Consider the following 72,089-nt stretch of genomic DNA (forward strand, 5'->3'; position numbering starts at 1 on the left):
ACCTTTAAGCCAATTTTGGTGTAATTCCATTCAGTAGTTCGTGCTGTAGTTGCGTAAAAAGTTTCCTATGAAAATTAACATAGAGGAAAAAGCATTTTGGGACCCCTCTTTTTCTCTGCCCCCGCTGGACGGATCACTCCAAAATGTTCAAGAACGCAGCAGACGTGACTGACCCATTAGGTCTTAACCATAACTACCTTCTGGTGACCGCCAGTAGATAATATATATGTTGCCGGGTGCTGTTGCAGTAATTATCTTGTAGCAATGCAGCCAAAAAAAGCAGCACATTCTGCAGCTGGTGCCAGCATAGGGTTCCGACCGTTTCCCTAATTTCCACTCTGCACTCCAGGAATTTCAGTTTTTCAAAGAACAGACAAGCGCCCTGAAGTGTTTCAACCCAACAGGTCTTTGCCACTGTTGGTGAGTCTCTTATCAGTTTCAGTTTAAATAGTACAAAGAAGAATTTGCTTAATAGAATTTACAGGAAGTACTCTTGTTTAGTTGAGATTTACCTGTTTGTAGTCTTGTTTTTTTTCTACATGAAGATTCATGATATCACTAATTTCTGAATGAAGACGCAGGAGGAACAATAACAATGCCAAAATGCACACAAGGTCAGTGGAGATATTTCCTCTTGGTCATTTATGCATAGGCTTTCCTGTTTTCAGTTTCTATTTTTGGTAAATTCTGGTGGGGTTTTTTCAGTGTTTCCAATATCTTAAAAAACAGTTGTTATCAGTGGTTACACATTTTCGCGCCACTAAAAACAACAGTAAAAGTGTTTTCTGGTGTTTATAGAACGTTTTGCTTTTATTATTGCTTGCTTTCTGCACTGAAAGAACATGGTATATAGACAGTGTACTTATAGTGTAGATGAGGTCCAAATACATTTTTGCAAATTAATCTTATTGTAGTACACCATACAATACTTCTTCAGTGAGTCTTTGGGTCATGTGCGCTCGCTCTTTCCTTCCCATGTAATCTTCTGTGAAAAGCCCCTCTCAGTCATAGCCCCTTGGGCTGAGAACCACCAGCTAAGGGACACAGTTGGGATGACTCTTTCTTTGATGCCACATAAAGCACGAAATGATAAATATTTGCATTTTAGTTCCTGTGCATAAGAAAACAGTGCACCGGAATGGACCAAAAAGTCAATAGCATCCCTCATTAACTCTGAAGATGGTAAAGATGCTTTCAGCATACCATCTAACAAGTGGCAAGGATCTCCTACAGGGAATCACTTCAGCTCGGTATCAATTTTGACAGGTCATCACACAACTTTTTATATACGTAGCTGAATCACTGCAAATACAAACAATATCACTCCAATCTTTGTTGAACTTGGAAAGAACCTTTTTTGCAGAGCATTACAAGTGACACTGAGTTCAATGCTTTGCAAAAGTCTGGTGTCATGTTTTCACCACTATCCCAGATGCTTGGTGATTTATATACTTGTCACTATACCTTGCATTGAATGTTTAAAGCCTGAGGTGTTGGCAATTCAGCTACTATCAATACTGACCCACTAGTGGGGGTTGAATTCCACCCTTCTAGAGAACAAATGTTACAGGGGTGCTATAGTTAGGTGATAATGTTTAAAAACCGTAAAAATTCACTGAAAAACACAAAGGTTACAGGGATGTTACAGTTAGTCTCCTAAGCTAACTATAGCGTACTCCCCCACAATGCACTGCTTATTACCTCACAAATTACATCGCTCATGATGTGGTCAGTGACATCACTAATGACATCCCAAGTGGCATCACTGATGACATCATCCACAGAACCACTCACACAGCCACTAAACACCCACTCACACACCCACAAAACTGCTCACACACCCATTCACTCAGCCTTTGAGCCACTCACAAACCTGATCTGATTTTCCTTGGGCTTTCCTGGTGGTTCCAGATGTGCCCTAACTCCCCATCGAGTGGTGAATCCCTCAGACCTTGCTGGTCTGCAATCGAAGCACCTTTCTCCTTTCTGCATGGGGTGTTGTTGCTAAGGCTTGTTGGGTCCAATCTGGGCACCAACACGGCAGAACTTGACAGCCTTTATAGGACAGCTTGATTCCAGATCCTGGTTGTTGTCGACGCCTCCTGATCCTCGTGGCAGAAGAGTCAAGCTTCACCTTCTTAACCCAAAATCACCCAACATCAGTGGGCATCCACCTATCGTGCTCCTGGTCACTGGTTAGTGACCCAGACTCAGTCCCCTCTGCTTTTAGGTTCTTCTCATCTTCGATCCTGGCTTGGATCCCCCCAGACACTTTCCTCTTCACCGGCATCAGCACTTTGCAGCAGATCGCCATTGGAAACGATGACGATTCCCGACACCAAAAGACACCTATGCACCCGGCTTCCCTGGGTGAGGTAACTCGAGTACTCCAGTGCTCCCGTGGGTGGTGGCCCTAGAACCCCCTAAGTCTAAAGGGGTTTGCAAAAAGTCCTCTCCGAAGTGTCCCTTTTCTTTAAATTTCCAACCGCGACTTTCCACATTGAAGTTAACAGCAATCCAAGGCTGTGTTTAGACACTGCACGTGTCCCCTGTATCACTACCTTGGGTGGTTCCTTGTGGCCCCAGCACTTCTACAGGCTGTAGGCTTTGTGTCTGGTCAAGTTCTGGTTCTTATACCACTTTCTTAATATATGGTTTGGTATGCCCCTAGTGCTCAACATATATTGTTCTAATTTACTGTGTGATATTACGAGACTAGTGGGATGGGTTTAGAATAAATACATATATTTTATATATATATATATATATATATATATATATATATATTGCAAACACCAAATTTTGGCTATCTCCCAAGCCTCTTCTTCGGCGGGCAGAGGGCAGGGGTAGCCACCCCCTTCACATTAAACACAGTTTCACCAACGTAATTTCTCCATCCATTCTCGGAAAGAAAAAACACTGGATCCGTGGCCTCGGTATTTGGTGCAGTTTTAATCAGTACACAAAGTCTACTGTTTAAAACTGCATCAAATACTGAGGCCACGGCTCCAGTGTTTTTTCTTTCCGAGAATGGATGGAGAGATTACGTTGGTGAAACTGTGTTTAATATATATATATATATATATATATATATATATATGTACATATATATTACCTACTGGCGGTCGCCAGTAGGTAGTTATAGTTAGGACCTAGTTTCCATAGGAAATCCGCAACATTCTATTGGGAATAACTTTGGCGCCGGTGGATGATTTTTTGCGGATTTCTCAAATTAGGTGGCCAGCTCCGCTCCGCTCCTTCCCTGAAAATTTGGGGGGGATTCGTGAAGCGGGGGCCAAGATAAAAGGGGGGTCCCAAAACGTGTTTTCCCCATGTTAATTTCCATAGGGCAGTTGGACTCACTTTTAGCCCGAAAGGCTGAATGGATTCCCACGAAACTTGGCAAAATTGTAGGGACTGGTAGCCCGATGTGCCTTTGCTATGTCTCAAGATATGTGCTCCAGAGGATTTTGAGTAATTTAGGTTCAAAAAAATATATATATCTATAAGCGCGCCCCGATACACGCACCGGGGCGCGCACCAGCGCGCTACGCGAGTACGCGAGTGGAAAGCTGATTGGCTCTCGGGTGTCTGTCAACATTCCGAACAGTCTGGAGCGGCCGCCATCTTGTGTCTCGGTAGGATCGAGACACAAGAGGTGAAAAAAGAAAGGGGGATATAATTAAAAGGGGTAAGAGTAGACACCCCCTGACTCCCTAGTTTTTTTGAGGCGGGCCTAGAAGGACCCTGAAGGGCAAAAAAACGTTTTGGATGCGCTCATCTGTGCGCTCTCCGGTGCCCCCACGGGGGAAAACAGTGTAAAAAAATTGAGTAAAAAAATAAAGTAGAGTGTTTAGTGGTAAGTGAGCTCTGAAAAGAGCTGTTGTGTTAAGTGGGTGTTTTTTGTACCTACAAGTAGGTACCAATGCAGAGTCTTATATTCAAGAGGAAAACTATATTCCCCTCATCTGTAAAATGAACACCATCTCTCCTATAGATGTCTTGCATGTTGTAACGCAAGTTGTTGTGGTAAATGGAACCCATACCATAGTCTCTCATGTAAGCAGAAACAGATTTATTTACATGTTTCCTTGCTTTCTCAATCTGTGGACAAAATTGGTTGGACCAGTTCCATTTTTGCCTTTGGCATATATTAGAGAATACCAAGGCAGTTTTTGGAAAAAGTGACATCCATTGCCCAAAGATGTCCTTTAAAAGCATTTCCAGACCTACCCTACTCAATGTGCCTAAATCATTTCCACCACAGTGCACAATTATAAGGTCAGGGTGTGGTAAATGCATAAAGGATTTTACCAACGGTATCAATTGGTGACTTCTCAATCCTCTTTGTCCAATCCATACAATGTCTACATTTGGTAAATCAAGGTTGTAAATACCTCTGTTGGTTGCAAATTTCTGAGCCCAGTGGACATAGCTATGCCCCACAAACCAGACTTTTGTCATTTTGAAGATAGGTGTGTGAAGGCAAGTGTGCTTCTAGTCAGATGAGTTGTGGAAATGAAATGGCAGTTTGATTATGAAAAAAAAGTGTTTGAGAATCAGTGCAGGTGAATAAGTAGATATGATTGGAGCTTTCTTAAAAATCTCCACTGAAAATTAGGCTGCATTTTTTTTTGTAAGAAGTCATTTCAATGGTTGAGAAAAAGTCATTTAAAGAAACATTGGATTTTATTAGCTAGTAGATTGAGAGGTCAAGCAGGCTTGATGGATTTTTTTGCAACATAGTAAAATGAACTTGTGAACTCTGTGTTGGTTTTAGAGGGAGTTACCATGGTTACTTGGTGAATGAGCACTGGGGAGATGGGTGAATGTTATGTGAGATTTAAAGTCCTGAAATCTTCAACCAATTAAAATGTGTAGTTTGGTTTTGAATTTGGGGGGGAATAATTCTAATTGGCTGTGTGCAAGAATATGGCGCTGAAATTAGAAAGAATCTGTGCCATTATTGAAAGGCTCTCAGTGAAGGAAGCATTGTTCAGAGATTCTGCTTAAGAATATCTGTTGACTGTGACTGACACTGTTTGACATCTTCCAAACCATTTTTAAAGGTGAGTAATGAATCTTTTAAAAAAGATAGAGAGTTTAAAGATTTTTTACAAGTATCATAGTGTGTGTCTCTGTGATTTAAGGAATGATATTTTTACCTTTTTCTATAATATTAGCTGTGTGTTTATAAGGTGGTCTTTTTTATAAATTGTTTTTATGCTTGGATTCAATGCTGGTTTAGATATTGTGTGATGGTTTCATTGGAGTTGTAAATATGGTCATTTTTTTTAAGCACATTGTGCAACCTGTAGCATGGGTGGAAGGAGTGAATGTCTGGAGAGGGATAGGAATAGCAGATAGAAACCCATATGAAATGGTGGGGAGATGCATAAACACACAGCTATGTCAAAGATTGTGCACGCAGCTTGTAAATATGCAGGCAGACAAAGCAATCTTTGACATAGCTGTGTGTTTATAAGGTAGACTCTCACAGTTATAAGATCTCTCACGGCATTTCATATTCTTGTCTGGGTGTATATTTACAAGCTGTGTGCACAATCTTTGACATAGCTGTGTGTTTATAAGGTAGACTCTCACAATGTTAACATCTCTCACATTACATAAGGTAAGGTCATGGGATTGTCCCATGTGAAAGGATGCATTGGTAGAAATTATTTTTTTTCTACAATTTTTTACACTGTTTTTCCCTGTGGTGCGCTTGAGGGCCTCATTTATGACGTAATGCGTCACTTTTATGCCGCCGGTGCGTAATTTTTTGTGACTCAGCAGTGGTGTAAAAATTGTACCTTGTTGAGTTATATTTACAAAGTGATGCATCTAGTTAGATGCGTCACTTTGTAAAGCCTTGTGCCATATTATATGTGCGTCAGGTGTAATGTATGCAAAGGAGGTGTATTGACGCAAAGAAGGGTTGTACAAATGACGCAGTGAAATCTATGAGATTTCACTGCCTCACTTTTAGGACGCTTTTGAGTCAAAATTTTGCACCTGCCTCACAGCAGGTGTAAGACTGATGCAGGCCCTTTCACTTAGGGCTTGCCCTATGTGAAAGGATGCATTTTTGGAAATTATTTTTTTAAATGGCATAAATTGAGATAGAATATACAAAAAAAGAGAGACATATTTACAAGCTGTGTGCACAATCTTTGACATAGCTGTGTATTTATAAGGTAGACTTCTTTATAAATTGTTTTTTATGCTTGGATTCAATGCTGGTTTAGAAATTGTGTGATGGTTTAATTGGAGTTGTAAATATGGTCATTTTTTTTTAAGCACATTGTGCAACCTGTAGCATGGGTGGAAGGAGTGAATGTCTGGAGAGGGATAGGAATAGCAGATAGAAACCCATATGAAATGGTGGGGAGATGCATAAACACACAGCTATGTCAAAGATTGTGCACGCAGCTTGTAAATATGCAGGCAGACAAAGCAATCTTTGACATAGCTGTGTGTTTATAAGGTAGACTCTCACAGTTATAAGATCTCTCACGGCATTTCATATTCTTGTCTGGGTGTATATTTACAAGCTGTGTGCACAATCTTTGACATAGCTGTGTGTTTATAAGGTAGACTCTCACAATGTTAACATCTCTCACATTACATAAGGTAAGGTCATGGGATTGTCCCATGTGAAAGGATGCATTGGTAGAAATTATTTTTTTCTACAATTTTTTACACTGTTTTTCCCTGTGGTGCGCTTGAGGGCCTCATTTAGGAGGCCATGCGTCACTTTTATGCCGCCGGTGTGTCACTTTTTGTGACACAGCAGTGATGTAAAAATTGCACCTTGTTGAGTTATATTTACAAAGTGACGCATTTAGGTAGATGCGTCACTTTGTAAAGCCCTGAGCCATATTATATGTGCATCAGGTGTATTGTATGCAAAGGGGGCGTATTGACGCAAAGAAGGGTTGTACAAATGACGCAGTGAAATCTATGAGACTTCACTGCGTCACTTTTAGGATGCTTTTGTGTCAAAATTTTGCACCTGCCTCACAGCAGGTGTAAGACTGACGCAGGCTCTTTCACCTAGGGCTTGCCCTATGTGAAAGGATGCATTTTTGGAAATTATTTTTTTAAATGGCATAAATTGAGATAGAATATACAAAAATAGAGAGATATATTTACAAGCTGTGTGCACAATCTTTGACATAGCTGTGTATTTATAAGGTAGACTTCTTTATAAATTGTTTTTTATGCTTGGATTCAATGCTGGTTTAGAAATTGTGTGATGGTTTCATTGGAGTTGTAAATATGGTCATTTTTTTTGAAGCACATTGTGCAACCTGTAGCATGGGTGGAAGGAGTGAATGTCTGGAGAGGGATAGGAATAGCAGATAGAAAACCATATGAAATGGTGGGGAGATGCATAAATACACAGCTATGTCAAAGATTGTGCACGCAGCTTGTAAATATGCAGGCAGACAAAACAATCTTTGATATAGCTGTGTGTTTATAAGGTAGACTCTCACAATTATAAGATCTCTCACGGCATTTCATATTCTTGTCTGGGTGTGTATTTACAAGCTGTGTGCACAATCTTTGACATAGCTGTGTGTTTATAAGGTAGACTCTCACAATGTTAACATCTCTCACATTACATAAGGTAAGGTCATGGGATTGTCCCATGTGAAAGGATGCATTGCTGGAAATTATTTTTTTAAATGGTATAAATTGAGATAGAATATACAAAAAAAGAGAAACATATTTACTTGGAGTAGTGTGGCTCACTGGTTAGAGGCAGCAGGCCTGAGAGCAGAAGTCAGCCCGGGACCAGGGTTCAATTCCCGACGCGGCAGGGTCGTGGACCTTGGTCAGCGGACTCGATAATTCTCGCTTCGGTGCTTACTCTAATCAGGGGTTCCACTCGGCAACTCTGGGCATTAGCTTGCCTAATCTCCACAACGGCCCCACCAATTCCGGGGATGCCTGGCTCCACCTTGGGGACTCCCAGCAAGGGACCATCCCACAGGGAAAGCCAGGACGGGTTCCCCAGAGTTATACAGCGCCGGGACGCCCCGTTGCTGGGGCAGCTGTGCGCTTTACAAGTATACTACATTTACATTTACATTTACATTTACATTTACAATATGCGTGCGCAATCTTTGACATAGTTGTGTGTTTATGCATTTTCCCACCAATGCTGTGAGAGATGTTAAAATTGTGAGAGTCTACCTTATATATATTAATATTGTGGACATGTGCGTAAGATCACACTGATGGGTGAATTAAGCTTCACTCACAGTGTGATCTTAGGCAGATTAGAAGGATGTTTTATGTAATGAGAAATTAATGTTATGTGTTGCTTATATATAGGTGGCCTGTTTTTCGTCTGTAGAGAAAGTGAAATAATATGAGCAGAGACACACATACTGCTTGCAGAGACAGACATGGTACATTATATCTAACATTCTGATCATGTGCCTAAGATCACACTGTGAGTGAAGCTTCATTAACCCATCACTGTGATCTTAAGCAGAGTCACACATAATGTTGGCAGGGATAGACATGGTACATTATAACTAAAATTTTATTAATCTGTCTAAAATCACACTGTGAGTGAAGCTTGCTATAATGAACAATTAGAGTGCTAACATTTAGAATATATGGCACATGTGTGACACATGTGAATGCCTTCTTGATGGAACTAAAGTAAACAAGCATTGAAAATACAATAGATTTGGTGTGATATTAGGCACATGTGCACCATATTACATGTAATCTACCATCTCTTTGTCTGCAAGCAGTATATATGTTTCTGCTGATGTTATTTCAAATTATTTTCAGGCGAAAAACTGACAACCTATCTATAAACAAGACATAACATTAAATAATAAATAATATTTAACATTGTGGAAGCGGTTTGTAAGTATGCCAACGAAACCTTTACACTATTTCTGGACCAGCATTAATATCAAACATTGAAAATGTATGGCAAATGTGTGACACATCTGAATGTCTTGTTGATGGAACCTAAGTAAACAAGCATTGAAAATGCAATAGATTTGGTGTGATTTTAGGCACATGTCCATGATATTACATGTAATGTACCATCTCTGTCTGTGGAAGCAGTATGTGTGTCTCTGCACAAATTATTTCTCTGTATCTACAGGTCAAAAACAGGCCACCTATATATTAAGAAGATATAACATAAATTAGTAAATTATATCTAACATTGTGCAAGCGGTTTGTAAATATCCCAATGAAACCTTTACACTATCTCTGGACCAGTATTAATGTCAAACATTCAGAATTTATGGCAAATGTGTGACACATCTGAATGCTTTCTTGATGTAATCAAACTAAACAAGCATTGAAAATGCAATAGATCTCGCCCTCGGTGTCACACATACTGTTGGCAGTGACAGACATGGTACATTATATCTAAAAAACAATTAATCTGTCTAAGATTACACTGTGAGTGAAGCTTGAAATAATGAGCAACTAGAGTGCTAACATTCTAAATTTATGGCAAATGTGTGACGCATCTGACTGCTTTCTTGATGGAAGCAAGGTAAACAAGCATTGAATATGTAACAGATTTGGTGTGATCTGAGGCACATGTGCACGATATTACATGTAATCTATCATCTATGTCTGTGCAAGCACTATGTGTGTCTCTGCACTAATTATTTCTCTATATCTACAGGCCAAAAGCAGACCACCTATATATAAACAAGACATAAAAATTAATTAGTTAATCGTTTTTGACAGAAAGCAAAGCACATGTAATGTAAATGAGCCTTTTGTTATATAGTAGTGTTTATATTGTTTACTTATTGTAATTGCTATGTAATATGTTTGTAGTGGTCTATAATATGTTATTTTTTGTTTTCCACAGATTACAATCATCTATACAAACAAAGAGAAAGATGCCTTCTAAAACAAGGAGAGACAAAAATTATAAGAGAAAATTAAGGTCTAAGGAAAAAGAAAATCAAGAACCAACCAAAATAAAATCTTCAGAGAAAAATAAAAATGCTCCTGGTAAGCAAAGTACAAATTTTCTTAGGAAATTATTGAAATTTGAAGCAAAAAAAAGTTTTTTAAATAAAAAGACTGAAACACGTGTAATTTCGAAAAAGACAGGATGTCCTTCTACAATTGTTAGACTTGTACAAGGAGACAATATTTTGAAAGCAATAGAAGAAGCAAACAATTTTCTGACATTCGTAGACGAATGTTTTACAACAGGATTATATCGAATTTATTAAAAAAATATAAAAGGTTATAAACAAAAGACAGCTTTTTACAAGAAAAAAACCATAGTTAAGATCGTGGATGAAGCATTTAAAGTGAAAAATAAATTGTTTTGTTTAGTAATGAAGAGAATTCGTACACTTGATACGATAATTAATGTGTTTAAATCAAAATGTAAGTGGAGGAGAGTAATTAATCGAACTCATTTTTGTGATGTTTTTTCTGGAGAATGGAAGCATAGTTCAAGTTCTGAGCCAATTTTTTAATGAAGAAAGTTACTTTCAGGATAATGATTTGGTGCATGCAGTTGACACCAGTGGTCGAGCATATGAGGTGAAGGACGGTTGTCCGGTTGAAAAAGAAGAGATTGTGCCTAGAAATACAGAAGAGGTGTTAGCTGATGAAGTTTTAGGGAGATGTCCTAAGGCTCCAGTGTATACATGGAATTGTAGTAGTATTTGTAGTGCCCGACAGGAATCAATTGATTTGTTTCGCACTTTCTTACGGACATATACTAAGAAAACTGTGAAACAAAAAATTAAAATTTTACAAGAGTTAGATCCTTGTAGAGTGAGAGAAAAAAGAGGTTTGCAAGGGCATTCACTGGCTTGTCTTTCAAGAAAAGTATGTCAGAGTGTTTTTCACCATTTTAGGATGTTAGCAGTGCATCATAATAAAGTGAGGAAATTAGTGAGAAGGTTGTACTATGCAAAAAGTCCAGGACTTAAACTAAAACAGTTAAACAGTGCTCTTTTGCATGGAACTAAATTAGATGTCAAAAACATTTGTGATGAAATTGAGTTTTGTTACTTTGGTGAAAAAGAGGTTAGTGCAGAAATTGATACAGTAATGGAAGGTAATGTAGAAGAGAATGTAGAGATTTTAAGTACAGTAAAATTTGAAAATGAAATTATAAAGTTCAAGGTCAATTCAAGTGAAAGGCCTAATTTTTCTTGTGTTTGTTGTCGACGGACTCATTATAAGCATCAGACTAGATTATTTGATTTATATGTAAAAAGCGAAAAGATAAATAATAATGAGTGGAAGGATTTTGCAACTTATTTGTTGGTTGAAAATTGTTTTGATTTGGGCTCTGATCAACGTATTTGTACATATTGCTATAATAAATTAAATGAAAAGAAAATGCCTGCTAGAGCTGTTCATAATAATCTGGAGTTGGTAGACATTCCTTCTGAATTGATGGATTTAAATACCTATGAGTCTATTCTGATTCAATGTGTGCATCCTTTTCAGGCTATTGTTCGCATGGAGCCTAAGACAGGGAAATTGCCTCCTTTAGAATTACAGAGAGGATTAAAGGGAAGAGTTGTTTATTTGCCTCTAGATTTTAAGAAAAATATTGATACCATTGGTGTTGAAAAAGTAGAAGAGGAACCTCTGGTTATTCTAGTTAATGGTGTTCCGACAAAAAGTAAGAAAATCTGGCAAGAATTAGTGGATGTTAGGAAAGTCAAGAAGGCAATGTTGTATCTGGTAAAAAATAATCAGTACTATAAAAATGTGTATGTGGAAGATGAGGAAACAACTGTACAAGACGACACTGATGTCTCTGCTGGACAAATAGAAAAAGTTGATGTCTCTAGAAGTGAAGAAATTTACGAACATTATAGTGTTCATCCATTGCATTCCAAAGAAGTAATGGGGAATGCTATTGACTTGTTTCAGATGAAAAAAGCCGAAGGAAGTCCCATTAGTGTATGGGAAGAAAGTTTAGAAGCTCGTTGCTTTCCACAGTTATTTCCAACAGGTGAAGGTGGACGATATGACGACCGACCAGTTCAAATTCCTGCATCTGAATACCGGACGTCAAGATTATATGCAGAAGATCCAAGGTTTCGTCAATGCATTCCATATTTGTTCCATCTACTGTTTGAGAGTGACTTGTCTGGACTTTCCTATGCAGTAAACCATATATTGAAAAGTGGAGCACATCTGCAAAATGTTTCGGCAAGGGTCTTTATGGATAAAGTGAAACTGCAAGACAGTGTTTTGGAATCTCAGCTAATTAATCTCATGGCATGTCAGCGTGGTACTAACGAGTATTGGTACCGTCGTCATGGGGAATTGAAATGTATGCTAAGAAACTTAGGAACTCCTACATGGTTCCTCACTCTTAGCTGTTCTGAGTATGCTTGGGAAGACTTACTTGAATTTCTACGAGAGGCAAATAAAAACATTGAAAATATTGAATACAAGACACCTGGAGAACTGTGCTCTTTGGATCCAGTTAATCTATGCAGGTATTGCAATCATAGGTTTGAAGCTATGATGTCTTTTATTACAAACAAAAAAATCCTCCGCTTGGAGAGGTGTTGGATTTCTTTTGGAGAAAGGAGTATCAAGCAAGAGGTGCTCCTCATATACATATGCTGCTATGGATTAAAGATGCACCAAAATTTGGAACAGATTCAGATGAGAAAGTGATGAGTTTCATTGAGCAGTATTCTACATGTGCTGTTCCGAAAAGTACACAAGAAAACAATTTAAGACATCAAGTTTTACGCTTTCAAACCCATCGTTGTGGGAAATACTGTCGTCGAAAATACAAATCCAAGGACAAGTTCTACACAAAATGTCGTTTTGCATTTCCACGTCCAGTAACATCGAAAGGAAGAGTCAACAACTTTATGTCTTCTCTCCGACATACTGTGACAAGAAAATCACCCAAAAATACATACAACCTAAGAAGAAATGAGGAATCCAAATTCATAAATGACTACAACCCAGTCATTTTATCCATGTGGAATGCTAACATGGATATTCAATATGTGGCTGACAACTCTATTGCTGTGGCTCGATATGTGACGTCTTACATCACAAAATCAGAAAAGACGGAACTGAAGGAAATGTGGGAAGAAATTTCACATGAAAAGAGTCTAAGCAAGAAATTATACAGTTACAGTCTAAAGATGTTGTCGCATCGAGAAATTGGAGCGTATGAATGTTCTGATCGGTTGTCATCAGCAAGTCTATATGCCAAATCTAGAACCATCATTTAGGTGAGTCTAGGTCTTGCTGCAATACGAAACCGAGTTTTAAAATCTGTACAAGAAATTGAGTATTTGGCGGAGAAAGAACCAGACAGTACAGATATTTTGAAGACAAACATGTTGGATACATACTATCCAAATAGAAGTACTCAACTTGAGAACGCTTGTCTCTATGAAGTTCTGCAAACCTACACTTTTAAAAGGAACGTCACAGAAGACATCAATAAAGGTGTATATGCTGTAATTGGATGTGAAGGCTGTTTAGTAAAACAAAGAAAAGGCCATTTGATTAATCATCGAAAATTGAGTTGTGATTCTCCAGACAAAGGAGAATTTTATTACTTAGCACTTTTACAACTCTTTAAACCTTGGCGTAGAGAAGAGGAACTACTTGGAGATTTTCTTACTTATGAAGATTCGTTCAATGCAACCAAAGATACCATAGAATGTCCTGTTTTTTCAAGTTATCTGCAAATGTTAAACGATGAAATACAGCACGAAGCTACAATTGCAGCAGAGATTGCTAGCGACAGTTCTCAAGACAGTCAGAGTTCTGCTTCATTGAGTCAGGATCCACTAGGAGGACCAATTATACAAAATGAAGCTGCCACTGCCATGGATGAAGTTGAAAGAGCCATGGAACAAGCTCGGGAGGATGTACTTGATTTAGAAGATTTGGAAAAAGAACTAAACGTTGAGCAGAGACAAATATATGACGAAGTCACACAACAAATTGAGCATGGTTTATCACATGAGAAAAAAGAGTGCTCATGTACATCATGTGTGCCTATCCGACTATATGTCAGTGGAGAAGCAGGAACTGGGAAAAATTTCCTGATTAAAGTGATTACAACATATTTGCAGAAAACAACGGAATCGTCGCTCTCTTGTGTTGTTACTGCTCCAACTGGGTTGGCTGCACACAACATTAAAGGAATTACTTTACACCGCTTATTGATGCTGCCAGTGGAGCATGATAACAAATTACAATACCACAAGCTATCTGGAGAAGCTTGTTGTGAAGTTTCAAGAGTTAAAAGAAAATGAAACTTCTTATCATTGATGAAGTAAGCATGGTATCAAATGTAATGCTTGCTTTTGTGCATTTAAGAATGCAAGAAACTCTTAAAACAGACTATGATGTGTTATTTGGAGGAAAACATATCATTGTTTTTGGAGATTTACTGCAACTAACTCCAGTGAAATGACAGCCAGTGTTTAAAATGCTTACGCATGAAGATACCAGGAAGTGTTTAGGAAGCATTGGAAATGTTAACATATGGCTAAATTTCAAATATGCAGAACTGCTTCAAAATATGCGACAGGCAAAGGATGAAGATTATAAAAATATTCTACAAGATGTAAGAATTGGAAAACTAACTGAGCATGGCAAAGAAGCGTTACATGCACGATTAATTTCAAATTTGTTTCCAAAGGAAAATATTCTTCCAGAGAATATTTTTAAGAAAATTCCTGAAAACAAGTCTGTCATATTCTTGATGCCAACTCTGCAAGAATGTTCAATCTTCAACACCAAAATGTTAAAGTTGGAAAATCAAGAGATTGTGAAACTGGAAGCTATTGATAAAATAGAACATGAAGGAGCCACTATTATTTTGTCAGAAAAATTGAAAAAAAAATTGGATTCTTTAGAGAAGACAATATCCAAAACTGCTGGTATGGAAAAGACTCTGTATGCATCTTTAAATTGTCGTATAATTTTACGACGTAATTTACATGTGGAAAGAGGTTTAGTAAATGGAGCAATGGGTCATGTTGTAGATTTTGTGAATTACCGAAATAGAGATGGAATTGAAATTATAAAAATGAAATTTGATGGTATTGAAGAATTACAACAAATCACTCGTTGTTCTGCTCGCTTTTTGCTAGTGAAAGATTTATATGTCCGCAGAAAACAGTTTCCTGTTTCTTTAGCATATGCAGTAACTATTCATAAATCTCAAGGTTTAAGTGTTGATACTGCTTTGGTGAATATTGGAAATTCTGTGTTCAAGGAGGGCATGGCATATGTTGCTTTATCTCGAGTGAGAACTTTATCTGGATTGTACTTGATTGATTTTGATGAGACAAAGATTAATGCAGATCTAAATTGTGTAAAAGAATATAATAGGTTAAGAAGAGAGTATGCTCCAAATTTACCTCATTATCCTCTGTTCGAAAAGCGTGTGGTAGACCGAAAAAGAAGAAATGAGAAAAATTGTAGTGAAGTTGTAGCAAAAAGAAAAAAAGTAGATGAACCAGTAATTGTAAGCAGAAAGGAAAAGGATTCGGTTAAAGATGTTGTTGGATTTCAGTTTGAGAACAGTTCTGGTGTCAACTGCTATGCTAATGTAGTGGTTAATGTTGTTTTTTTTTCTCCAAAGTTTGCAAGAACAGATTGTTGAAAATCGGGATCAAAGTTTTTGTTGTTTGTTGAATACTGTGTTTGAGAAATGTAGCAGTGATAGAACAAATATAGAAAGTGTTTCTGATATTCGAAATGAATTAGACATATGTTCTGGTATAACTCAATTTCCTCAGGATATTCAGCAAGATTGTCAAGAATTTCTAATGTACATGCTTGTTGTATTGCAAGAGGAAGGTATAGATGTTGAAAATATTTTTGGCCTTTCTTATAAATGGGAACATGTCTGCGATAATTGTTCCTTTTCAAGTAGTACAACAGTAGATACCGAAAGATTTATATATTTGACTTTACCAGACTGCAAATCAGTGTCTTTTAATAATCTAGTTAGAGCAGCTGATCAAAACATGGTTTGTACTCAATGTAACTGTGCAATGCTATCAACATTATTTATACAACGTTATGGACAGTACGTAATTTTAATATTCCAACGATGTAGACCTGATGGAACTAAATTAACAACTTTAATAAAAACATTTGTGGCTTCTCAAATATCAATTTCAGGAAGAACCTTTGTAACAGTAGCAATTATTTTCCATGATGGTCCTTCAACAATATCTGGACATTATACAGCTTATTTGAAATGTCAGAACGGTTGGACTTATTGTAATGATACTGTTTTGATTTTCAAAAAACGTTTGCCTTAAAAAATTCTTACCTAGTGTTTTTACAACCTACATTTTAGGAAAAGTAATTGGCCTAGAAAGATTGGAACAATTAATAAAAGTTAGTCATCAGGATACTATATGATGTTCAGATTCTGATAGTTTACTGGTTGTTTAAGGTTTTATGGACATGATACAGATCCTTGGGTGGAGATATAAATATTGTTAGGTGTTACGAAAGACGTTGGAGCTTTTCATGCAGAAGGTCGGGAAATGGAAGGTCAAGAGTATTATTAAGTATTTTCCAAAACAAGGAATTTTTTTTTACGTACTATTTGGCCATGTGGGAAAGTACATCAATGAAAAATGAGTTTCTCAGGTAAATGTTGATAATATATGTTTTTACATAATTTTGTAATGATACTCAATTGATTTTCAAACAACGTTTGCCTTTTGACTTAACACATTCTTACCTAGTGTTTTTAGAATCTAATTTTTAGTGAAAGTAATTGGACAATGAAGATTGGAGCAGTTAATAAAAGTAAGTGTGTTGTTCAAAATTAGTTTGTGAGTGAAAGTGATCAAGAGAATTAGTAAACGGGTAGTTGTCACAGAGGTACTGTAAGTGTATCACATAGTGAGTGATATCAGTATTATAGGAAATGTTTATCAATAGTAAGTCAGAGGTGTAAATATAATTTTTGTTAGATGATGAAATAGATGTTGGACTTTTTATTCCGAAAGTCGGGTAAATGGAAGTTTAAAACTACTAATAAGCAATTTCCAAATAATGGACTTTCTGTATACCATTTGGCCATGTGGAAAGGTATATAAGGTGAACAGACATAATATCGACCACAAAAATATCGACTGGACATAATATCGAGGTCAAAATATAGAATAGACAAAATATCGACCAGACATAATATAGACTACAAAAATATCGATTACTATCGATATTAATAGCCAAAATATCGAATAAAAAATATAGACTAGACATAATATCGACTAGATAGAATATAGACAACAAAAATATCGAAAATAAGGTAAGTGTTTTATAATTTGTAAAATTGTGTAATATAAATCTGTAGCGGGTTGTGGGTTTATAGGGGAATAGGGTGGGAAGTAATTTAAATATAATTAATTAAATCTGTAATATAATAGTAATTGTTAATTAATTATTAATTGTTAATTAATTAAAATATAATTGGTAATTAATAATAATTGATTAATTGATCAATAATTACATTTTCGTAAAATATTTTCTGTAGCGGGTTGTGGGTTTATAGGGGAATAGGGTGGGAAGTAATTTAAATATAATTAATTAAATCTGTAATATAATAGTAATTGTTAGTTAATTATTAATTGATAATTAATTAAAATATAATTGGTAATTAATAATAATTGATTAATTGATCAATAATTACATTTTCATAAAATATTTTCTGTAGCGGGTTGTGGGTTTATAGGGGAATAGGGTGGGAAGTAATTTAAATATAATTAATTAAATCTGTAATATAATAGTAATTGTTAATTAATTATTAATTGTTAATTAATTAAAATATAATTGGTAATTAATAATAATTTATTAATTGATCAATAATTACATTTTCGTAAAATATTTTCTGTAGCAGGTTGTGGGTTTATAGGGGAATAGGGTGGGAAGTAATTTAAATTTAATTAATTAAATATGTATATTAATAATTGTTAATTAATTATTATTTGGTAAATATTTAAAATATAAATGGTAATTATAAATATTTAAAGAATAAATAAATAATAATTAGTCAATTATTTTCTGTAGTGGGTTGTGAGTTCATAGGGGGATAGGGTGGGGAGTAATTTAATAATAACTAATTAAATATGTTAATTAATTAAATTTGTTAATTAATTAATAATTGACCATTAAATAAAATTTACTTCGGAAATAAAAGTAATTGGTTTTGGAAATTAAATTTAAGTTTTGGGTTTTTGGGTAAAGGGGTATTTTTAGGGTTCAGGGTCAGTTTTGGGTGTTTGGGTAAACGGGTATTTTTAGGGTTCAGGGTCAGTTTTGGGTTTTTGGGTAAAGGGGTATTTTTAGGGTTCAGGGTCAGTTTTTAGTTTTTGGGTAAAGGGGTATTTTTAGTGTTCAGGGTCAGTTTTTAGTTTTGGGGTAAAGGGGTATTTTTAGGGTTCAGGGTCAGTTTTTAGTTTTTGGGTAAAGGGGTGTTTTTAGGGTTCAGGGTCAGTTTTTAGTTTTTGGGTAAAGGGGTATTTTTAGGGTTCAGGGTCAGTTTTGAGTTTTTGGGTAAAGGGGTATTTTTAGTGTTCAGGGTCAGTTTTGAGTTTTTGGGTAAAGGGGTATTTTTAGGGTTCAGGGTCAGTTTGGGGTTTTTGGGTAAAGGGGTATTTTTAGTGTTCAGGGTCAGTTTTTAGTTTTTGGGTAAAGGGGTATTTTTAGTGTTCAGGGTCAGTTTTTAGTTTTTGGGTAAAGGGGTATTTTTAGGGTTCAGGGTCAATTTTAGTTTTTGGGTAAAGGGGTATTTTTAGGGTTCAGGGTCAGTTTTTAGTTTTTGGATAAAGGGGTATTTTTAGGGTTCAGGGTCAGTTTTGGGTTTTTGGGGTACAGGGGTACAGTCTAAAAATAAAGTAAAATTAAATTTAAATTAAATTAATTTAATGAAATTAAATTAAATCAAATTATATTATATTAATATGTTTATTTAATGATATGTTTTTATATATATATATATATATATATGTATTATTTTTGGTGATATAATTTTTTAATTTATATTAATTATTTATTTATATTACATTTATTTAATAATTATTTCTAAGTTTATATTAAATATATTTATATATATTATTTTTAACTTAATTTTAAGACATTTAAAAAAATCGATATTTTTACAGTCTATATTTTTGTAAGTCGATATTTTGGAGTCGATATTTTAGTACTTACCTGTTTGAAGATAGGCAGTCGATATTTTGTCCCTCGATATTTTAGACTCAATATTTTGGTATCTCGATATTTTTGAGGTCGATATTATGTCAGTGATCCGTATGTAAATGAAGATTACGTATTTCGGGTAAATGTGGTTAATATATGTTTCTATATCACTTTAGTTTGAGAGTATAATAATGAGATACTATATCTTAGAAAGGGCTGTTTGGAGGAAAACATTTAAGATATGTTTTTTCTACGTTTTATGGATTTTTTAAACACAATCATTTTTATTGTGGTTTTTTTTTCCGGCTGTGATATGATGAGTAGTATCGAACTCACTGTTTTTAGTGAAAATCAATATATTCTGAGAACAGCAAAAATAAACCATATAGCATGTTGTACAAGTTCATTTGCATTTTGTATTGTGAAATATATATTATAACTGATTTCTTTACTCTCTTCTACAGATATTATATTTATAAGGTAAGTACGACTAATAAAAAATACATTTTCATTACTTTTTTATTTCTGTTTCTCTCTATCCTTCCCTTACTGCGTCTCTCTTAACCTCACTGCTTTCATCCTTTCAGTTTCTCACTTCCTTTCTCTTATGTTCACTCCCTTTAACTCATCAACATTTTGTCACTGATTTTTTTTGCTCCTTCACTCAGTCCCCTTCTCTCACTCTTTCCTTCACTCCCTCTATTTCCTCACTCTTTTACTCTTCTTGTCTCATGCTCACTCACCTTTATTCATCCTCTATCACCTCTGTTTCGTCAAACTTACTGTCATTCTTTTACCCTACGTCACCCTTGTCCCTTTATTTTGCTTCCCTTACTTATCCTTATTCCCTATACTTCACTCCCCTTCTTCTTAGTCTTCTCACCCACTTATGTTAAGTCAGTCCCTCTGTTTCACTCCCCTTCACCTCTCGTTCCTTCCTTTGCTCACTCACTAATTCCCCTTCTGTCACTCACCTAACTGCACTTCAAACACACCTTCATAAAACTCCCTGTGTCCCCTTACTTTCTCTGTACTTTTCCATCACTCCCTCTCTCTTAGACTCACTGTTGTTAACACACCTGCACTAATTTCCCCTTCCCTCTCCATCATTTCCCTTCCCTAACTCCTCTTTCCTTTTTCTCTTGTTTTGTCTCTTGTATTGTGAATAATGTATTATAACTGATTGTTTTTTTCATTTCCACAGATATTTCATTTATAAGGTAAGTACAACTGACCCCAAAAACGTTTTTATTTCTCTTTTTGTCTATCCTTCCATTGCTCTGTGTCTCTTAGTGTGACACTCTTCATTACCTCATTCTGTCACTCCTTTTCCCTCACCTACACTACCTCATTTTCCGTTCTTTGATCCCTCACTGAGTGTCCTTCTATCACTCCTTCCTTCAGTCCCCGTGTGTAGTCAATCACTCACTCCCATTGTCTCACACTCACTCAACTTTATCCATCCTCTATCATTTGTCTTTCTTCAACTTCACTGTCCTTCTCTCACTCACCTCACCCTTGTTTCATTAGGCTGCTTCCGTCAGTACCCTTTACTTCTATCCTTTACTCTCCTTCTACTTTCTTTTTTCCCTCACTTACCTTTTCTCAGTTCATCTGATTTACTCCCCTTCACCTCTCTTTCCTTCTTTTGCTCCAACAGGAACAAACTATGAAATTGAACGAAAAAAATTATTTGGTGCATCTGTGGTTCCTGTTCTTCTGTAAAATTACTTCAATGGACTGTTGTCCGAAGGCTACTAATTTACTGCAATTTATGCATTGCATCATTACATTTTTCAGTTCGGGCTGAATGTTCGCCACCATTGAAGATGGCATTGGTAGTACTCCGGTTCTTGCTGTAGATGTAGTAGGAGAAGAGTCCTCCTCCTGAGATCTTTGCACCACAGCTCTGCTCCAATTATTTGGGTGCATATTTTTTACATGGCGTTCCATGCTGTGGGTTCCAAATGAATATTTCTTATTTGGATTTCCTCTTGATAACACTGTGTCACAGATCTTGCAGGTGACCAGTGGTGCATTTACTTTCTTTTGATGTTCTGGAAAACTGAAAAATGTCCAGACTATGGACTCCTTCTTCTTACTTGGGTGAGGGTCCTCTTCAACAAACTCTTCATTAGAAGAATGGTCAGACTATGGATGTTCAGCCATTTGGAAGTATTTTTCTGCAGCTAGGAGCTGTAGAAAAAAGGTGTTGCTTCTCTGAAAGCCAAAGAAGAATGATGAACATGGGAGGGGTTTTTCAACAATTGGAGTAGGAAGTATATAAATCTTTTGGTTTACGGTCACATGGTTGGACGTAAGCTTACGGAGCGCTTGCGTTGCGTTTACGGGGCGCTTACGTAAGCTTATGTTGCGTTTACGGGGCGCTTACGTCATCTTACGGAGCGTTTACGTAATACGCACCCTCGCGAGACTTATAATTGCTTAAATAAAGTTATATATGGTCTTTAAAAGTTTAAATTAACATGTTCTTTATTATTCCAGATAATGTGTACCTTTACATTGTGCAATGAATACGTAGATATAACGATTTAAAGTTTATAAAACTTTCGGGGGTAAGAGCTCGGAGCTTTTACGGTGCGCGGACGGAGCTCTTACGTTGCGTGCACGTGCGACGCACCCTCGCGAGATTTGTTACTACTTTAAAAAGTAATATACTGGTGTTAAAAGTTTGAAAAACCAATTTTCTACATTAAAGCAAATATTGTCTACTTTTAAAATCAACGTTAAAAACGTAGATATTTTGTTTTAGAAATTTTTAAAAATTTGTCGGGGTAAGAGCTCAGAGCGTTTACGGTGTGCTTTCGGAGCGTTCACGGTGCGCGGACCCTGTAATCATATAAATAAAAACTTGAAAATAAAAATATATATATTCACTGAAAAAACTATAGGTTTGAAGCCTTACAAAGTTAGGTATTAGCAATTAAAAAACCTTGCAAATTCACAAAAAAAAACATAGGTTTCAGGTCATATATAGTTAGGTATTAGCATTTAAAAAAACTTGGAAATTCACTGAAAAAACCATAGGTTTCAGGTCATATATAGTTAGGTAGTAGCATTTAAAAAACCTTGCAAATTCACTGAAAACAACATAGGTTTCAGGTCATATATAGTTAGGTATTAGCATTTAAAAAACCATTGAAATTGCTCCTATATAGTTAGTTGATGATATCATCCAGTGACTGTGTGTTTCTGTAAAGTTTAAATATGTTTTACATATTGAAGAATGAGTGGATGTATAAGTGTCTGGATGAAAGATTTAGTAGGTACATGACTGAATGTATGAGTGAGTGATTAAATGTGTCTTACTGAATGCATGGGTTAGTGACTAAACTGTCTGAATGTGTGCATCAGTATGTCTGTTGTTGTGTAAGCAACTGCATGTGTTGATTAGTAGCTATATGAGTGGCTATATGTGTTATTGATTGTTTGCCCGAGTATTTGTATGGGAGACTGAGTGTGTGTGTGGGTAGCTTGCATATATAAATGACTATACATAAGAGCCACTGATTGTGCGAGTGGCTGTATGGATCATTGTGTACTTGTATCAGTAATTGTATAACAAAGCAAGTATGTGTTAGTATATGTTTGAATAAGTAAGGTGTTGTGTGTATAACTGTATAGTTGTGGAAATGAAAGTGTGATTGATTCTTTGCATGACTGACATGATGTGTGAGTAACTCCATGGATGAGTGGCAGAGTGTGAGTGTCTGTTTAGGTGTTTGAGTGCAGATGATAGTGTTGTATTGATGAGTGATTGTATGTATGAGTGATTGTATGAGTAAATGATTGGATGTGTGTATAGACCTAGCAATCAGTGTGTGCGTATGTAGTAACTGGTATTGGTGTGTCAATGGTTTCAAGAATGGTAGTCTGTGTTTAACACTGGGTGTATCAAAGGTTATATTAGAGTGTGAAGAGGTGCATCGTATTATCACATGAATGATATCATCAGTGATCTGATCAGTGATGTCAATTGAGATGTCATCAGTGATGTCATCAGTGATGTCATTTGAGATGTCATCAGTGATGTCATCAGTGATGTCACTGACCATGTCATGAATGATGTTATATGTGACATCATCAGCAGTGGATTGCGGGTGCACGAAATATAGTTAGTCCAACTAACTATATAGGAGCAATTTCAATGGTTTTTTAAATGCTAATACCTAACTATATATGACCTGAAACCTATGGTTTTTTCAGTGAATATATATATATCTATATATATATATATATCTATATATATCTATATATATCTATCTATATATATATATATATATATATATATATATATATATACACACTATCCCTCCTTGCAAAACAAAGAGGCACACCGACTCACGCTGAAGTTCTGCATTTCATTTATTCATGGAATAAGCACGAAGGCAATACAGCGTCCTTTCCCAACGTTTCTGCTTAACAAGCCTTGATCACGGGAGGAGTCTCTGGCATTTGAATGACCCACGTCATATATATATACCTGGTGTGGTTCTCCTTGCAATTGGTCATTCACAAGGTTATAGACTGGTGAAACAAGCTGCTTTACATTCCTTCAAGACTTAGCCTGAAGGCTGCTCTCCATAGCTACCACTAGGATAGCTTTCAATAAAGGTTGTCTTTAACCTATCATCAATAAGGGTTGTTTGTACTGGTGCAAGGTGCCCACTAGAATAGTGGACAGCATAAGCCAAGCCAACTTCTCACAACCAGAACGGAACATAACCATCCCATATATGCAACAAGAGTCCACAGTTTTGCAGAACAAATCTACCCAGCTGGACTACTTTCTAAGGGTTAATTAGTGAGTGCTAACGCTTTGGGTAAATGTGCCGAACATTTTCTACTCTACAACTGCATAAATGACCAAGAGGAAATATCTCCAGTGACCTTGTGTGCATTTTGGCAATGTGATTGTTCCTCCTGCGTCTTCATTCAGAAATCAGTGATATCATGAATCTTCATGTAGAAAAAAAACAAGACTACAAACAGATAAATCTCAACTAAACAAGAGTACTTCCTGTAAATTATATAAAGCAAGTTCTTCTTTGTACTCTTTAAACTGAAACTGATGAGAGACTCACCAACAGTGGCAAAGACCTGTTGGGTTGAAACGCTTCAGGGCTAGTGTCTGGTATAATAAAGGTTCTTTGAAAAACTGAAATTCCTGGAGTGCAGCGTGCCTTTCTATCAGAGTGGAAATTAGGGAAACGGTCGGAACCCCATGCTGGCACCAGCTGCAGAATGTGCTGCTTTTTTTGGCCGCATTGCTACAAGATAATTACTGCAACAGCACCCGGCAATATATCTATTATCTACTGGCGCTCCCCAGAAGGTAGTTATGGTTAATACCTAATGGGTCAGTCACGTCTGCTGCGGTCTTGAACATTTTGGAGTGATCCGTCAAGCGGGGGCAGAGAAAAAGAGGGGTCCCAAAATGCTTTTTCCTCTATGTTAATTTTCATAGGAAACTTTTTACGCATCTACAGCACGAACTGCTGAATGAAATTACATCAAAATTGGCTTAAAGGTAGCTCTTGGTCCAGAAAGCACTCTTTCTGTTAAATAATGTAAATCCATTCAGTAGTTCCTGAGAAATTTAAAGATTTCTTAGATATACAAATGTGGCCATGGTGGATATGCAAACCCTCCCATCTCGTGCCTGAGATCTGATTGGCTGCCAACACTTCAAACCAGGAAGTGTTGGCAGCCACATTGTGACTCGGTTGCACCGAGTCACAAGCAAAAACATCCCAAAAAAGTAAAGGGGGTGGGCAGAAGCACCCTGTCTTCCCTAAACCCCTTTCCCACCACTCTGCAAACACACCTCCTGGCGCAGTCATAGTTGGGGTATTAAATCCCCTTGAATGCTGAGGTATTTGGAGGCCAACAAGCGCTCTTATTACCTCAAGTTAATCCCAGTGAACAAGACTGAAGAGAGTGCTTGAAGGCCTGCCCACTTTCACTACCACTCTGCAAATGCACCTCCTAGCGCTTTTCTGGTTGGGAACAATGAATTCCACTTTACTCCTGAGGGCCTCAGGACTAAAGTGGGCTTCATCCCCCAACCAGCAGTATGCTAGGAGGTGTGTTTGCATAGTGGTGGAGAAAGGGGTGGGGTCTCTGACCACCTCTCAGCCCTCCTGGTACCTGCTGTATGTCCTACACAGAGGAATTCCTGAGAGCTGGTCAGAGGCCCAGCCCCTTTTCTCCACCACTCTGCAAATGTAACAAGTATTTAAAAAACCTTAGAAATTCACAAAAAAAAAGCTTACAGGGACGTTATAGTTGGGAATCATAATTTAAAAAACCTCTGATGACATGCTGATGGTCTGTCAGTTGTGTCATTGTGTCATCTGTCTGTAAGTGGGTGTATGAGTGTGTTAGTTGGTACAAAAATGCCAATATGGGTGATTGAATGGTTGTCTAACTTCCCCTATTGTTGTCTAGGTGTCTGTGTGTGGGTGAGGAGCTGTGTGACTGCCTGTATGGAAGAGTGAGTGGGTGAGTCAGTGGCAGTATGGGGTACTGTGTGCATGTCTAAGAAGTTGTGGGTGAGCAAGTATCTGTATATCTGTGTCGGTGATTGACTGCATGTGTCAGTATGGGTGAGTAATTGGGTATTTTAAAGACACTATAGGTGAGTGACGGGGTATATGAGCGACTGTATGCATGAGTAAATATGACATTGGCTACATAGATGACTGTGTGCTTCTGTCTCTAACTATATATGTGAGTTAGTACGTGTTTCTAAGTGTATCAGTAAGCAAGTGGGTTTGAGTAACTGTTTGGGTGAGTAAGGGGCCTATGATTGACAGTATGGGTGAGTGTCCAGGTGTGTGAGTAGGTCTATGGCCGACTCACTCAGTGTGAGAATGCCTATATGGGTGTATGATTGGTTATGTATTAGTGAGGGAGCGGGTGAATGAGTGGCTAAATGGGTGAGCGAGTGGATGTGTATGTAGACCTATGAATCAGTGAGTTGGTGGGTAAGTACATGTATGGCTCTGTGACTGGGTTTGTGAATGGTTGTGTGAGAGTGGTAGTGGGTGTATAAAATATTCTATAGGGGTGTGAGTGAGTGCATCAGAGATGCTGTCGATGATGTCATCACTGATGTCACTGATCACGTCATGAGTGATGTAATATTTGTTGCAAGTTATAGTTAAATCAGGTAACTATAACGGCTGGATTTCTCTGGTTTTGTACGAGAGAAATGTCAGCCAGTTGCAAGTTATAGTTTAATCAGGTAACTATAACGGCTGAATTTCTCTGGTTTTGTACGAGTGAAATGTCAGCCTAACTCAAACGTCCCTGTAACCTTAGGTTTTGTCACTGAATTTCAAAGGTTTTTAAAATTCTATATACTAACTATAATGTCCTTGTAACCTTTGGGTTTTTCAGTGAATATCTATTTATCTATCTATCTATCTATCTATCTATCTATCTATCTATCTATCTATCTATCTATCTATCTATCTATCTATCTATCTATCTATCTATCTATCTATCTATCTATTTATCTATCTATCTAGAGATATAATCACGCATTACCAACAAGGGATGCAATGGTATGGTCAAACCCCAAAACTCGCGAACAATAACCACAAAATGACTCCAGAAAATGTGCTATTGAGATGAAGAGCAGCACATAGGTGCCTTGTTTATCATATCCATTGCATTACAATGTTATAAGCATTTTCTTTGTGTGCATAAAGATGTGCTAGCTGCTCTCTTCCAAATCATTGACCAAGTGTCATCAGAAATGTTGATACCCAGATCATCCTCCCACTTTCGTCTGTAATTCTAGGACCAACTGGATATTAGAGACTGGATATTACTGTATTTCACATAGATACTCCTCCTGGTTACTCCTCCTTGTTGAAGGTCTCCTCTGACAAAGATACATCTCTGGAGCTCGCATATCTAATAGGCAGAATTCATGCCCAGAGTAACTTGCATTAAATGCAAATGCTCTACAAGTGCTGATGGGTCTCATAGTTGAAAGTTTGTTAGTCAATTTTGTGGTATTTTAGTTCCACCTTTATTTTCAAAAAGCTTCCCTATTTTTGTAGCGATAATGCTTTGTGACGCCATTGGATGTCAAAGGATATGTAGTGCTTAGTTTGTAAAAAGTGCTGGTGCCCAAAATTTACAATGTGGCTGCCCACTTGCCCCCCAACTGGCATCACTCAGTTCCATCACTGGCACTGCTTACAGCCTGCATAGAAAATGCCAATGGTAGACTGCAGCGAGCAAGCAAGAAAGACTGTTTCCCACAAGGGGGGTTCGGAGGGGTTCCCCCAGCCTATAAATGTTTACCCTTGGCGCTTTCCACAGTTCAAAAGCTGTATAATTACTTCACGCACTTTCCCATAGAATCACAATAACAGTAGGCACATATGTGACTATTACACTGTGTGCTCTGCAGAGAGGGGAAATGTTGCATGTGGTGAGAGCATCTCTATGGCACAGTGGCTGGCACTGTCAGAAAATTGAACTGCCTTCTCCCTTAACTAAGGTGCAACATGACCTCTGACCACGGTGACACCCCCATGCTATCCAACGCTTTCCCTACTGTTGCACCCTCTGGAGTGGGAATAGTAATCTTAACCCCTACGCTATCCAACGCTTTCCCTACTGTTGCACTCTCTGGAGTGGGAATAGTAAATTTTACCCCTACGCTATCCAACGCTTTCCCTACTGTTGCACCCTCTGGAGTGGGAATAGTAATTTTTACCCCTACGCTATCCAACGCTTTCCCTACTGTTGCACCCTCTGGAGTGGGAATAGTAATGTTTACCCCTACGCTATCCAACGCTTTCCCTACTGTTGCACCCTCTGGAGTGGGAATAGTAATTTTTACCCCTACGCTATCCAACGCTTTCCCTACTGTTGCACCCTCTGGAGTGGGAATAGTAATTTAAACCCCTACGCTATCCAACGCTTTCCCTACTGTTGCATCCTCTGGAGTGGGAATAGTAATTTTTACCCCTACGCTATCCAACGCTTTCCCTACTGTTGCACCCTCTGGAGTGGGAATAGTATTTTTTACCCCTACGCTATCCAACGCTTTCCCTACTGTTGCACCCTCTGGAGTGGGAATAGTAATTTTTACCCCTACGCTATCCAACGCTTTCCCTACTGTTGCACCCTCTGGAGTGGGAATAGTAATTTTTACCCCTACGCTATCCAACGCTTTCCCTACTGTTGCACCCTCTGGAGTGGGAATAGTAATTTAAACCCCTTCGCTATCCAACGCTTTCCCTACTGTTGCACCCTCTGGAGTGGGAATAGTAATTTAAACCCCTTCGCTATCCAACGCTTTCCCTACTGTTGCACCCTCTGGAGTGGGAATAGTAATTTAAACCCCTACGCTATCCAACGCTTTCCCTACTGTTGCACCCTCTGGAGTGGGAATAGTAATTAAAACCCCTACGCTATCCAACGCTTTCCCTACTGTTGCACCCTTTGGATTGGGAATAGTAATTTTTACCCCTACGCTATCCAACGCTTCCCCTACTGTTGCACCCTCTGGAGTGGGAATAGTAATTTAAACCCCTACGCTATCTAACGTATTCCCTACTGGTGCACCCTCTGGAGTGGGAATAGTAAATTTTACCCCTACGCTATCCAACGATTTTTCAACTCTTGCAATATGTGGAGTATGTATATATATTAATTTATATGTCGTTTTTTATTTATTTTAAATGTATATTTATTAGTTATAATTTTCTAAATATGTTTTAATGTTTTTATTTAATATTTGTAAAATTATATGTATTTTTAAACTATTTTTACAGTATTATTAATACATTTAAAAAAACGATATTTACTTTCCTTACCTTTATGAAGATATAACTTCGATATTTTTGACTTCGATATTTTTGTATCGATATTTTTGTAGCGTGCCACTTACCTTTACCCCATTTCTATTGGCTGTAGCATATTTTCCTACATTTACCAGATCTTGTTCATCTTCTGCTTCTCCTATCAGTTCTTGCTCCTGAAATACTGTTAACATCCGCTTTGGTGAAACTACATTGTCATAAAATGTAGCCTTTTACTCTTGCAGCATATTTAAATACACAATTTATCACTTGGAGAGATTAAGTGATTTGCATAGAATCACAGGACGTTGGGAGACTGAAACCGGGATCTCCAGATCTCCAGTTTTCGAGTCAGCAACTGTGGCCTCAGTGCCACACCCTCTCCACTCTTATGTTATCTGTCAGGGAGCTCTTTCATTCTTCCAGACGATGATTGATTGATGAAAACAGCTCTTTATTCATTACATGGTTAAATCAATGCATTATCAGTGATTATTTATATTGCTATTGTAAAATAAAAGTATACACATCCGGGGTCAACTCCTCAAATCACATATGTGTGTTCATCAGCCTGATCCTCTACTGCTCTACTGAAGGGAGGAAGAAGTCTTTAGTGCATCCCCTCACTCCGATGAGGCCTCCAATGTGGCTCATTCAAAGCACCAATTTTGCAGCCATTTCAAGTCATGACAACACCGTCCTTGCTATGGATGTGAAAGTCGGGTGTTTGAAAAAATCAACCTGGAGGGTTTTGAGGAGGAGGCTACTGCATGGTGCCAAGTAAGCTTTAATTGAAATGCTACCATGGATACTGTAATAGTCCAGTTGCCTTCTGTCCCCCGGATGGAGCCTGGATTCCACCACAACCACACAGTCACCCCCTCCCAGGCTCTGCAGGGGCCCCCAAAGCTGAAGAAGGAGACCCATTTCTAACAGGAATCTCGACCCCTGGCTTTCTTGTCCCAGATTCAACAGGAGGAGGATGAGAATGATTCCCCCATATAATGGCCCATGTATAGGGTGGGTAGAGCTTTCCTTTTCAGCACTTCTGACCTTTCTTGCTTCAGAGGTGAGATTCACTTCAAAAGTAATGACTGGGAACAGTATGCAGGATATAGAGTTAATGTGAGAATACACAAGCAGAGGTCTCTGGATTTCGATTCTCAATAAGTGTGGTGCAGTCGCTGACTCACCTAACCCTGCTATCCTTAGCACAGCAAAACCTGAAGAACCAGCCGAGGCCTCAGGGCACCCAGGGAAGGTTTCTCTTTCCCAAGAAATGAAACTCAGCTAGTTTTTGTCCAGTTCTGATAATACAACCGGGCTCCCAGGAAACGGGTCAGCCTTTAGAAATTTGTGAGTACATTGTGATCAGCTGGATGTGCAGTGCTGGTGCAAGGAATGTTTATGTACTGTCTTCCCCAGCCATAGAGCATGTAAATGAAGTATGCCGCACAAGGAGCTTAGTATCAGACGTCTTTATTTTCAATAAATCAGCAATTAACTGATAACGTCATTCTTCCATTAACCGTACCCTAACACCTCCCAGTACATTAGCATTACCTGTACAGAGTCCACCTGGGACTGCAAGGGTCCTAACACATAGAGCACCAAGACACTACATCTCTCACTTTGTTGAATAAAAAGGTGGCAAACATCTACCAGCTTACATCTCAATTAGTCGGCGAGGCGCTCGCACTTGTCTGCCTGTTCGGGTAATTCAAGGTAATCGAGGTCCAATCTGATCGTGCACTGTTGGCACTGGCTCAGATGATAGAACTAGACCTGAATGTGAGGCAATCTCACTCATAATCTCAGGAGTCGATAAGGATTGTGGCAGGTGTTTAGAATGTGACTAGTCCTGAGTGATGGACTCTCCAGGACGATATGCTGTCACTATGTGCCCTTTGCATGCTGCAACCCACAAAGGATCAGTGGCAATAGGAGTGTCTGTTTTCCATGTCTTTCTCTGTTTAACGAGGACCCAGTCTCCTTTGTCAAAGACAGTTTCCTGGGGCCATTGACACAGACCGGCATATTTTCAAATTTTGCACTGATGGACAGCGTCAGTGTTGCAAACTTGGTCAGTGTTCACTGATCAATCAAATCAGCTTTGTTTTGAAGGCTCTCCCAAATAGCAGGGTGGCTGGACTCTCACCATCCGCGGAGTGAAGAGTTGATCAATAGGCCTGGAGGGCCTGACACAAGACTTGGTTCAGATCGATTCCTTTCATTGACACTTGTAAAATTCCCCCTTTTGAGAGTGCCAATAAATCATTCAGCTACATCAGGGTTCTCCAAAGTCGGTCCTGGAGGGTCGGATCCATTCCAGATTTTCAGCATATACCTATTTAGATAAATGTGGTTATCTTAAAAATCTGTCATGGATCTGGCCCTCCAGGACTGACTTTGGACAACCTTGGAGTACATCATTGCTCTCTGGATTTTGATTCTTAATGAGTGTGGTGCAGTTCCAGCTGATTTCAGAGCCCCATTGCTGTGAGTCACCTAACCCTCCTATCGTTAGTAGAGCAAAATCTGAAGAACCAGCCAGGGCCTCAGGACTCATGAGGTTGGTTTGTCTTTCCCAAGAAATTAAACTCAGGTAGTTTTAGTTTAGTTTTGATAATACAACTGGGCTCCCAGTACACGGGTCAGCCTTTAGAACATTGTGAGTAGAAAGTAGTGGTCAGCTGGGTGTGTAGTACTGGTGCAAGAAATGTTTACACTCTTTTCTTCTCTCACACGCCAAGTAACAATCCAATCCCTCTTTTTTTGGGGCCAGCACTTTTTAAAAGTCCATTAGTATTGTGTAAATCATGCAAGTATGTTAATGTCCCATTTACACAGCACTAATACACTGTCTCTAACTGACACAAGACAGGAGGTAAAACCTGTGAAATGTACCAGTACAAGCAAAACTAACTTAGATAATCTTAAGGGTTCTTTCACACGTTGTCCAGAAATATTTGCTGTGTTTCGCTGTAAACCTAAGGACTTGACAGACAGGGACTGGTTGGAGTCTATTTCAAAGTCTGTTTTCAAATCTTACAGGTGCTGAGCACCCACTCCACATAAGGACATGACACACTATCATGCTCACATATGCCTGCTCTCGCACACTTATACACATACTGTCAGAATCCATTTGGGGGGCTACCAGGAAACACGGACTATTGGGCCTCAGTCGTGGGAGCTGGGTCGTTTGCCTCTGATGTCTTGGGGACTGCCCTACCCTGACTCTGCAAACTGGGCCAAGTACAACCCCTTCAGCACTTGACTCTCAGTGGCAGCGATGGCAAGCATCACAGGTTTCTCAAGGGGTAGTCTAGGGTTGCATCAAACTCATCACTCATCTATTTTTTTTTATTTTTTTTTAAATATGTTTTTATTGCAGACTTGAAACAAAACATCTAGGTCTGTTGACCGTCATATACACACAATGGAAACTCTAACCAGCCCTAAAGTTGGACACAGCCATTTAGCCCACATCCCAGAGGCCGGGCGGCGCTTCAATAGGATCCATCAGGTGATCACCACACTCTTCCAAAGTGTGTCAGGTCCACAACACAATTTACGTATCTGCTTTTCATCCCCCAAACTCCCTCATCCCCCCCCCCGACTGCTGTTGGTGTGGGTGTCATCCCTAGTCTTCCAGGATGTGTCGCTGCTTATCAGGGTTAGGCATTCAATCTTCCTAGCCTCAGGAATGTCCACTCTCCAGTTGTTCCACCGCATCTTCTACTGTCAGATAATCACTCAGTGCTTGCACAATCATTTCCCAAGCCCTCGCCATTGCCAGGGTCTTCTCGTTATCAGTTCTCATAGCCTGCCGCATTCTGATCACACTTTCACATTTTGACCACTTCAAAAGCTCATTCGTTCACCTCCGTACCGACGGGCCCTCCCCGGATTTCCAGTGCCAGGTGATCTCCCTTTGCGCTAGCATAAGTCCCATGTCAATAAACTTGCTCGTAATTTTTGTTTTTGTCGTGTGGGGAAACCAAAGCAGCAGACACGCCGCCATGTCGAACTCTACCTCCCTGTCCGTGACCTCGTTCAGGAGCTCTCCCACTTCAGGCCAGTACGTCCCTAACTTCGGGCATCTCCACAGCATATGATCCAGCTCGACTCCGAGTGCCAGGCACCTCGGGCACGCCGCCTCCTGTACCTGAAAGTGCTGTCGCAGTTTTCCTGGTGTTAAATAGGCCCCATGCAGTACATAAAAGTGCACCAGCTGGAAGCGGGCATTCCTGCATCCTTTCCACGTTCGATTCAAGATGTGCCCCCAGACCGTGTCCGGTATGGGTTTACCTATACTCTCCTCCCATTTACTTTTTAGCGCCGTGAGCAGTTCAATGCCCTCACTCAGCATTCGCGAGTGAAGGCAAGTCACCGCCTTGATTGTACCCGCAGCCATCACCACATACTGACAGGCCGCAGTCGTGTCTGGCTCGGTTAATCCTGTCTTCCAGTGTTGTTGAATCGCCGCAGTTATGGCGGCATGCAAGAGGTAGCCCCCATCCGGAAGACCAAACTGGTCCTGCAGTACCCCATAGGGGGCCAACACCCCATCCACGTACAGGTCTCCCACCATCTGCAAGCCCAACTCCTCCCAGTCCAACAATGGGGACCAGTCGCCTCCATGCGGCAGCGCAGTCACCATCCCTATAGGAATCTCCGGGGCATATGGTCGCGCGGCTTTGGTCTTTGTCAGGCTCCTGCGCCAGCACAACCGAAGGGTGTTCTCCTCAATGGTGAGATCTTTCTGTCTCAATTTCTGCTGCATGACTATATAAGATAGGATATGCCTTTGGATACCCCTTCCGCGCCCATGTTCGGGGCCCCTGAATTCTCTCGCAATGTGCTGCGTCAGGATCTGCAATTGGGCCGCTAAGTAATACAGTTCAAAATCGGGAACTGCGATTCCACCCTCCAACTTAGGTCTGACCATTGTTTGCAGCGCTACTCTTCGCCTACCTTGGCCCCAGATGAACGCAATAATAATTGATCTCAGGTCTTTGAAGAACCGCTGGGGGATCCATATCGGTAAAGTTCGGAAATAGTAAAGGAGCCTGGGCAGTGCCACCATCTTCAGCAGTGCCACTCGGCCCTGTACTGATAGAGGAAGGGAAGCCCAAAAGGACATGCACCCCCGCAACGCCCGCATGCAGTGACCTACATTTCCCTCCAGCAGATTCACAGCCTCATGGTAAACCCGGACTCCTAAGTAAGTAAAACACTTGTCTTCCCAGGCCACCTCCACAGCAAGAGGGGGATACGCCACCCTCGCCTTCAATGGGAAGACACAAGTTTTAGTCCAGTTCACCCTGAGACCTGAGTATCCTCCAAAGCGAGAGAGCATCTCCATCGCCCCTCCTAGAGCCCGTTCCGTGTCTTCCAAGTAGAGCAACAGGTCATCCGCATATAGCGAGATGTGGTGAGTGTCCCCACCATTCCAAACTCCCCTGTACCATTCTCCTGTTCTTGCCTGCGCGGCCAGTGGCTCCATCGCTAAAGCAAACAGGAGAGGGGATAGCGAGCAGCCCTGCCTCGTCCCTCTGCATACCGGGTAGTCGGGTGATATAACAGACCCCAGTCGTACCCTCGCAGTGGCAGCAGAGTAGAGCACCCTTGTCCAACGGCCAAAGCCGTTACCCAGGCCAAACTTTTCCAACACCTTATCCAGGTATTGCCACTCCAGACTATCGAAGGCCTTCTCGATGTCCACCGACAGTACCGCAGACTTGACGTCCGAGCCCTGAGCACTGTCCAAGATGCGGATCAGGCGGCGAATATTAATAGACGTGTTTCTGGTGGGGATGAACCCTGCTTGATCACCATGAACCAACGAGGTCATGTGCGGCAGCAATCTAGTGGCCAGGATACGGCTTAAGATCTTGTAGTCTACCGTAAGCATAGACAAGGGTCTGTACGACGTTACATCCAAGGCCTCCCTACCTGGCTTCAATAGCGGCACCACTAAGGCTTCCCTCATTGACTGAGGAAGGCAGCCCAATGCCAGAGCTTCGGAATACACCACCAAGAGCCTTGGTGCCAGAACGTCTATATATTTCCCGTAGAATTCAACCGGCAGACCATCCACCCCCGGCGTTTTATTTTTAGCCATCTGCTTAATGGCCACCGAATCTCCGTTAGGGTTATCGGGCCACCCAGGTCCCTGGCTGTGTCGTCATCTATGACTGGGAGCCGAACAGTGTCCAGATAGTCGCCTATCGCCGCAGCGTCCGCCCCCAGCTGGCTTTCATAGAGAGTCGTGTAGTATGACTGAAAGCGTTGCAAGACCGCCGTCTGCGAGTGAACCACCTCTCCCGAGTTCAACTTAATGCTTAATATCGGGCAATCCCTAGATTCCGGGTTTGCAAGTTTTGCCAGCAGCGTGCCCACCTTATCTCTTTCCTCATGCACCTTGGTGAGATATAGCTTGTTGTCATAACACCTCAACCTCTCCGTGTGCGTCGCCACCAACTCCTTTGCCTCTAGTAGTCGGCCCTGCAGGTCCGGCCGCTCAGGCCTACGCCGTTCCAGGTCCCTGAGCACATCTTCCGCCCTCCCCAGGTCCGCCAGCACAGTCGCCCTCACATTCATGAAACGTCCCATACAGATACCTCTTATCGCCACTTTCATCAGATCCCATTCAATCGATCTCGTGGCAGTCGTGCTCTCGTTCACATCAAAATAGTGCTCAATGCCCATTTGAACCGTGTCACTGAACACCGGGTCCTCTAGCGTGTCTGGCCGCAGTTTCCAAGTCGGGACCACAGACCTTGCCCGCTGCCACTGCATCGCCAACAGTAAAGGATTGTGGTCCGAGATGGTCCTAACAAGGTATTCAGTATGCCTTACCATAGTAGCCAGGGGTCCACTACACAGTATAGAATCTATCCTAACGTGTAGTGCATGCAATGCTGAAAAGAAAGAATAGTCCCTGACCTCAGGATGTTGTTCCCTCCATGTATCCACCAGACCCCACCTCTCTTGCCAGTCCTTCCTGTGTGTGGCTAATCTTCGCACTGGGGAGTCTATCAGTGGTGGATGTGATCTATCCCGCAGTACGTCAGTAATCGAGTTAAAGTCCCCACCCAGAATGATGGGACCTGCCAGGAAGTGAGCAAGCGATCCCGTGAGTTTGTCAAAAAAACAAGCCTGGTCCACATTGGGAGCATACACACTGCCCAGAGCTACCTCCCGGCCATATAGCCGTCCACCTACCACCACAAACCTACCCTCAGGATCCACCAACTGGTTCATGGCCTGAAACGGGACCCCCGCTCTCACCCATATAAGCGCTCCCCTGGCAAACGCTGAGTACGTCGTACCAAAGACCTGGCCACGCCACCGCCTCTGCAGTGCCGCGCACTCCTGCTTGGTCAGATGAGTCTCCTGCAACAGTGCTATGTGGACACCTCGCCTTACCAGATAAGCGTGAACCTTGCTGCGCCGGGCCATTGTTCGGAGCCCGCGGACATTCCATGTAAGGCATTTTAAATCAGGTAACGTCTCCAGTGCTGCCATCACTCCACCAAGTCAGCCCTACCAGTAGTTCACCCACACCACAGCAGTGACCCCCCCATATAGAACAACCCAAACAACTTCCCCAACCCCACTCCCCAGAACAGGACCCAATAACGCTGCATCAGTCCCCATCCAAACTTGTAACATCACACACAATCCTCTATACTGTGGTCGTCACCACAGCGAGCCTTAAGGGCTATGAGGGGTAAGTCAGGGCCGACCCGGGGCAAGCCAAGTCCGCGCCCCGAGCCCATGATCCGGGTATTACAAATACAACAGAGTACCTGCTTCCAGCCAGTCACCAAGGGTAGTCCGCTCCAACAGGAGCTGCTAGCGTGTTCTCATCTCCATGCATCATTCATTAAACAAGCCATCCGCCGTTTGTGGGGTAACCTTTAGGCCCACCGAACTATCCGCCTCCGACAGATCGTCACCAGATCTCCTGCTCTCCACCTCCGAGTCCGATGCGACCGACATCCTTTCCTGCTGCGAACCCGTGATGACTGCCGTCGCTGCCAGTGCGCCTTTCTTGTCCGCCGCCATCTGGTCGGGGTGCAGTACCTTCTTTAGTTTGTTCCGATTACGGATCCTTTGTGACTTTCGAGCCTGGGTAGGTTTCTGTCTCTCTTTGCCCCCCCTATTTTGGCGGTCCGTGCCAGCGCGGTACAGCTCGAGCCAGGACCACACCTCGTCTGGAGTCTGAAAGAACTGGGTTGTCCCGTCTATGATCACCCGCAGTTTGGCCGGGAAGAGTAGGGAGTATTGTATTCCTTCGTCCCGCAGTTCCTTCTTCACTGTCAAAAAGGACGCCCTTTTCTTTTGAACCTCTTGTGTATAGTCCGGGAAAATCGTGACCGAGCTGTTGTCTACTTTGAAAGTGCCCACCGATCTCGCCCGTTGTATCAAGTAGTCTCGGTCCTTGAAGTGCAGGAGTCTGACTACCATCGGCCTAGGAGGGCGACCTTGCAGTGGCGGGCGGGCGGGGACCCTGTGTGCCCGCTCCAGGGAGAAGAATGGGGAGAGGCCTTCCGGGGCCACGACCGTCTTAAACCAGGTTTCCATGTATGCCACGGCATCATTTCCCTCAATTTGTTCCGGCAGGCCTACCACTCGTACATTATTCCTCCGATTACGGCTTTCGGAGTCTTTGGCGCGTCTTTCCAGCGTCGCTACCCGGGCAAGGATATCAGATATTCTGTGTTCTGCGGTGACCACCGACGGCTTTAGCTCCTGGAGCAGTTGCTCATTTCCCTTCACTCTGTCGGAAAGTTTTGCATGATCCGCCCTCAGGAGACCCAGCCCCGTCGCCACCTGCGCTATGTCCTGGTGTAGTGACTCTTTAGTCGCAGTGATCGCATCCAGTATGCTATCCAGCCTCGCAGTCAGTCTCAGTTCTTGTGCTGACGCCTCCGGGGCTGCACCGGGTCCGCCCTCTGCGCCCTGCATGTCCAAGTGGCCGTGCCCCTGGTCTGCACTCAAGGCACTACTGCTGGAGGCCATCGGCGCCGCCACAGGCACTTGGCAGGAAATGTTTCCCGCAGGCGGGCCGGTCCTTCGGTCAACTGTAGCACCCTTCGGGCTCCCCCCACACTCCGTGGCTCCACTGCACGACCACTATGGCCAAGAAGCGGCTCGACCGCCGCCCAAGAGACCTCGCGCATGCCCAAGATGGCCGCCCAGTAACCACTCTAGGCGTCAGCACCCCCAAAGCTCTTCTCAAGGTCCGGTGGCCCCTCGTGCAATGTCGTATTTGCTCCCCAACAAAACACTATGTGCTCCCACAACCGACCATATCAATGTCAAGCGCAGATGGCGACGCAGCCAGACCCGCGTGAGCACCAGGTAGATGTTCTCAGATAAGCGAACAGGGGTCGGTCAGGGCGACTGCTGGCCTGATCATGTCCGCCCATGAGGTTCCTCGGGTCTGCACACGGCCGTGCCTACCTCCGCCGCCCGTTCACCATGACAGCCGCTCCTCACGAGTCCTCTCGGGCTCCCCGGGCGCATTCATGGGAGTCACCCCCAGGCCGTCGCCTCCCCCGCCGTGAAACTTTCAATGCCCCGCTCCTGTCGTCGGGCCAACCTCCATCCGGGCAGCAGCCAGCCGTCGGCAAGCGTCCCTGGCTAGCGCTGCTTCCCACTGCCTAGCCGCGTTCCGGAGTCGTCAGTATCCCCGCAGCTGCGGGGCCTCCTGTTGCTTTTGTGAGGCCGGGTCTCTCTGCAAATGGCCGCCGGGGTCCGCGACGGGGGGGCGGGGCCCCCAGGTCGCTAGCTCCCGAGCGGCAATCAGCGCGCTCCTCCGCTTCCAATACTTGTGTCAGGGTATTTACCCCACATGGTCCGTGGGTAGCAGCCTCAGTCGCTCCCCAGCTCCTCTCCGTGAGTCCCCGCCAGTCGTCCGACCTAGGTCCGGGGGCCGCCATCTTGCCGTCTCCTCGCAATTCCCCGGGGCTCCGAAATCCGGACTCATCTCTGCCGCTGCTCAGCTGCCGGTCCGCCGTTGTGTCACAATATGTTTCCGGTGGTGTCGGCTGGATTTCCGAGCTTCAGGGCAGCTCGGAGGCGAGGGAATTCAGGATGAATGTGGGATCAGGCGCGGAGCTGCGGGCTCACGCCGCCATCCCAGTCGGCGTCCAGACCACGCCCCCCCTCATCACTCATCTATCACCCAACAGCACAATAACTCATTGCCAACCTACTGCATGTCATTTTACAATAGAAAGTACTTTAATACATTTGAAATTGAAATACTACACATTGCAAAATGCAGTTATGAATAACCACTGGTGGAGGGCCACTGTACCCATGCTTTAATGGCTCCCTTGTTGCCCCTCCATTTTCCTTTTCCCAAAGATAAAGTATGTGTGGTAGGTTTCAGGCACATGTGCAGTGCTACCCTTCTTCTGCAGAGGGTTTGTGGCTCAGCTCCACAGTCTTAGTCCGAGTGGCAACCTTTCAGGGGTGGCTCCTCCGCAATGTAGGGGGGGCCGTGCCTGGGACAGGGGAGGTGAGGAGGATTGGTTGTGCACTTCTAAGTGCGCATTTGTGTTTGGCCGGCTGCCTTAGGTCGGTAAAACACACATGCGAGCTTAGGTTTCTTCAATCGGGCTGTTTTGAACAGTCAGATTGGAGAAAAAGCACAGACTTCTATGCCTGAGCAGAGCGTAAAATGAGCCCCTTCAAGCCAATCCCCACTCTGCTCTCATAGCATGAGAGCTGTGCGGGATTGCACAGGGAGTCTGTGATGCTTACCCAGTGTCTGTTTGGACCAGGAAGAACACCGAGACGTGACACGAGAGGCGGCTGGCAGCTTCAGGTATCTTCCTTTTTAAAATTATGATTACCCCCATGCGCGCTCCCTCCCATGCTCAAACGAGCTACCTCCATCCCCACCACTTTTTGTTAGTGGTGGCCAACATTTCAACCTTCTCACAATGTGAGTCCGCCCTGACAGCTGCTGTGGAGCCCGCTGCATGCATCAGTACCCTCCTCATTTGGGAGGAAGGTGTGCCGGCTGTGTGAGCATTAGCACTCCCTTCTCTGGCACATGGGTAGCAGATACAGGGGGCTCTCCTCAGTGGCTGGCTGGCCACAATCCAATGTTTCACAGGCCCTCTTCAGAGCGCAGGGGGAGTCACCGTGGTCAGAGGTCATGTTGCACCTTAGTTAAGGCAGAAGGCAGTTCAATTTTCTGACAGTGCCAGTCACTGTGCCATAAAGATGCTCTCACCACATGCAACATTTCCCCTCTCTGCAGAGCACACAGTGTAATAGTCACATATGTGCCTACTGTTATTGTGATTCTACGGGAAAGTGCGTGAAGTAATTATACAGCTTTTGAACTGTGGAAAGCGCCAAGGGTAAACATTTATAGGGTGGGGGAACCCCTCCGAACCCCCCTTGTGGAAAACAGCCTTTCTTGCTTGCTCGCTGAAGTCTTCCATTGGCATTCTCTATGCAGGCTGTAAGCAGTGCCAGTGATGGAACTGAGTGATGCCAGTTGGGTGGCAAGTGGGCAGCCACATTGTAATTTGGGGCACCTGCACTTTTTACAAACTAAGCATAACATATCCTTTGATATCCAATGGCGTCACAAAGCATTATCGCTACAAAAATAGGGAAGCATTTTGAAAATAAAGGTGGAACTAAAATACCACAAAATTGACTAACAAACTTTCAACTATGAGACCCATCAGCACTTGTAGAGCATTGACATTTAATGCAAGTTACTCTGGGCATGAATTCTGCCTATTAGATATGCGAGCTCCAGAGATGTATCTTTCTCAGAGGAGACCTTCAACAAGGAGGAGTAACCAGGAGGAGTATCTATGTGAAATACAGTAATATCCAGTCTCTAATATCCAGTTGGTCCCTAGAATTACAGAAGAAAGTGGGAGGATGATCTGGGTATCAACATTTCTGATGACACTTGGTCAATGATTTGGAAGAGAGCAGCTAGCACATCTTTATGCACACAAAGAAAATGCTTATAACATTGTAATGCAATGGATATGATAAACAAGGCACCTATGTGCTGCTCTTCATCTCAATAGCACATTTTCTAGAGTCATTTTCTGGTTATTGTTCGCGAGTTTTGGGGTTTGACCATACCATTGCATCCCTTGTTGGTAGTGCGTGGTTATATCTCTAGATAGATATATAGATAGATAGATAGATAGATAGATAGATAGATAGATAGACAGATAGACAGATAGACAGATAGATAGATAGATAGATAGATAGATAGATAGATAGATAGATAGATAGATAGATAGATAGATAGATAGATAGATAGATAGATAGATAGATAGATAGATAGATAGATAGATAGATAGATAGATAGATAGATAGATAGATAGATAGATAGATAGATAGATAGATAGATAGATAGATATTCACTGAACAACCCAAAGGTTACAAGGACATTATAGTTAGTATATAGAATTTTAAAAACCTTTGAAATTCAGTGACAAAACCTAAGGTTACAGGGACGTTAGAGTTAGGCTGACATTTCACTCGTACAAAACCAGAGAAATTCAGCCGTTATAGTTACCTGATTTAACTATAACTTGCAACAGGCTGACATTTCACTCGTACAAAACCAGAGAAATTCAGCCGTTATTGTTACCTGATTTAACTATAACTTGCAACAGGCTGACATTTCACTCGTACAAAACCAGAGAAATTCAGCTGTTATAGTTACCTGATTTAACTATAACTTGCAACAAATATTACATCACTCATGACGTGATCAGTGACATCATTGATGACATCATCAACAGCGTCTCTGATGCACTCACTCACACCCCTATGGAATATTTTATAGACCCACTACCACTCTCACACAACCATTCACAAACCCAGTCACAGAGCCATACAAGTACTTACCCACCAACTCACTGATTCATAGGTCTAAATACACATCCACTCGGTCACCCATATAGCCACTCATTCACCCGCTCCCTCACTAATACATAACCAGTCATACAACCATATAGGCATTCTCACACTGAGTGAGTCGGCCATAGACCTACTCACACACTTGGACACTCACCTGAAGTACCGGATTAACCCACTCCCTGGGTCTCGGCGACGGGGGAACTGCCCTAGTCTTCCATACCTTGCATACTTAATAAAAAGGAGACACAGGAGCCTTCGTCTGCAGGAGGAACCCGGATTTATTTCAATAGCCCGGGCTATGGAGCAGAGTCCCAAGCGAGTCAAAGGACAGTGCAAAGGAGGCTGCTACTTCACTCTGTAGCTTACATGCCTTTTATATGTTTCTTAGTACATTCATTTGGCTGTTAGTCCATTATTCACTCAGGGCAGTGTTTGTTGTTGATTAGCTGGATCCAGGTGGTGTTTGTAGTTAGTGACCTGGTCAAGGAAAAGTACATAGTCAAACGTTAGTTTGGCTTTGATCGGGGTTTAATTTCTTAAGGTTTCTTTGCCCAGTTGCCTTGATCAAAACCCCGGCTTTACGAGCCATTCTCCGATTGTCTGGATGAAAGTTCAGCAGTCAGACCATTGTCCAGATAACCTAATCCGGATGTCAAGGATGTGTTATCAGGCTGGGAGCAGGAGAGGAAAGATGATGAAAGTTCATCAGTCAGACCATTGTCCAGATAACCTAATCAGGTTGTCAAGGATGTGTTATCAGGCTGGGAGCAGGAGAGGAAAGATGAGTCATTAACTGGGGGTGAGGTCCATGTGGCTTTCTGATGAACTGCAGAGAACAGGGGGTTGGGCGGGTGACAGTACCTGGGCAGAAATGCAGGCCTACAAAAATGCTGATAGAATTTTCTCTGTACAAAAGAAAAACGACCAGGTGGGTCCTGTGAAAGTGTTTGCCACGAGATGGCAATGTTTAAAACCAATGGAGTCCTGGTAAGAATGATTGTTGATCGAAAAATACTTTTCCTCGGCCCTCCTTTTGCCATAGAGTGGCAAATACTTTAGGAAATGTCAATGTTCGTAAGTCCATCTGTTTCTTGCTGGATCATCACCATCATATTGGAGTTGTGAATGTTTGATGGTGGAGGCTTGATAGTCTGGACACACATTGTACAGAATACTGGCAGGCACTGAAAACACAAACAGCAGGAGACCAGGACAGCTATTCCCAAGGCAAGGAAAATAAGGATCTTTCACCCCACTGAGAAAGGAGGCCCCAGATCCAGTTTGTGAGGGACCAGTTGCCTTTTTCCAGATGAATTTCAGAGGAAAGGTGATGCAGACGTTGGATGGCATCGTACACAGTAGGGGCGTTGTCGGGGATGTACACGCAGCAACTTGAGCCGATCAATTTGCATACACCACCACGATCAGCCAGTATGACGTCTAGGACCATTCTGTTCTGAAGCGTGATGAGGCCTGCAGCTCTGCAGTGATATTGGAGAGGGCACCAGCTGTTACTGTGATGTTGTCTTCAAGGACCCTGGTCAGTCCTCGTATAGCCCGACTGTTTGCCATGGGACCCCAGAATGGAAGGATACCTTTAAAGAAATCCCCAGTTTCCTGACCAGCTGTATCGTCAACTGATATGACGCCCCTACCTGTGTGGCGCAGGACGCCCTTCATTGTCAGGTGGTAGCCTCCATGGGTGGAATACGTTGGAGGAAGGAGGAAGGCCAGATAGCAGTTGCCAGACCAGACCAGCCAAGTGTAGGCAGCAGTGCCACAGATGAAGTAGGTATTGGGAGATGCTACCAGTTTCGGAGGAGATGCAGTGTTAAAGGTTTTTGTGATGTCACACGTACTGGTACCAACTTTCTTAGTCCCTAGACCATGAATGCAGACACGGCCTTGCACATTTATGACGTTTACAGCATCTTGTTCGTCTGTTAATATCTTTCGTGTGCGGAACCTTGAGAATGTTTGTCGATTACTTGTATTGAATACCACCATTTTGCCGAGTTCGTCTGGTGATAGCAGTATTGTGGATGAGTCAGTCAGGCAAAAAGAGGCGTTGGTGTTGCCAGATCTGTTCCGCTAGAAGTCATCACGGAATGTGCCAAGGACAGGATGGGCAGTACCATTGACAGTGTAGGCCTCCTGCATCAACATCCACCATGCAAGACAAGACCCAGAGATGGAGAACAGGAAAGGAAAGAATGGGACAGGATATAGCATGGGATGTGGCATTAGTCCGCACACCCAGCAGTTGGAGGTGTTCATGATTAGCTGGTGGTGATGCAGCATTTGGATGAAGGTGTTGTTGAAGAATTCTGCACGACGGGGTAACTCGTGGGCTGGCAGTGAAAAATAGAGGTGTTCTGCAGGGGTCAGTTTAGGGGTCGGCAAGGTAGCAGGGTGATAGATCAGGAACAGCCAACCAAGGATAGACAGAAGGAGGGAGACAAACAGTGTCATTATGGAGATCATGAATAGTTTGCTGTGTGGGAGACTAACATTCTGTTTCCGTGTTCGGGTGGTTGGAACGGCTGCCATTGTGCTATGCCAGGGACCTCTGGCGGCTGTCTGTGATTGGTGGTTGCTTCACTGGGCGCAGGTGCCAAGGAGCCCTTGTGGCATACCTTAGTCAGTCACACCAGCACTACTCTCATCCGGGAAGATCACAGCCCTACAGCCTGTCGGTACTTGGCGAAGTCAAGGGCAAGCCTTTCTTCGGGGGCGCAAGTAGTATCGTTTGGAAGTGGAGACAGTGTGATCGGGAAACAATTGTTCTTGATGGTGAGCAGTGTTAAGGGAGGGTTCCACCCTTCCTCTTAGTATGTCGTAACTCTCCGCTTCAGTGGATGTACAATGCAGTCTGGCATCGCTGAATGGGACAAATGTTGGAACTGTCTCTGTCTCTGTGTCTCCCAGTCCTTCCTTTACCCACTGATCATAGGGAAAAGGCAGAGGGACACGATGGCAGTGGGTAGAGTGTACCCAGTTCTTTCGACCATCCACTTTCACAGCGGTACGGGTGGCTAGTAGTACTTGGCGGGGTTGGGACCAGTGGGGCCGGGGCTCTTGGTTCGCTGGAAGTTTCTGATGAGGACCCAGTCCCCTGGTTGGATGATGTGTCCTGGGCCCTCGCTTTTGTCTGGGATAGCCTGGTGCACCTGATGATAAAGAGTACGAAAAGTATTAGTCAGACTGTACAGATAATCAGTTAATACAGGGTATTCGACATCAGACAGTTTCTTAGGTCGTGGGACACCCCATACATTGGCAGGGCTCCCGAACACGATTTCATGGGGGGATTGGCCGATTCTGGTGTGGGCCGTGGTTCTTGTGGACAGTAGGGCTGAAGGCAGAGCATCAACCCATGTGACACCTGTCTCGGCTACTATTTTGGCCATTTTTGTTTTTAGGATACCATAGTATACCTCCACTAGACCTGCAGACTGGGGGTGGTTAGCTGGATGAAATTTCTGTTTTATGCATAATGCTGTACAGACATAATCCATGATTTGAGCTGTAAAGTTGTCACTCCAGACCAAACGGGGCAGACCAAATCTTGGGAGGTACTCCTTGAGTAGCACTTTGGCGGTAGTGATAGCGGTGCAGTCTTTAACAGGGTAGGCTTCCACCCATCGAATGAATGCACAGACCACTACCAGGACATATTTTAAGTTACTGCACCTGTCCATCTGGATGTAGTCCATTTGGAGTACTTCAAACGACAAGGTAGGAGGAGAGAATCCTCCCTTGGGAGTAATGGTGCCTTTTCCTGGGTTGTACATTAGGCAAATCATACATGTTTTAACTAGTTTTTCAGCATATGCTAATATTTTGGAGTTGTACCAGGTAGGTGCCAATAATTTACAGATTCCCTTTGCGCTAATGTGGGCGGGACCATGAGCCATCATAACTACTGCTGGCACATGACTGTCAGGTAACATCCATTGTCTTTCCACTGTCATACGGACCCAGCAACCATCAGTTCCCTCCTTTGCTAATTGCTCCTTCCTTACCCTTAGTTCCTAAGGAGTAGTGTGGGACTGAATATCAATTACACTCTGTACTGTGTTTTCAATCATGCCCTCGTCTGCCACCTACCTGGCGGGACCTCCTACATACATGCCTTCCCTTTTTCTAAGAGCTGTTTGTCTGGCCGTTTGGTCAGCCAGAGCATTGCCTTTCCCAACATCATCTGTTACTTTCTTATGGGCCTTGCATTTTATAATGGCCACCTTTCTGGGGTGTGTCAGGGAGTATAACAGTCGGTGAATTAGGGTTGAATCTTGGTCCCATGGGAAGTAAGGAAATTCCTTTCTTTCCACAACCTCCCAAAGTTGTGGGCCACCCCGAAGGCATACTGACTGTCAGTATAGATATTCACTGACATTCCCTTACTTAACTCACAGGCTCTAGTGAGGGCTACTAATTCTGCTGCTTGGGCGGAGCACTGTGGCATCTGGGCTGTTTCTAGTACTTGCTCTAATGTTGTGAGAGCGTAGGCGGCTGAGGTGTTACCATCTGATCCTCTGAGACATGATCCATCAACGTACAGTCTACCTTCAGGTTCTGCTATCGGGGTATCCTGTAAGTCAACCCGTCCCTTCGTCTCGTCCTCTGTTCTTAATATGCAATCATGTGGGTCTAAGCGGGCATCCTGAGTGTCCAGTGGAAGTAATGTGGCGGGGTTTAGTGCAGTGCATCGTTTGATGTTAATATGGCTGGCAAAGAGTGTCAGTTTATATCCTGTAAGTCGTGCGCATGTGAGGTACTGTGTCTTGGTGTTGTTAAGAAGGGTGTCTACAGAATGGGGGACCATTAGAGTCAGGGGGGAGTTCATGACGATTCCCGCACTCTGACGGACCATGAGGGCGGCTGCAGCGGTCGCCCGTAGGCATCCTGGGAGAGCCCTTGCAACAGGGTCTAAGGTGGCTGAAAAATAGGCACATGGTCATTGGTGACCTCCAAACATCTGGGTCAAGACAGCGCATGCACAGCCGTCCGTCTCGTGTACAAAAAGAAATAATTGTTTGCTATAGTCAGGAGTACCGAGGACTGGAGCAGTACACAGGGCCCTCTTTAAATCTTGGAAGGCCTGCGCATGCTCTGTAGTCCATGGAAAGGAACTGTCTGATATGTCCTTAGTGGTGAGGGCAAGAAGAGGTTTGACCATGGCCAAAAAATTGGAAATCCACTGTGTACAGTATGAGGTTAGGCCTATGAAAGCTCGTACCTGCTTCTGTGTTCGTGGGGCCGTCATAGCATTGATAATGGCTACACGATCAGCGGTGAGCTGCCTTCCCTCCTTCGAGAGGAGATGACCTAAATAGGTCACCTTCTCTTGACAAAACTGCACCTTTTTCAAAGAAAGTTTGTGATTATGGAGGGCAAGATTGCGTAACAGACAGAGAGTAGCTTCTTTACATGCTGGGGCAGAATTTGCAGCAATGAGGAGGTCATCTACATATTGTAGGAGTGTGGAATTGTCAGGGAGTTCCAAGGAATCTAGTTGACCTCTTAGGGCTTGACTATAAATACTGGGGCTCTCTGTGAAACCTTGAGGGGCCCGGCAGAATCTAATGCTCCGCCCACCAAGGGAGATACCAAAAAAAGTCAGCTGTCAGGATGTATAGGAATGCTGAAAAAAGCATTTTTCAGATCTATGACAGAGAAGTGCGTGGCGTCAGAGGGGACCATCGTTAAGAGGGCGGTAATGTCGGGGACAACAGGGTATTGGGAGATTGTTATTTTGGTAAGAGCTCTCAGGTCAATCACAAATCAGTATATTTTAGGGGAGAGAGCATCTCCATTGGTCTTTTTAAGAACAGGAATTATGGGGCTGTTACAGATATTGCCACATGTCTCCTCCACTATGCCCTTGTCCATTAATTCAGATATTATTGTCAAAAGGGCCATTTCTCCTTCTGCGGGTAGTCGATACTTTCGGAGGGGGGGGAGAATTGCACCTGGCTGGATGTGTACCACATGAGGGGGTATGTTGAGGCACCCTACATCAGTGTCTGATGATGCCCTGAGGGAGGAAGGTAGAGACTGCAACTCTGGTGGGAGGGGACCTGGCAGAAACATGTAGGAAGCTGCGGTGGGAGAAATGGTCAGGGATATACCTTGGGGACTACATGATATGGTCGCATACATGGCTTTCAGTAAATCCAAACCTAGTAAGTTCTCACTGCAACCTATAGTAAGGACCAAGGGAGTATCAACATGTGCAGGGCCAATATCGAGAGGGAGGTTCAGAGACAGGGCTGGTCACGGGTGTTCCTGCAAAACCCACGGAGATATTCATATCATATTGCCAGAAAGGGGTGCCTCCGGGACTGACAGGCGTGCAATAAAAGACCTGGTGGCCCCAGTATCCAAAAGAAAAGTCTTATCTTTCCCCACTACTGACATTTGAACATATGGGCCCCTTTGATCCACTGGAATTTGCACTCTGGTAATACCCCTTTCCTGGCTGTCCTATGCTTGGTAGGATCCTGTATCATCAACTTTGTCATAATCATCATTATAATAAGTACGTGTTGCTTCATATCTATCAAACCTATCAGCCGGGCGATGCCGGACGGGAGCGTCATCCCTGGGCCTACGTTCTTTATCCTGTGGATGGCGCGGGCCATGGTCCCGAGTCGGCCTCGCTTCCCTAGGAGCGCGAGGCCGAGTCTTCCCAATTCAATCGTTTTCAACTAATACAGGGCACTCATCTATCCAATGGCCGTACCCCTTAAAATAAGCGCACTGATCTGTTTGGAGGGCTCCTGTGCTTGAAGGGCTGGAGGAGGGGGTAGACTGACGAACCCTTGGAGGGGGATGGGGCTGTGGTCCGAAATTCCCGCGGGCATCGGGACCTCGGGGAGGGTAAGCCTGCTGCAGAAGGACCTTAGTCTTAATATTCTTAACCTTCTTACTTTCCTTATCTTTATCTTCGTTTTCCCTATTCTCGTGATATTGTGCCATAGCCAAAATACCAGTCATAGTTTGGGCAGACCATGTACTTTCAACCTTCTAAAGCCTGGCAGAGATCTCAGGAAGTAAGTTGCTGACAAACTTATCGACAAACACTGGGCCAGAACCTGGGGTCCGGGGATCCAAACCACTATGTCCTTTGTACTCTGTCTCGAAACGGGTAAAGAAGTCAGCCACATTCTCATCCTTTCGCTGCCTACAGGCGTTTATTTTATCCCAATTGATGACAGTTTCTGGCAAAAGTGTTTTATTAAACGTCATTATTTTGTCGGGTAATGTCAGGATAGCAACTTCTGGTTTAGTCCCTCCTGCCCTGGCTTCTTCCATGGCCTCTAGGTCAGCCCATTTGCCTCCCAATGCCACTTCATGGTCAGTATGTCTAATTTTGTTCCACATTTCAGTGGGGACAACCGTGCCAAAGACTAGATCTATATCCTCAAGAACCAGAGTACCTGCAGATATAATCTGACCTAATTCTCTGTAAAAGGCAGCCGGATTCTTCCGTGGATCTGGTAATTGTCCTTTTAACTGCATTACTTCTGACCTTTTCCAAGGAACATGAACCCAAAGCCTGCGCCAGTGTACTTCAACAGCCCTTCGGCCATTATTTTGGGCATCGGTAAGTGCATTAACAAAGACAGGGGCCGCTTCTCTCATTGGCATAGCTGTTTCTAAAGGGGCATTTGAAAAGGCAGTCATGTCACGGTAAGCCACTAAAACGAATATAGCACCAAACATCCCCTCTCCCTGAACATCGCCTCTTTTTATTTGTGACCTAAGGTCCATCAATCCGGTGGGTATCTGCACAGACACATTCTCAAATTTTTGCATTACCAAAGCACACATGTATTCAGCCCAGGTGGTTTGTTCCATAACTGTCCATTGAGAAAAGGTGGACCATATTTCTTTAAAGGAATACATATTTTTGTTATTCATCCAACGTTCACACTGTAGCCTTTGTAGGTCTTTCTCTTGAAGGGACGAAAATCTGACTGCTGAGCGCAAGGAGGCCAATCGGGGGGAATTCAATAATTTACATAAGTCTTGCTTAACTGTAGACCACGGGGAAGCAAGAAAAGGACGGGTAGGGGTAAAACCGCTAGGGTTGGACGGATGGGGACTTGTTGTCATTCCCTTGGTGATGACAGCGTTAACGGGTGTGGTCGGTGTCATGGCAAAGGTCGGGAGGGCTGGTGCGGCAGCGGAAACAGTAGGAGGGGCAGTGGGGGCAAGAGCGGGTGGTGGTAGGATGACATGCGGGGTGTGAGGTGTCAGGGCAGGGTACTTTGGGGCATATGCAATAGGACTTTCTAGCATGGTATTAAGCAATGAATCACTTTCTTCTCCCCACTCTATATGGACCTTTCCTTTTTCTTCACGGACTGGATAACATTTCTGTACCCGGGCCCCATGCTCCCTATCGGCTATTTATACCGATTTTGTTATTCGATTTTGTAAATTTTCTCTGGCGTGGTCGGCCATTGACATACGTTCTTGTTTTCTTTCTTGCGCCTTCTGTTTTCTAGCTCTCTGTTCTATCACTTTCCTCCAAAATCGGACAGATTCAAACATGGACGGGCGCATTTTTCTTTTAATTAATCGTTGGCGAGGACTTGGGAATCAAAGGAGCCATAAAGTGGCCACTGTAACTCCGCGTTACTTTTCTTGGTGTATTTCACCCAAAATGAGGAAAACATTTTGGCATAAGGGCCATATTTAACATACATGGTATGGCCAGGGTCCCTTCTGGAGGAAGCGGGCAGGCTGCCTCCAGCTGGGAGTCCTGAGTACACATACAACAACATAATCTCTTGAACTTACTACTGACTGGCATGCTTAAAAACAGATAACAGACACCAGCGGGTTCCTAAAACTCACCTCGCTTGCTTGTCTTTTGCAAAGGACAATAATAGCAGAATTTTACAGAACAGACACCAGCGGGTTTTTAAAACTTCACCTCGCTTGCTTGGCTTTGGCAATAGTCAATAACGACTTGGCTTTTGCGAAAGTCAATAACAGATTCATACAGACTTGGTGTATGATCAGTTCACTCTTACCTTACAGGGGTTATTCTCTTCTGCAGACGTAGGGCTGTGTCCTGCGGCAGAAATTATTTGCTAGGGGACTCCTTCGAGAAGGAAGTCAAGTGGCCCAGACTGGGTGGGAAGGAACAGCGAGAGAGTCGTTCAGTCTACCGGAATACAAGAATCCCTCGGGTAGGGTACCTCCGTCGGAGTCTCTCCGTGCACCTTCTCACATCCACCGGGCCTGACCTCCATACTCGTGTAGTCCCTATTCAGGCGCCATTTGAAGAACCAGATTAACCCACTCACTGGGTCTCGGCGACGGGGGAACCGCCCTAGTCTTCCACACCTTGCATACTTAATAAAAAGGAGACACAGGAGCCCACCCCCCTAAAAGTATCAAATTCTTGTGAGCTGACGAGCTCGGGAGCCTGCGCCTTCATGCTGTGAGTGGAACTGGTCCTGAGAGATGAGGCAGCATGCCCTGCAACCTATGAACTTTGCTTTTTTTCCCTACTGACGATTGAGGAATCATGAAACACGTGACTAGGGATACGAATTGAAGCTAATAATACAGCACTGGCTATGAACACTTTGAATTGAATTGAGCGAGAAATAATGAACTACATGAACCATCATGCAAGAGGTAATTACGTTGGGGCGTGTCTGGTGCGCTCCCACCCCCCTAAAAGTATCAAATTCTTGTGAGCTGACGAGCTCGGGAGCCTGCGCCTTCATGCTGTGAGTGGAACTTGTCCTGAGAGATGAGGCAGCATGCCCTGCAACCTATGAACTTTGCTTTTTTTTCCCTACTGACGATTGAGGAATCATGAAACACGTGTCTAGGGATACGAATTGAAACTAATAATACAGCACTGGCTATGAACACTTTGAATTGAATTGAGCGAGAAATAATGAACTACATGAACCATCATTCAAGAGGTAATTATGTTGGGGCGTGTCTGGTGCGCTCCCACCCCCCTAAAAGTATCAAATTCTTGTGAGCTGACGAGCTCGGGAGCCTGCGCCTTCATGCTGTGAGTGGAACTGGTCCTGAGAGATGAGGCAGCATGCCCTGCAACCTATGAACTTTGCTTTTTTTTCCCTACTGACGATTGAGGAATCATGAAACACGTGTCTAGGGATACGAATTGAAACTAATAATACAGCACTGGCTATGAACACTTTGAATTGAATTGAGCGAGAAATAATGAACTACATGAACCATCATGCAAGAGGTAATTACGTTGGGGCATGTCTGGTGCGCTCCCACCCCCCTAAAAGTATCAAATTCTTGTGAGCTGACGAGCTCGGGAGCCTGCGCCTTCATGCTGTGAGTGGAACCGGTCCTGAGAGATGAGGCAGCTTGCCCTGCAACCTATGAACTTTTATTTTTATTTTTCCTACTGACGATTGAGTAATCATGAAACACGTGTCTAGGGATACGAATTGAAACTAATAATACAGCACTGGCTATGAACACTTTGAATTGAATTGAGCGAGAAATAATGAACTACATGAACCATCATGCAAGAGGTAATTACGTTGGGGCGTGTCTGGTGTGTCCCACCCCCCTAAAAGTATCAAATTCTTGTGAGCTGACGAGCTCGGGAGCCTGCGCCTTCATGCTGTGAGTGGAACTGGTCCTGAGAGATGAGGCAGACGATTGAGGAATCATGAAACACGTGTCTAGGGATACAAATTGAAACTAATAATACAGCACTGGCTATGAACACTTTGAATTGAATTGAGCGAGAAATAATGAACTACATGAACCATCATGCAAGAGGTAATTACGTTGGGGCGTGTCTGGTGTGTCCCACCCCCCTAAAAGTATCAAATTCTTGTGAGCTGTCGAGCTCGGGAGCCTGCGCCTTCATGCTGTGAGTGGAACTGGTCCTGAGAGATGAGGCAGCAAGCCCTGCAACCTATGAACTTTGCTTTTTTTTCCCTACTAACGATTGAGGAATCATGAAACACGTGTCTAGGGATACAAATTGAAACTAATAATACAGCACTGGCTATGAACACTTTGAATTGAATTGAGCGAGAAATAATGAACTACATGAACCATCATGCAAGAGGTAATTACGTTGGGGCGTGTCTGGTGCACTCCCACCCCCCTAAAAGACACAGGAGCCTTCGTCTGCAGGAGGAACCCGGATTTATTTCAATAGCCCGGGCTATGGAACTGAGTCCCAAGCGAGTCAAAGGACAGTGCAAAGGAGGCTGCTACTTCACTCAGTAGCTTACTTGCCTTTTATATGTTTCTTAGTACATTCATTTGGCTGTTAGTCCATTATTCACTCAGGGCAGTGTTTGTTGTTGATTAGCTGGTTCCAGGTGGTGTTTGTAGTTAGTGACCTGGTGAAGGAAAAGTACATAGTCAAATGTTAGTTTGGCTTTGATCGGGGTTTAATTTCCTCAGGTTTCTTTGCCCAGTTGCCTTGATCAGAGCCCCGGCTTTACGAGCCATTCTCCGATTGTCTGGATGAAAGTTCAGCAGTCAGACCATTGTCCAGATAACCTAATCAGGATGTCAAAGATGTGTTATCAGGCTGGGAGCAGGAGAGGAAAGATGATGAAAGTTCAGCAGTCAGACCATTGTCCAGATAACCTAATCAGGATTTCAAGGATGTGTTATCAGGCTGGGAGCAGGAGAGGAAAGATGAGTCATTAACTGGGGGTGAGGGCCATGTGGCTTTCCGATGAACTGCAGAGAACAGGGGGTTTGGCGGGTGACAGTTCCTGGGTAGAAATGCAGGCCTACAAAAATGGATTTTTGACATGCTGATAAAATTTTCTCTCTACAAAAGAAAAACGACCAGGTGGGTCCTGTGAAAGTGTTTGCCATGAGATGGCAATGTTAAAAACCAATGGTGTCCTGGTAAGAATGATTGTTGATCAAAAAATACTTTTCCTCACACCCATACTGTCAATCATAGGCCCCTTACTGACCCAAACAGTTACTCAAACACACTTGCTTACTCATTCAAATAGTACAACGTACTAACTCACCCATATAGTTAGAGACAGAAGCACACACTCATCTATGTAGCCAATCTCATATTTACTCATGCATACAGTCACTCATATACCCCGTCACTCACGTATAGTGCCTTTAACATACCCAATTACTCACCCACACTGACACATGCACTCAATCACCGACACAGATATACAGATACTTGCTCACCCATATCTTCTTAGACATGCACACAGTACCCCATACTGCCACTGACTCACCCACTCACTCATCCATACAGACAGTCACACAGCTCCTCACCCACACACAGATACCTAGACAATAATAGAGGTAGTTAGGCAACCATTCAATCACCCATATTGGCATTATTGTACCAACTAACACACTCATAAACCCACTTAGAGACAGATGACACAACTGACAGACCATCAGCATGTCATCAGAGGTTTTTTAAATTATGATTCCCAACTATAACGTCCCTGTAAGCTTTGTTTTTTTACTGAATTTCTAAGGTTTTTTTAATAGTTGTTACATTTTCAGAGTGGTGGAGAAAAGGGGCTGGGCCTCTGACCAGCTCTCAGAATTCCTCTGTGTAGGACATACAGCAGGTACCAGGAGGGCTGAGAGGTGGTCAGAGACCCCACCCCTTTCTCCACCACTATGCAAACACACCTCCTAGCATGCTGCTGGTTGGGGGATGAAGCCCACTTTAGACCTGAGGCCCTCAGGAGTAAAGTGTAATTCATTGTTCCCAACCAGAAACGCGCTAGGAGGTGCATTTGCAGAGTGGTAGAGAAAGAGGGCGGGCCTTCAAGCACTCTCTTCAGTCTCGTTCGCTGGGATTTACTTGAGGTAATAAGAGCGCTTGTTTGCCCCCAAATACCTCAGCATTCAAGGGGATTTAATACCCCAACTATGACTGCGCCAGGAGGTGTGTTTGCAGAGTGGTGGGAAAGGGGTTTAGGGAAGACAGGGTGCTTCTACCCAACCCCTTAACTTTTTTTGGATGTTTTTGCTTGTGACTCGGTTCAACCGAGTCACAATGTGGCTGCCAACACTTCCTGGTTTGAAGTGTTGGCAGCCAATCAGATCTCAGGCGCGAGATGGGAGGGTTTGCATATCCACCATGGCCACATTTGTATATCTAAGAAATCTTTAAATTTTTCAGAAACTACTGAATGGATTTACATTATTTAACAGAAAGAGTGCTTTCTGGACCAAGAGCTACCTTTAAGCCAATTTTGGGGTAATACCATTCAACAGTTTGTGCTGTAGGTGCGTAAAAATTTTCCTATGAAAATTAACATAGAGGAAAAAGCATTTTGAGACCCCTCTTTTTCTCTGCCCCCGCTTGACGGATCACTCTAAAATGTTCAAGACTGCAGCAGGTCTTAACAATAACTACCTTCTGGGGACCACCAGTAGATAATATATATATTGCCGGGTGCTGTTGCAGTAATTATCTTGTAGCAAATCGGCCAAAAAAAGCAGCACATTCTGCAGCTGGTGCCAGCATGGGGTTCCGACCGTTTCCCTAATTTCCACTCTGATAGAAAGGCAGGCTGCACTCCAGGAATTTCAGTTTTTCAAAGAACCTTTATTATACCAGACACTAGCCCTGAAGCGTTTCAACCCAACAGGTCTTTGCCACTGTTGGTGAGTCTCTCATCAGTTTCAGTTTAAAGAGTACAAAGAAGAACTTGCTTTATATAATTTACAGGAAGTACTCTTGTTTAGTTGAGATTTACCTGTTTGTAGTCTTGTTTTTTTTCTACATGAAGATTCATGATATCACTGATTTCTGAATGAAGACGCAGGAGGAACAATCACATTGCCAAAATGCACACAAGGTCAGTGGAGATATTTCCTCTTGGTCATTTATGCAGTTGTAGAGTACAAAATGTGCGACACATTTACCCAAAGCGGTAGCACTCACTAATTAACCCTTAGAAAGTAGTCCAGCTGGGTAGATTTGTTCTGCAAAACTGTGGACTCTTGTTGCATATATGGGAAGGTTATGTTCCGTTCTGGTTGTGAGAAGTTGGCCTGGCTTATGCTGTCCACTATTCTAGTGGGCACCTTGCACCAGTCCAAACAACCCTTATTGATGATAGTTTAACGACAACCTTTATTGAAAGCTATCCTAGTGGTAGCTATGGAGAGCGGACTTCAGGCTAAGTCCTGAAGGAAAGTAAAGCAGCTTGTTTTACCAGTCTATAATCTTGTGAATGACCAATTGAAAGGAGAACCACACCAGGTGTATATATATATATATATATATATATATATATATATATATATATATATATATATATATATATATATATCAAACACACAAAGAGTTTCCCCCTTAGAAGAGCCACACCAGCAGTAAGGTACAATTCCGTTTATTCACAGAAAGCTGCAGCAAAGCGGATGAAAAACCACCAAAATTATAGTTTGCCTTCAAGTCTGCCTGACGCGTTTCATACTCCACGAGCATTTCTTCAGAGGCAAGGCGTCCATGCGCAGTCATTCGCTAGTGTTCCTTATATTCATTACACCTGCCCGAGTGGGCGTCGGCTCTCGCAGAGCCTGATGGTGTTTGTAGTTTCACCAACTGACTGTGATGCTCCGGACAAATATTAATCCACAGTGGGTCTGGGGGTGTTCCAAGCTCACGCTGTACTGCACCATAGTCTCTCTGAAAACGACCTTTCTGCCTGACCGCCGCCAGTCGGGTGACTGCAGCAGACACCGCATCAACGCGGTAGGGCTTCTTCCACGGCCGGGACCAGCCGTTTTACATCAAACACACAAAGAGTTTCCCCCTTAGAAGAGCCACACCAGCAGTAAGGTACAATTCCGTTTATTCACAGAAAGCTGCAGCAAAGCGGATGAAAAACCACCAAACACTAGCGAATGACTGCGCATGGACGCCTTGCCTCTGAAGAAATGCTCGTGGAGTATGAAACGCGTCAGGCAGACTTGAAGGCAAACTATAATTTTGGTGGTTTTTCATCCGCTTTGCTGCAGCTTTCTGTCAATAAACGGAATTGTACCTTACTGCTGGTGTGGCTCTCCTAAGGGGGAAACTCTTTGTGTGTTTGATGTAAAACGGCTGGTCCCGGCCGTGGAAGAAGCCCTACCGCGTTGATGCGGTGTCTGCTGCAGTCACCCGACTGGCGGCGGTCAGGCAGAAAGGTCGTTTTCAGAGAGACTATGGTGCAGTACAGCGTGAGCTTGGAACACCCCCAGACCCACTGTGGATTAATATTTGTCCGGAGCATCACAGTCAGTTGGTGAAACTACAAACACCATCAGGCTCTGCGAGAGCCGACGCCCACTCGGGCAGGTGTAATGAATATAAGGAACACTAGCGAATGACTGCGCATGGACGCCTTGCCTCTGAAGAAATGCTCGTGGAGTATGAAACGCGTCAGGCAGACTTGAAGGCAAACTATAATTTTGGTGGTTTTTCATCCGCTTTGCTGCAGCTTTTTGTGAATAAACGGAATTGTACCTTACTGCTGGTGTGGCTCTTCTAAGGGGGAAACTCTTTGTGTGTTTGATGTAAAACGGCTGGTCCCGGCCGTGGAAGAAGCCCTACCGCGTTGATGCGGTGTCTGCTGCAGTCACCCGACTGGCGGCGGTCAGGCAGAAAGGTCGTTTTCAGAGAGACTATGGTGCAGTACAGCGTGAGCTTGGAACACCCCCAGACCACTGTGGATTAATATTTGTCCGGAGCATCACAGTCAGTTGGTGAAACTACAAACACCATCAGGCTCTGCGAGAGCCGATGCCCACTCGGGCAGGTGTAATGAATATAAGGAACACTAGCGAATGACTGCGCATGGACGCCTTGCCTCTGAAGAAATGCTCGTGGAGTATGAAACGCGTCAGGCAGACTTGAAGGCAAACTATAATTTTGGTGGTTTTTCATCCGCTTTGCTGCAGCTTTCTGTGAATAAACGGAATTGTACCTTACTGCTGGTGTGGCTCTTCTAAGGGGGAAACTCTTTGTGTGTTTGATATATATATATATATATATATATATATTCACGCTCCTGAACACCAGCAACAGGAGTCACTCAGGTAGCGGGTGCAGTTTCCGCGGCGGCGGTGAAAGAAGCATGATTGGAAAATGTATACTGTTAAAACACTTTTTTTAAAGATGAAATGCACATTCAGAGATGGCGCGCAAACGCGTTTGTTTGTTGTAGTCCTATGTTTGTTTCAATCACCCACAGTGAGTCCACATAATGGCGCCGCGCAGCACGTTCGATTGTAAACACTGACGGAGGGAGTTCCTCCCGAAACGCGTTTGTTCTTGCAATAAACCTGTGCTGAAAGCTGAAACCCCGAGAGTGCTGTATTCTTCTAACCCGGCTGGGTATTGTTGAGGAATTTGGAGCAGTCATTGTTATCGCGGGACACCGCCGTGGAAACAGCACCCGCTACCTGAGTGACTCGTGTTGCTGGTGTTCAGGAGCGTGAATAAAGACGAACGAGTGCACCGCCGCTAATGTGGAGGCTGAAGGAGGACTGAGGATTGTTCTTCTTTTTGGACCCACACCAAATCGGACAGCGAGGAAGTGCAGGAGTCCGCAAAAGAGCTACAAGCAGCATGCGGTAAGCCTGCATTCTAATTTTACCTTCTGAGTGGTCCGAAATCAGCAATTGACAAGCGGTGTAGCGAGGGGTTTCATAGCAACTCAGCACTGGTAGGGAGTGGTATCCCGGGACCGGGACACCACAATACAATTCCAGAACACTACAACATGTTTAACATGTCAGAACGCAGAGACGTGGCTGGGGACATCTTTAAAAACGCGAACCCTGACATTTCTAAACCGCCTCCAAAGGTCAACACGGAGGCAACAAATACATTGACAACCCAGTTTCAGAAATTGGAGAAACTCTACGAGAGAGAATTACGAAAGTGGTGGGAGGGGACATCTTTGCAGGGATACATTGAGGTACAAAGGGTGCCCAGAGGATTACGAATTTTTACTGTCCCTGCATATGAAAATCCCGATCCCCTCCTGCTGGAAACATGGGCTACGCATATAGCCAACTCATGCAAAGGGATGCTTGAAATCTTAGTCCAATTTGCATGGAGTGATCGGGACAAGGTGGTAAAGGAGATTGAGGAGATGGAAGAAGAACTCTCAAAAAATCCAGATAAAGATGAACAGGAACAACTAAGGGCAGTTATGAAAAAAGATTACAGAAATATGAAATAAAGATCAAAATGAGGAAACAGGAGAAATTTTGACCGTGATGAACGGGATTATGCGATGGGCAGGGTCCTGACCTTTTCCAAAAAATATGATCAGCCACGGAAAGATCTGGCAAAGAAGAATCAGATGCCAAGAGTACTACCAGAACCAAGAGTCGAAACTTCTGACTCAGATGCCACTGCGAGTAAGGTGTCGGGTGATGAAACAGCAGGCCCTTTGATGACAGCTACCAAAACTCCTTTTCATCAGGAGTTCAATGTAATCAGGGAAAGCTGGCTGAGAGATGGCAAAAACAAACCTCCGGAAGGGGCAGGCAAACCAGACGTGGTGGCTGGAAGGGGAAGAGGCAGCGGGCAAACCAATACAGCATCAAGGGTAACAAGGAGTCAGAGAAGAGGGAGGTGGTAACTCAATCCGACCACCTAACCATAGTAAATTTGTCCAGTAGACCCTTGACACCTGCGGAGGAATCCGTTCTAAAATTGGGACTTACATTTTGTCCAAATACCAACATTGAATACACCCAAACAAGAATTGATCTTTATAAATTCATTCGGAAGATCAAATTACACAAATTCTTCAAGGTCAAACCAACTGCCAAAGAAGTCAAACATCTGAGAAACAATAAGAAGGACACTGACCTCTTAAACGTCAATGATTTGACCGCATGTGAAGTTTTACAGAACCTCCGATCAGAGGGTCACATGGAAACAAGCGAAGTTACAAATACTCTCACACAGAGATTAGCCAATATTGAAATTGACCAGGAAGCACCTAAGAGTGGGTTGAAATCAACATCTAAATTTGTTCCACAAAAGGCAATGGATGCCATTGATATCTTTTCCGATGCAGTTATCAGGGACCTGATGACTATGAGGACAGAGCAAACTTCCCAACGGAGAACTTTCAATATTACTAAAGAACAAAAACTGGCTATAAAAGGACTGTCGGAGGACAACTCCATTGTATGTAAACCCTCCGATAAAGGAGGAAACATTGTCATCATTGACAACTTGAAATACTACTGAGGCGGAAGCCGGTAGTCGCTTGCTTTTAAAATTTTATCTTTGTGTATATTGTGTGATTTTAAGACCTTTTGCACTGTGTAAATACCTTGGCCCTACCTGTGCTTCAGCTCAGCGGCAGACAGCTTGTCGCTTCGCTCGTAGAGCACATCGCGTCCTGACGCCATTCCTGGTCGCCGCCAGACACGCCCACCGCGCCTGGCCACGCCCCCCCCCGCCCAATTGGTATAAATTACGCGCCAAAGCGCCAGCGCTTATTGACAACTTGAAATACTACTGAGGCGGAAGCCGGTAGTCGCTTGCTTTTAAAATTTTATCTTTGTGTATATTGTGTGATTTTAAGACCTTTTGCACTGTGTAAATACCTTGGCCCTACCTGTGCTTCAGCTCAGCGGCAGACAGCTTGTCGCTTCGCTCGTAGAGCACATCGCCTCCTGACGCCATTCCTGGTCGCCGCCAGACACGCCCACCGCGCCTGGCCACGCCCCCCCCCGCCCAATTGGTATAAATTACGCGCCAAAGCGCCAGCGCTTATTGACAACTTGAAATACTACTGAGGCGGAAGCCGGTAGTCGCTTGCTTTTAAAATTTTATCTTTGTGTATATTGTGTGATTTTAAGACCTTTTGCACTGTGTAAATACCTTGGCCCTACCTGTGCTTCAGCTCAGCGGCAGACAGCTTGTCGCTTCGCTCGTAGAGCACATCGCGTCCTGACGCCATTCCTGGTCGCCGCCAGACACGCCCACCGCGCCTGGCCACGCCCCCCCCGCCCAATTGGTATAAATTACGCGCCAAAGCGCCAGCGCTTATTGACAACTTGAAATACTACTGAGGCGGAAGCCGGTAGTCGCTTGCTTTTAAAATTTTATCTTTGTGTATATTGTGTGATTTTAAGACCTTTTGCACTGTGTAAATACCTTGGCCCTACCTGTGCTTCAGCTCAGCGGCAGACAGCTTGTCGCTTCGCTCGTAGAGCACATCGCGTCCTGACGCCATTCCTGGTCGCCGCCAGACACGCCCACCGCGCCTGGCCACGCCCCCCCCCGCCCAATTGGTATAAATTACGCGCCAAAGCGCCAGCGCTTATTGACAACTTGAAATACTACTGAGGCGGAAGCCGGTAGTCGCTTGCTTTTAAAATTTTATCTTTGTGTATATTGTGTGATTTTAAGACCTTTTGCACTGTGTAAATACCTTGGCCCTACCTGTGCTTCAGCTCAGCGGCAGACAGCTTGTCGCTTCGCTCGTAGAGCACATCGCGTCCTGACGCCATTCCTGGTCGCCGCCAGACACGCCCACCGCGCCTGGCCACGCCCTCCCCCCCACGCACCGACACCGTCTATAAATCATGAGCCTCTGTCGGAAGCGCAGCGGACGAGCGCAGCGGGCGCGACGAATGCGCGCCGAAGGCGCGCATAAGGCAAGCTCGTCTGCGCTCGTCCGCGCCTCGGCAGTGATCGCAGTGATCCCCGATGCTCCTGCCCTCTCACCCACTACCAGCCTTCCGTATCTGACACGTGAGTCTCTACTCTTTCTTAGAGACTTTGCTCATGAAGGCCAACTCTCTTTCGCAGACACTGCCTTTCCTCTATATGATTTTGCTTGTAAAGGTCTATTGATGGGCGGCCTGCTGAATGTCAGGTCACTGCCTAAACACGCCAATGAAATCTCTCAGCTTATTGAGAATCACCACCTTGACGTATTGTTCATGACTGAGACCTGGACCCACTCCGATTGTAACATAGATCTAGACTGGGCATGTCCACAAGATTTTAAAATCTTGCATCTCCCTAGACCCAAGGGTCGGGGTGGTGGAGTTGGCATAATTTACAGAGCCTCCTGGTCCATAAAAACACTTGACATGGACCCAGTGGCTGGTACGGAAATACTTGGTCTTTTGATCAACTGTCTCTCCGGAATAACCTTTACGGCTGTAATATGTTACCGCCCGCCGGGAGCTTTTAATTCCGCACACCAGCAGTCGCTCCTTATGACTCTTACCAATATGGCCACTTCCCACAACAAGTTGATTGTTCTGGGTGATTTTAACCTCTGGCCCAATGGCAGTTTGGACTCTGCTCTAAACAATCTCTTACTCTCCTGCGAAGGCATGGGACTCTCTCAACTGGTCAGGAAACCCACACACTCGGCTGGAAATCAGCTCGACCTAATTTTTTCCTCCCCCCAGTTAGTTTTCCTGAGCGACATCCTGCCTATGTGCTGGACCGACCATGCGCTTATTAAATTTCACATAGCCAGCGGCAGAGCCAACAAACCGTCACTCAGTGCCGCACCTGACCATCTGTATAGAGATTGGAAAGCCTTAGATAAACGGAGACTGGCCGGCCCCGTATTCGAGGTGGAAGACAGCTTCTCCACCGCCCGGTCGGTGGAGGACAACTATATGTCCTTCTGCACTAAGATCACCAATACCTCAGAACGTCTCGTCCCTCTGAAAAAATGCAAACCAAGGAGAAGAGCAGCCGCCCCTTGGTTTAACGACTCACTGAGAGCCCTTAAGCTGGCCTGCAGACAATCAGAGAGAAAATGGAGGCAAGGTTATCTTGACTCCAATAAAACTCTCTGGAAAGACAACCTTCGGGCGTATAAAACTGCCATTGTCCAAGAAAAGGCTAATTACTACTGTTCTACTATTACCAACGCCACCAACAGTTCAAAAAGTATTTTTCAAATACTTAGAAATCTAACTCACCCAGACTGTGCCACGTCGACGCAGCCTCCCACCCAAGCCCTTTGCGATAATCTAGCAACTTTTTTCATTAATAAAATCAATATCATTATTCAAAACTTGAAGTCCCCCCCTTTACTGGGAGATGCCAACACTCAGGGAGCCAGCACTGGCCCTTATGACTTGTCACTTCGTTCCTCCGGCTCTACGGCTAGACTGCGAGAATTTTCTAAGATCTCTGAACCCGAGTTTGAAAATCTGGCACTCGGAATCACCTCGGGTTCCCCGCTCGACCCTCTGCCTCCAAAAATTTGGAAAAGCTCTGGAACAGAACTTTTTGGCATCTTGCGCCAAATATGCAACCAGTCTCTACAATGTGGCTACGTTCCAACTCCATGGAAACAGGCGCTTGTCACTCCGCTCTTGAAGAAACCCTCTCTGAGCCCAGATTGTCTCTCTAACTATCGACCCATCTCCCTACTGCCTTTCCCTGTGAAGGTAGTGGAACGATGGGTCAGTTCCTGCCTCTCCATTCATCTTGAGCAGAACAACCTTCTAGACGATCTCCAGTTCGGTTTCCGCCCTGCCCACGGCACCGAAACCGCGGTTTTAACAGCCATGGAGGATCTTCGCATGCGTGCAGACAGGGGCCAGCCAGTAGTACTAATACTGCTGGACCTGTCTGCCGCATTCGATACGGTCAACCATAGGACGCTGCTGTTGAGACTCAGGGAAGCTGGTGTGGAAGGCACAGCTTTACTTTGGTTCCACTCTTACCTACAGGACAGGAGACAGGCTGTCTCCCTCCCCCCATTCCAATCCGCCTTCTCATCGGTGCCACAGGGAGTTCCCCAGGGATCTTCCATTAGTCCCATCCTTTTTAATGTGTACCTTAAACCACTGATCACATTAATTAAGTCATTCGGGTTAAAAACAATTAATTATGCAGACGACACCCAGCTCATTCTCTCCTGGGAAGGAGAAGACTCTATCTCTCTGACCTCCTTCCATGAGTGTCTTAGAGAAACGGCTGGATGGCTCCATAGGAACTCCCTTCAATTTAACGCCTCCAAAACAGAGGTTCTGTTTTGTGCTGGCACTACTTTACCTCGCCAGTTCCCGAATGACTTCTGGCCTCCTGAGGCAAGGGAGAAACCTAAACCTGTCTCCTCGGTCCGCAACCTGGGGGTCATGCTCAACAACAAACTGAGTATGGAAACCCAGGTTGCAAAAACAGTGGGGATCTGCACGGTTTTGCTACGCTCCCTGCGAAAAATTATGCCACTTCTCCCTGCACAAGCCCGGGCGTTGGTAGTCAGGTGTACGATTCTGAGTCGCCTTGACTACTGCAACGCCCTGCTCCTTGAGTCCCCTGCTACGTTACTGGACCGGCTGCAACGAATCCAATCAGCCGCGGCCAAGCTGGCTCTGGGCTGGTCGAGAAGGTCCTCGGCCACAGCGGCACTGGCCGAACTGCACTGGCTACCCCTAAAGCAGCGGGTGGCTTTCAAGTCCCTTTGCATTGTATTCAAGGCTCTGCATGGACTCGGGCCCAGGCCCCTGCAAGCCCTGTTTCTGTGGTATACTCCTACCAGAGATCTGCGATCATCCTCGGCCTATCTGGTAGGGGTGCCCAGATACAACAAAGCCAGAACTGGGGGTAGATCCTTTAGGGTCGCAGCTGCCAAATTGTGGAACAGCCTGCCCATTGACATACGCCAGATCCCTCACCTGCTTCCATTTAGGAAGTGCATTAAGACCTGGCTTTTCCCCTAGACCTCCCCGCCTTTACATATTTCGGTCTCTTCTTCAGTAAAGTATTCTCCAGCGCCAGGAAGCCTGCAAGGTATCAGCTGCGCTATATAAATAATTAAAATAATAAATAAATAATAATGTCAAGAGAACAATATGTGACAGAAGCCATGCGACAATTACAGGACGAGACTTGCTATGCCGTAATAACCAAGAAAGATTATCTTGTGAGTATTGACACACTACATGATTTATTGAAGAAATGGCACGGCAAGCAGATGATAGCACTGGAAGAATATTTATTTCTGAAAACTGTACATCCAATTCTGCCCTCTTTTTATCACCTGCCTAAAGTTCACAAGAACATTGACAATCCCCCATTAAGACCTATTATCTCCTCTATAGGGGGATTAACTGAGAATCTCCCCAAATTTTTGGACCATTATTTATTTGAGTTTGTACTCTCATTAAAGTCTTACATCAGAGACACGTCGGACTTCATTGAAAAAGTGGAAAATCTAGACTGGCAACCTACTTATGTACTTCTGACTCTTGACATAACAAGTCTTTACACGTGCATTGAGCACGAACAGGGCCTACATGCAGTAGAATACTTCCTGAACAAAAAGCAACTAAAACATGCCATGCAAAATAGGATGCTGTTGGAACTTATCAATTTTTGTTTACATCATAACATCTTTCTTTTTCAGGATGACATATACAGGCAGCTGTCTGGCACGGCGATGGGCTCCTGCTTCGCCCCCAGCTACGCAAATTTATTCGTTGGCTGGTGGGAGGAGCAGGTAGCCTGGGCCCCTGAGAATGCCACATGGAACAACAAAGTGGTAGCCTGGTACAGGTATATAGATGACTTGTTCCTAGTATGGGATGGGCCTGTGGCAGAGGCCAATGAGTACATACAAATGCTAAATAACAACAATTGCAATTTAAGATTTACGGGGGAAGTGAGTCAAGAAAAGGTCAATTATCTGGACCTTCAAGTGAGTGTGCGGGATGGTAAGATCTGTACCCTACTGTATCGATAGCCTACGGCTGGAAACAGCATGTTGCACGCTTCCAGTAGCCACCCCCGGAGACTTATAAATAGCATCCCCTACGGGGAATTTCTCAGACTTAGGCGCAATTGCACACAAGATGAAGACTTTGAGAAGGCAGCCAGTGAAAGCAAGGACAGATTCTCTGACAGAGGATACAAACGGAATCTTTTACATGATGCTCTGAGTAGAGTGAGGAAATTGTCTCAGAGTTCTCTCTTTGAGAAAAAGACACGTCCTAGCACTGATGGTAAATTTCGCATGATCACACCCTATTCAGCTAACTCCTTCAAACTAAGATCCATTATGACCAAACACTAGTACATCTTAAAAACTGATCACATTGTTGGTCCTGATATACCAGCTGCCCCGCTTATAACCTTCAAAAAGGTGAGATCTTTACGTGATTAAATGGTTCAGAGCCATTTAAATCCAATACGTAAGACGAAGGGAACATTGAAAGATGCTAAGGGCTTCTTCCCTTGTGGGAAGTGTAAAGCCTGCGCATCCAGCAAACAAACTCTAACATACGATGTGAGAGGCTGTAAAGGGGGTAAGAGAATAAACAAATTTATGTCTTGCCATACAGATCATGCCGTTTACTGTTTAATGTGTCCTTGCCAACTGAGATATATTGGTAGCACTATTAATCCCGTGAAATTGAGGGTGCTAGAGCACACGCGGGAGATCGCTAATAGAGATTTTTCCTATCCGGTCGCCCAGCATTTTGCAATAAAGCATGATAGTAACAGGGATCTCCTGAGATTTTTCTGTTTGGACTGTGTCCTTGAAAGTCCGCGCGGTGGCAACAAATTACAGACACTCAGAAGACTAGAGTCTCGATATATAATTGATTTAGAGACTAAAGCACCTGGAGGTCTGAATATGGGGGAGGAGATGTCATCTCATCTGGGACAACCCTGAATACTAGTAACTGAGATGTGATGAATTCTGAAGTGCAATATATACTTTGCAACAGTGATCTATTCTTAAATATGTATTGCTGAGGGAATAACTTGCACTATTGAAATATCTATGTATTTTGTATGAGGGTTTATTAGATTGTTGTCTTAAGGTGTACCGTTTGAAGTGATTCACGAGTGGTCATCAGAGTGTTTTGAGCATGTTGCACTATGTAATTGTCTGGACATATTTTATTATCCTGGGATTTCTGCGGCCAATATGGCTGCAATTGCCGATACACGGCAAGATAGAAACAGTAAATGGGTACTGTTTTTATATCTAGACACGGCGTGATCAATTGTGAAAAAAGCATGATTGGAAAATGTATACTGTTAAAACACTCTCTTTAAAGATGAAATGCACATTCAGAAATGGCGCGCAAACACGATTGTTTGTTGTAGTCCTATGTTTGTTTCAATCACCCACAGTGAGTCCACATAATGGCGCCACGCAGTGCATTCGATTGTAAACACTGATGAAGGGAGTTCCTCCCGAAACGCGTTTGTTCTTGCAATAAACCTGTGCTGAAAGCTGAAACCCCCAGAGTGCTGTATTCTTCTAACCCGGCTGGGTATTGTTGAGGAATTTGGAGCAGTCATATATATATATATTTATATATATATATATATATATATATATATATATATATATATATAGAAGCTCATTAGTTGCCCTCTCGTCGGGGAAAGAGAACTTAAAGCACTCCTGGTATGGCAGAAGATTTTATTCACGGCACACGGCAGATGATGACAAACGCGTTTTGGACAGCAGTCCTTCCTCAGTGTCGCCGACACTCAGTTCGCGGCACATTTTTGTATAAGCCCCCATAGAAACTAAGGGCGGACGTATTTACAAAGGTATTTGAGCGTGATGTCAAAACAAAGGTTAAGTGTGGCAGCCATATTGTACAAATTTTTTGAAAGCAGAATAATAATAATTATACGAACTTATTGAAACATTTACAAGTTGTTAAGAATTATAAATATACATCGTGAGCTTTGTACAGACTATTTACCACTGCCAGAAAGCTGAACTATATAGCCGTGTATCGGCATTGAACTGGCAGGAATAACCAGAGGAAATTTACTCTAACTTCCAAAAAGCGGCTCGCTGTATATTCAACACCAGTGACAGGAGATGATCTGGCCGTGTATCGGCAAGTCTCCGGTAACATACAAATATATGAAATCCAGAGAATAACCTGTCCAAAAGATACCTTTGATCATATTTACAGAGTATAATATATGAAGAGATTACCTCAAAGACTATGTATGTATATGAATAGGTCACATTGCACAAAATCAATTTGCTCTAGATAGAATACCTATATATATATATATATGTCAGGCTTCCGGGTGCTCTCAGGCGATGCAAGCGAAGCGCGGCGGGACCAGCCGTGTTTTAAATTAGTTCAGTTTTCCCCATTCGGGGAGTTATTTCTTCATGCACTCTCGAGTCTCCCAAAAGTCTCAATACTTATTTAACATGTCATCAGGGATGTCACTTTCCATGTCATTATGAGTGATGTAATATGTGAAGTCATAAGCAGTGCATTGGGGGAGTAAGTTATAGTGACTGTATGGGTGAGTAAGTGGTGGTGTTAGTAGGTATATAGGTAAGTGAGTGGCGGTGACAGTGGCTGGGTGGGTGAGTGAATGGGTTTGTGAGTGGGTCAATGGCTGAGTGAATGGATGTGTGAGCAGTTTTGTGGGTGTGTGAGTGGGTGTTTAAGTGGCTGTGTGGGTGTGTGAGTGGTTCTGTGGATGATGTCATCAGTGATGCCACTTGGGATGTCATTAGTGATGTCACTGACCACATCATGAGTGATGTAATTTGTGAGGTAATAAGCAGTGCATTGCGGGGTAGTACGTTATAGTTAGCTTAGGAGACTAACTGTAACGTCCCTGTAACCTTTGTGTTTTTCAGTGAATTTGTACGGTTTTTAAACATTATCACCTAACTATAGCACCCCTGTAACATTTGTTTTTTTCCAGCAAATTTATATGGTTTATTAATGTTATTTCGGAAATATAAGATCCTGGTAATCTTTGTTTTTTAGTGAATTTTCAAGGTTTTTTAAATGGTAGTTTAAAAACTGGAACCTGTAACCTTTGATAGTGGGTGTGTGAGTAGCTGTATAGGTCAGTGAGTATGTGTATGAGTGGCTGTATCGGTGTGCGAGTGGGTGTTTGAATGGTTTTGTAGGTGTGTGAGTGTCTGTACAGGCCGGTGAGGGTGTGCGAGTGGCTGTATGGGTGTGTGAGGTGTTGTGTGATTGAATGTAGGGCTCTGCAAGTGGGTGTGTGAGTAGCTGTGTGGGTATGTGAACGGTTTTGTGAGTGTGTCTTTGGGTCTGTGAGACAGTGCGTGATTGTTTGATTGGATCTGTAAAAGGGTGTATCACTGGCTGTATGGATCTGTAAGTAGGTGTGTGAATGGCAGTATAGATCTGTAAGTGGGTGTATGAGTGGCTGTATGGATCTGCAAATGGTTGAGTGAGTGGTTGTATGAGTGTGTGAGAAGTTTATAGGTGTATGAGTGGGTGTGTTAATGGCTGTATGGGCCTGTGATTGGTTATGTGGGCGTGTGAGTGTCTGTATGGATCCGTAAGTGGATGTGTTAGTGGGTTTGTGAGTGGGTGTATGGTTGTGTGAGTGGCTGTGAGGGTCTGGGAGTATATGTGAGAGTGGCTGAAGGGGTGTATGAGTGGGGGTCTGAGTGTCTGTGTGTGTCTGTTCATAGCGGTATGAGTGACTGGACCAGTGTTTGAGAGTAGGATCTGCTTACTATGGTTTACCCAACTTTTTGTTGGTGTTTCACTGATTTTTTACTTTAGTCTGGCTGGGGCCTTGCTGTCCCGGGCCCCAGCCTAGCTGCTTCCTCTCTAAATTGATACCATGTAGTACAGGTACACTCCAGTTTGGTTACTGGGGTACCCTTTTGATTCCCTAGTGTATGGTACACTAAGTACTTCGGGCATAGGTACCCAAGAGGCCTACCAGGGGCTGCATCATGTATTATGCCACCCCTGGGAAGCCTTCCAAAATGACACCACAGGATTGCTACTGCGGCCTGGGTAAGGTGGTGCATGCACCCCTTACTAAGATATCGGTTACCTATATCTACTTTAAATCACTACACATAGAGACCTATCAGTCAGCCCTATGGCAGGCCTTATCAATCGTGAAGGCAGGGTGCTTGGTTTCGTGTGAGAGGGTGCCCAGGCATGAGCAGGGCCCCGCTGCAGCCTTTGGAATCTATTCTCTGGGGCTGTTCTGTGATGCTATTTGCTATGGCTGCACGGAAACATGTCGTGTTTGGTGTCAAAAACTTTGGAATGCTACCCCCCCCCGCCAGCTCTGGCAGTGGGGGTAGAATTCCACCCTTCTAGAGGGAAAGACATGTACACACCGGTCTACCCGGTAACAAGTTTAAAGAACCCTGGCTTCACAAAATGAATGCTGCAGCCACAGACACAAGTCTGGCCTCCTGCTGCTGACCGAAACTCCAGCAAAGGAGGCCTGGACAATAGGTTTCCTGTCACAGGGAAGTGTAACCACCTCCCAGACAGGCTTTAGTGTATTGGGGCTGGGTGGGTGCACTTGGAGAGTGCTTTGAAGTCTGCACTGGGGGCACATTTGGTGTCCCTGTGCATAGCCCAGTTCAAACCGGTTGCAGTGGCTACCAGTCCCTTCTCTGACATGAAACTGGACAAAGGAAATGGGTGAAGCCACCCCTCTTTCCAAACTCTGTGAATAAACGGAATTGTACCTTACTGCTGGTGTGGCTCTTCTAAGGGGGAAACTCTTTGTGTGTTTGATGTAAAACGGCTGGTCCCGGCCGTGGAAGAAGCTACCGCAGTGAGTTAGTACGTGTTACTATTTGTATGAGCAAGCAAGTGGGTTTGAGTAACTGTTTGGGTGAGTAAGGGGCCTATGATTGACAGTATGGGTGAGTGTCCAGGTGTGTGAGTAGGCCTATGGCCGACTTACTCAGTGTGAGAATGCCTATATGGGTTTATGACTGGTTATGTATTAGTGAGGGAGCGGGTGAATGAGTGGCTATATGGGTGAGCGAGTGGATGTGTATGTAGACCTATGAATCAGTGAGTTGGTGGGTAAGTAATGGTATGGCTCTGTGACTGGGTTTGTGAATTGTTGTGTGAGAGTGGTAGTGGGTGTATAAAATATTCTATAGGGGTGTGAGTGAGTGCATCAGAGAGGCTATCGATGATGTCATCACTGATGTCATCACTGATGTCATCAATCATGTCACTGATCACGTCATGAGTGATGTAATATTTGTCACAAGTTATAGCTAAATCAGGTAACTATAACGGCTGAATTTCTCTGGTTTTGTACGAGTGAAATGTCAGCCTAACTCTAACGTCCCTGTAACCTTAGGTTTTGTCACTGAATTTCAAAGGTTTTTAAAATTCTATATACTAACTATAATGTCCTTGTAACCTTTGGGTTTTTCAGTGAATCTCTATCTCTCTATCTATCTATCTATCTATCTAGAGATATAACCACGCATTACCAACAAGGGATGCAATGGTATGGTCAAACCCCAAAACTTGCGAACAATAACCACAAAATGACTCCAGAAAATGTGCTATTGAGATGAAGAGCAGCACATAGGTGCCTTGTTTATCATATCTATTGCATTAAAATGTTATAGGCATTTTCTTTGTGTGCATATAGACGTGCTAGCTGCTCGTTTCCAAACCATTGACCAAGTGTCATCAGAAATGTTGATACCCAGATCATCCTCCCACTTTCTTCTGTAATTCTAGGACCAACTGGATATTAGAGACTGGATATTACTGTATTTCACATAGATACTCCTCCTGGTTACTCCTCCTAGTTGGAGGTCTCCTCTGAGAAAGATACATCTCTGGAGCTCGCATATCTAATAGGCAGAATTCATGCCCAGAGTAACTTGCATTAAATGTCAATGCTCTACAAGTTCTGATGGGTCTCATAGTTGAAAGTTTGTTAGCCAATTTTCTGGTATTTTAGTTCCACCTTTATTTTCAAAATGCATCCCTATTTTTGTAGCGATAATGCTTTGTGACGCCATTGGATGTCAAAGGATATGTAGTGCTTAATTTGTAAAAAGTGCTGGTGCCCAAAATTTACAATGTGGCTGCCCACTTGCCCCCCAACTGGCATCACTCAGTTCCATCACTGGCACTGCTTACAGCCTGCATTGAGAATGCCAATGGAAGACTGCAGCGAGCAAGCAAGAAAGACTGTTTCCCACAAGGGGGGTTCGGAGGGGTTCCCCTACCCTATAAATGTTGACCCCGGGCGCTTTCCACAGTTCAAAAGCTGTATAATTACTTCACACACTTTCCCATAAAATCAAAATAACAGTAGGCACATAT

Source organism: Lissotriton helveticus, chromosome 4_1 (genome assembly GCF_964261635.1).
Source record: "Lissotriton helveticus chromosome 4_1, aLisHel1.1, whole genome shotgun sequence".
NCBI lineage: Eukaryota > Metazoa > Chordata > Amphibia > Caudata > Salamandridae > Lissotriton > Lissotriton helveticus.